Raw genomic sequence first — 57,877 nt, 5'->3', positions numbered from 1 at the left:
TTTTTAACTGAATGCAATCCTTAAACTAGGAACATTGTCATTGAAACTTTTTTATTCAACAAGTTGTTTTTTGTTTTGTTTTGTTTTTTCAACGTTTATTTATTTTGGGGACAGAGAGAGACAGAGCATGAACGGGGGAGGGGCAGAGAGAGAGAGGGAGACACAGAATCGGAAACAGGCTCCAGGCTCTGAGCCATCAGCCCAGAGCCCGACGCGGGGCTCGAACTCACGGACCGCGAGATCGTGACCTGGCTGAAGTCGGACTCTTAACCGACTACGCCACCCAGGCGCCCATCAACAAGTTTTTAAAAGTTGTTGTTTGTACTGGATGCTGAACTGTCCGGATATAAAAATATATGAACTCCTGGGGCGCCTTGGGTGGCTCAGTCAGTTAAGTGATCAACTTCAGCTCAGGTCATGATCTCGCAGCTCGTGAGTACGAGCCCCGCGTCGGGCTCTGTGCGGACGGCTCGGAGCCTGGAGCCTGCTTTGGATTCTGTGGCTCCCTCTCTCTCTCTGCCCCTCCCCTGCTCAAACTCTGTCTCTCTGTTTCTCTCCAAAATAAGTAAACATTAAAATATGTATCTATGAACTCCTCATGTGCACCCATCCTTCTGCAGTGAAACAGAGCTTCGACCTGGAGGAGTACAGCCTCTCGCAGTCCACCCTGGAGCAGGTGGGTCCGTTTTAGGGACTTTATTCCATCCGTGGGACAGAAGTGTACAAGCTGTGCCCGTGCTTTGCACTCGCTTGGAGCTGCGGGAGGCAGCGTGACCTGCCCGTCTCTTCATTTCTTGCCCCTCTCAGGTGTTCCTGGAGCTCTCCAAGGAGCAGGAGCTGGATGACTTTGACGAAGAACTTGACCCCTCAGTTAGATGGAAGCTCCTCCCCCAGGAGGACCCTTGACGCACCAAAACCTCTATTTCCTTTCAAGCCTGCAGTTGTGTTTTTTTGAGACATTTATTTTTATAGCTTCAATGTCAGATTTCTAGAAACTATATTGTAAACACAACATGATTCTTCCTGTGGTGGAGAGAAGGAGCAAGCGCTGGGCAATTGCAGTGACCGCGTGGACAGAGGCACATGGCTGAGCCCGCCTCCTGGTCACAGCCTCTGTGTCTCTGCAGGTGGCCCTGATTCCCTATTTCTGCATAATACTGAATAAGCAAACTCACTCTTACGAGACTGTTTCATTTTCTGAGTACAATAAACACATTGGGTTCAATTGTTTGTTTGTTTGTTTATCAAAACCTTAAAATACTCTCTCACATAGGCTTTGTGAAGCTGATATTTTAATAAGAATTTAAGTGACCATGTCAAAGGTGTCATACTTTTCGAAATACATTTTTTTTGTATATTCTTATGGCTAAAAATATGACGGCATCATTCGTTCTAATATCTGATACCAATATATTTGAAAACACATCCCCTGGTAATGCTATGAGTAGCATACACACGTACTTGTGATTAGCAGTTTACCGAACTTTTTAAATCCCGGTAAACCATTGAAGTCCCGTTTTCACTGTATTTTAAAATCGAGGCTTCAGAGTTGCCCGTTTTGCCACGGATCGTTCGTGGATATTTGCCGCCTGGTCTAAGAAAGTTGATAAATGACCAAGTTGGTGGAAAATGTAAAATAAATCTCATATGTGCCGTTTTGAATTTTTTTTAATTAATTTATTTTTTTAATTAATTTATTTTTTGAGAGAGAGAGCACGAGCAAGGGAGGGGCAGAGAGAGAAAGGGACAGAGGATCCGAAGCAGGCTATCGGCAGCGAGCCCGACGCAAATGGCCCAAATTTCTTATTGTCCTAATTAGTTGAAATCGGACTCCCTGCACTGGTCAGGGTGGCCCTGAAGGGAAGGTCAAGGGGCCATAGCAGTTTAGATCTCCACCCTTTACGATACTGGAATGTGCCCAGGAAGGAGAGTGAGGTCGATGTTGGAATCCAGTCTATCAAATGCAATGAAACGCTCCAATGTCTCCACCCACACCTTTCCTTTGAGAACTTACAAATGTACGAACCAGTTGAGTGTCCAGTTGGAAACTCAAAATGTGTCCAAAACAGAACTCCTAGCATTTCCCTTGGACTTCTCCATCTCAATAGTCGCAACATCCCAGTTGCCAACCTAGAAGGCCACCCTTGACTGCTCTGTGTCCTCCTTCAGGCCAGTTGAGCTGGTGGTTCTATTGACTCTAGCCCCAAATTGCACCCCAGTCCATCCTCTTCTTTCCTTGTGCTGCTACAACCACTGCACGAGCTGCCATTGCCTCTCGCCCAGCGTTCTGCATCGGCCTCCAGTTGTCATTCCCGCATCTGGCCTTGCGTCCCATATTTCATTTTCTGCACAGTGGCTACAAATTCTATCATGTCCCGCATCTTTTATAACCCACCACCACACTCAAATAAAATTCAGACTCCCCGTTCAGACCTACAGATCCTCGTATGACGTGGCCTCTGCCCACCACCCTGAGACTCCAGCCACGTGGAGACTTTCTGTTCCATAAACACATCGAGATTACAGTGGGGCTTGGGACAGATGTGCCCTCTTCCCCGAATGGGCCACATCGAAATGTGGATTGTTTTGAACTGGAGGCGCTTGCGTCCCCATGGGCTCAAGAGAAATTTTGTCTCCCCTTAGCCACACAGAATCTAAACTGGGGGTCTTTCCAAGAACAAGGGTTATGAACAGAGATAAATGTCATCTGAGTGACCCATCTGTTTGGCAGGACAAATGTCTAATTACCAAACATCTGGTCTTCTAATTGTCCTGTGAGGTGCATTTCTTTCCTCCAAAGTCCCAGACCCCTACCCACCTTCTCCCCAGTTCAGAATGACCTATATACCTCATTTTGCTGGCCTGTCTTTGGAATTTCCATGTCTATGTGGATTCCCTGTACGTATGCCTATTAAATTCCATTTTCTCCTCATACTCTGCCTCGTGTCAGTTCAATTCTTACTCTAGCTATAAACACCTTTGAAGGGACAAGAATTCTTGCTCCCCCAACAATTGTTCCTACTTCAGGACCTTTGCATCTACTTTTTCCTCTGCCAAAACTTCCTTCCCCCAGACATTCACCTGCTTGGCTCATGACTGTCCTTCGGGCCTCAGCTAAAATGTCTCCTCTTCTAAAATATCACCCTGACCACCCAATCTAAAGTAGCTCCCAGTCACTCTCACTACTTGCCCTGCTCTATTCTTCAGAAATTAGGTAGCTTATTTATTTATTTGTAGATGACCCGCCACCCTTCCTCCCTACCCTCCTCCCACCAATTAAAGACAATCTGTGTAAGTGTAGGCATCTTATCTGTCTTGTTAACCCTTGTTTCCCCGTGGACTGGAACCGTGCTCATACCATAATAAGCCACCACTAAACAATTATTGGGTTCGTTAACTAAATAGAGGTCCCATTTCTCTGTTCTAGCATTTACTACTGTGAAATGCGATCATCGGTCACAACTTTTTTTTCCATCAAACTATCACTTTTTGAGGTGTGGGGGAAGAAAAATAATTTTTCCTCTACCTTTCTAGGTTCTTGGCTGAGATCCTTCTGTAATAAAAAGACAGATTCATGGGAGAAAAATAAACATAACATCTGTATCTCTTATATTAAAGAGAGAGAGAGAGAGAAATACCCAGAAAAACTGAGTAACTCCCTGAAATGGCCCAAGCCATCACCGTAAGTGCCATTTCCAGCTAAAAACAAAAGATGTTGGGTGGTGAGGGAGAACCAGGTATGGGAGATTTTCAGGAAAAGCACACTAAAGAAGGTTGGAGTTGTGTAGCTTTAAGCCCATGTCTTCTCCACTGACAACAGTTTCTATAGATTTAGAGTACCTTCCTGGTACAGCAAGGGAGACACCCTTACACATGGAAATGTCCCTTATAAATGTAAATTTCCCTTACGAAAGGCTAACTTCTTAGTTTTCAGAGATTTTTCTGTGTCAGCTCTTTCTTAAAAATGAGCAGCTCAAAATAATCCCTATATTACAAAGGCATATTTGGGGGTAGTTTATTTTGCTCCCTGACAAAGGGGAAGGGCCACGTCTTGTTTGTCGTGGTATCCCCAGTTCCTGATACATAGTGGATGCTCAGTAAATGTCAGATGAGTACTCCGAGAGCAGAGAATATCTGAGAGAGGAAGGGAAAGATTATTGGAGACAAATTGTTCCTACTTCAGAATAAGATATGTGGCTGAAAATAACCTGAACGTTGCTGGACCCAAGGGCTATGGACATTTGAGCAATAGTCACTGATTCTTTTTGTTATTTATGACCTGTGAGCTTCTGAGACCCAAACCACTTGAAAATTGAATAACAAATGAAAATTACAAAATTACTGGCTAGGAAAATAGATCAAAGTTGAGATAGTGGTTTGCTTCTGTCAAGATGAAAAATACACGACGTACAATCTATTCTCATAGAGAGGTCTGAGTCATGTCTCCAATGCTGGATAGTTATGAGCTCCTTATGTGCCAAACACTGACTGACACACTTATAGGAAAAGCAAAATAAGTAATATACCATCAGGAAAGGGAAGAAAGAGGATTTATGTTAATTAATCATCTTTCCTATGCCAGACATTCAGGCTACAATCTTTTCTTTCTTTTTTGTTTTGTTTTGTTTTGTTTTGTTTGTTTCAGGCTACAATCTTAAGAAGCTGATTATTACTGTTTTACAGTAAGGAAACTGATCGGCAGTGGGAGTAAATCACCCATAATCACACGATTTGGTAGAGCTGGAATTTGAACCCAAGTTTTTCCGGTTCCAAAGCCCCCATTCCAGTGTATCTAGAATGCAAACAGAATCTGAGAGATGCCATGCAAACATAATTACTGAAAATCAGAATGGTAGCAGAGGAGGGTAATTGACTCTTGGGCCTTCCTGGTAGTGAGTTTGAGATTGGAAGCAAAGAAAACTTGAAGGTTTCCTGGAAGTGAGGTCCTAATGGATGAGGAGGTGGGTCTATGCCAAGTTTCAAGGGGGAGGATAAAAAGCAGGTGGAGTGGTAGGGAGTCATGAAGGTGACTCATCCAGGTGCCATTCCAATTCGGAGAAGACCAAGCCCAATAACCTGTAAGATAATTGTTTTTGTGCCTAGACAATTGAAGGAGGGCAATCGAGAAGGGGAGACCAAAAAAGTTCTGAGAGCCACTTTTTTCAGACCTGAGCCCTGAACCCAAGGTCCTTGTGACCATTTTTTGTATCATGGCCATGGCCGTGGTCTGTGGCCATTCAATGTATTTTCTGCCTGCCAACTGCAGCAGCTGGGCGTTTTGTGATAGCTGTCTAAGCAGTGACACATTGACTCTGTGCTTGTTGGGGACTCTGTAGATCCCCTTATGAATGGCCATTTCCTTTATTTCCTCTGAAGATTCTCAAGTACAAGATTGGGGCCCTGGGGGGCTCAGTTGGTTAAGCGTCCAACTTTGACTCAGGTCATGACCTCACGGTTCGTGAGTTCAAGCCCCACGTCGGGCTCTGTGCTGACAGCTCGGAGCCTGGAGCCTGCTTCACATTCTGTGTCTCCCTTTCTCTCTGCCCTTCCCCTGCTCATGTCTCTGCTCTGTCTCTCTCTCAAAAACGAATAAACATTTTTTTTTAATTTAAAAAAAAAAAGACTAGTGAGAAACAGCAATTAACACAAATATCCTCATTCAAGATAAAACTATGTTAGCATTATTTTCATACTCAAAGCCACTTTGCAAGCTACCTCTGACTACCAGAACTTCAAAAATAACACTGCTTTTGTTTTTATTTTTATTAAATACTGCTCAATTGTATGCTCTAAACTTCTGGGCAAGAATTTTAGAAGGGCTTGGTCAGATACTGTTCCCGTACCTTCTGGTTGCAGTAAGAGGTGATTATACAGTTAATAGTAATAATGCCACAGGTCATTTGAGCAGGTGGGGATCTGGGCTGTCTGCCTTTCCCCATGGATTCATGTTACATTTAGACCTTTGATGCTATGAAGTTAATTGGCTAATTTTTTTTTTTTCCTCAGAGCATCTAATTACATTTGTGAATTAAAATAGAAGTTGAGAAGTGTTCTAACAGAATATTAAAACTCTATCTCCTCCACTGGGGTTCAAAGATATTTAACCTGGTAGACAGATGTATCCTCAAATTAGACAAGATTTTTTTTTTTTTTTTGTAACACTTATTTATTTTTGAGACAGAGAGAGAGAGTGAGAGTGGAGAAGGAGCAGAGAGACAGGGAGACACAGAATCCGAAGCAAGCTTCAGTTGGTTAAGTGTCCAACTCTTGATTTTGGCTCAGGTCATGATCCCAAGGTCATGGGATTGAGCCCTGGGTAGGGTTCTATACTGACAGCATGGAGCCTGCTTGGGATTCTCTCTCTCTCTTTCTGTCTCTCAATAAATAAATAAACATTAAAAAAAAAAGAGGGGAACTTGGTTTTAAAAGACTCTGAAAGACAGGTTATTCCTTGTCAGTGATATGTGCTGTTGAGATTTTAGTTCGTATCAGATGCAGGAAGCATAATGCCCGTATTTAACAGATTTTAGTTACCCATGTACTGAATGTGCCTCTTAAATGTCTAAAACTTTTAGAAGAAAACGATTGAATTGTTGAATATCATATTCTCAAGCATTATTACTTATTTTTCACACCATCTCACACCGATAAAAGGAGTTGAGATTGCTTACACTAAACAAAATACAATCAGACTATTAGGACAAGGGTAAAAGAACAGAAAAGCTAGAACAACCAAGAAAACCCAGAATACCAAGAAAATACACAGTAGGAGAAGGAAACGGAAGGATAAAAATGGAGGCACACATAAAATGATACACCATTTCTGCAAATGGGCTTACAAGGGAACAGAACAATTTTTCATCATTAAAAATGGCTGCAGCTGTATCTCAAAGGAATTCATCTAATCTGGCCAGCCAGATTTCACAACAAAGGAACACTTGAAAATACTGCAGCTGCAAAAGACCTCTGGGAGAGTGAGCTGTATCAGCCTGGAACATTCCACAAAACAAAGGGGAAAATAAATTGCCCTGTAGATAGGTAAGAAAATACTTCCATAATGATGACATTCTATTAAGAAACTTTATGTTTTCTGTCCAAAGCGTTGACAGTGGTATATGAGAGCTTGAAGTCATGTGGAAATTCATTTGTCCTGTTTCATAAACCAAAGAGCGACTGTAAGTTACTTCCAATAAAATCTTCACAGATCAGATAATTCTCCTTCACAGAAAACAAGTATAAAACTGGATAAAATTGCTCAAAACAACAATTTTAAGCGAAAATGATGGCGAAGACAACAAATTATGAAGATTTCCCTCCTGGAGAAGTGCTCCTGTACCTGCTAGAACAAGGGTGAACGTGGCATTCTTGCCCGGAGGTGTTCCCATCGCTAACTGATCTGTACAATGACTCGTGGATAAGTACATACCTAGCTTTGTGTCGTCAACAGCAACTCAAGAAGGGTCCCACTCACACAAGCCAAAACTTCATTCAAAGAATTGTTTTGTAGATTACAAAGCAGCCTTGGCTGACGTAGTAGAAGTCAAATCTGACGGCGGTAAAATCCTTTACCGTAAAGATATTGGTGAACTCACCGAAATGCTGGAAACGCTAAACACCTAGTCTCAGAAAGTAGTCAGGAACCAGAGGTTAGGCGGTAGGAAAACACAAAGAATATCACATTTCGGGGCAACCTGGTTCAAGGTCACGGTACCAGCGCCATCACCGCGAGACGGCTGATGCCAACAGCAATGGTCACAGCCACTGAATTCTTGATGTTGTCACTGCAGCTGGACTCCCAGCACTGCCTCCGGGAAGATTGTCTCTACTATGCCTATCTTTCTTTTTCTTTTTAGTTTATTTATTTATTTTGAGAGAGTGAGCAGGGGAGGGACAGAGTGAGAGAGAGAATCCCAAGCAGGCTCTGCACTGGCAGCACGGAACCCGACGCAGGGCTCAAACTCATGAACCATGAGATCATGACCTGAGCCAAACCAAGAGTCGATGCTTAACTGACTGAGCGCTCCAGGAACCGCTGTACTATCCCTGTTCTTTACCTTGGTTCCCCTGGGTTCAAAGACTCAAGCAGGAGCATTTTACTGAATGCACTGAGAGGGAAGATTGGTCCATTTGGCATCCATAGTGGACAGCCAAATTCTGCCTTCCACCAAAGCTTAACCTTTATCAATTTTAGTGTTTGGAAGAGATGTCCTAAATTTAAGAAAGGTTGCAGAAGGATTAGAAAAATGGCTTTCTCTGAGCAAGTAATGCTTCAGGGAAAGGAAAAGACTGACTTTTCATGGAACGAACACGTATCCCTTAAAAGATAGAGCTTCATAGGAGAGAACATCTGGAAAATCAGCAGCTGTGAAAGCAGGAGAGGAGAAACATCACTCAAGGATGCACAGAAAGCATTAGATTTGTTACAGAAATTTCTTCATCTATCCTTTCTTGTGGTTTTGTTGTTGTTGTTGTCTGTCAACTACTCCAGGATCTCTGTACTTTTCTAGATACTCATCAATTATTGTCCATCTTCCATTTAAATATTTCGAATATTTGGGCTTCATATGAGATTTTCTTCCAAACCCAAATAAAATATCCTGGACCAAAAGAAATTCACCATACATAGGCTCATAATCTCAGAAAGTGTACAAGGTCAATACATTTGTGTATGTCTTCGTATGACAGAGACAAGAATAATAAAAACTTGTCAGTGGTTGGTTCCTTAGGTGAACTGACAATCCCCAACACGCTGATCGAAGGACCTCAGCGAGGGGTGGGTTCTATCAGCTCTGTTGTAGTTGTAAACCACTATGCTGGTTGCTTTTGAAGCGTCCTCAAAATTTCAAGTCATTTGCTGCATGTTGACAAGATTGATGACCGCTTTGTTCTGGTTCCGATTCACTCTTTGATGGCACAGTGACAATAGAGTTGAGACTTTCCAGAATCCCCCAAAATTTTATTGGATTCCACCTTGCTACTGAAGCCATACTCTGGGGCTTTCCCGCCTTCTTTTCTCAAGTCCAAACTTGCAGTGCCTGTATATTTTTGAGCCAAACATGAAGATCTTCCTTCAAACAAGGGATATTCTACAATTTGGATAGTTTGCCAAGAGACAGCTATTCAAGGTCAAGAGAGAAACCTAAGATTTCACACACTTTGGAGTCATTAAAAGCAGCAAAGGAAAATCTTTCTGCTACGGCTTTGCTTTGAAACTAACCGAGAAACTCTGTAGTCATATCATGAAAAACTGAGTCTGACTTTTGTGCCTTTTACAGTCAGAAAAATAGGCTGGGACGAAAACCACCCATTGGGGCTCTTACATAAATTAGCTTTCAAAAAATCAACTGAAGTCAAGTGCATTTTATCCCTTTTCTTGAGACTTTGGTGCAGAGTAAATCCAGTTTTCAATATCCCATCTTGTGAGAACTTGAACTCACTCCTCACACACACACGCAGTCAAGGTTTTGCTTGAACAGGACAACATAGCCTCACACTACTTTCAACAGTCAGTTCCTCCAACTGTTCAGTGAAGTCTTTATGTAAAGCAATATGCCCACTCTTTCTGAAATACACTAGAAGGTGGGGAGTGTGTTTGGAGGGGAGGGGAGAACGGGAGGAGGCTGATGCTTGGTGCCCTTGATATTTGCTATCTCAATCTGAAGTGGAAGATTTCTGTTTCAAGATAAACGACGACACGCTTCCCTCCCACTCCAAATCCGCAGAGATTATGAAAAAGTTGCAAAAGGTAAAGGCATCCAAACGTGAGTATGGAAAAAGAGAGACATCTGGTAAACCGGCAACTGTGATGAAATCCTGAAAAAAAACAAAAGCTACCAAAAGCACATTGGAAAAAGGAAACTTACCCCAAAATGCAGATCAGAGTATAAGAAGCAGTGACCGAGCTACCAAGAGTAACAGAAGCCCGAGGCCAAAGAGCAGATGATTTTCTAGAAAAGCCCCGCACAACAACCTCTTTTGGGGTCAGGAGAGTTCAGGCCACGTGGCTGCAGAACATTAGAGAGAAGAGGACAATGGGAAACCAAACAAGACCGAGGGGCAGGGATGGATTTGGATTCATTCTGCATTTCGAACAGGCTGGTCCCGATTCCATCTTCCTGCGAGCTTTTTGCCTCATTTGGTACTTAAATGGAGTCACATCTGTTCTCCATATGAGCAGGTTGTTTATGCGACATTAGAGATAAATTCTTCCCCACTGAAGTCATTAAGCTTTGTCATTAATTCTTTCCCCAGCTTGATTCTCCTTCCTGTTAGCCACATCAGTCCTGTTTTGTCGAGGTGGCTCCGTCTCTCGGGGATGTTCCGGCCTTGATTTCTCTGAAGAAGCAACTCAGGACCCATCACCTCCTAAGCTGGGTATGTTGATGTGGTACGTTACCCATCTTTGCCTGTGAGTGTCTCTTGCCCTGGCGTCCCCAGTGGCTCACACTCTCTGCCATGTGTCTACAGCTGCCTTTTCCTCCCAAAGTACAAATTCTCAGGGAATTTCCTGTTATTGGAATTCTTCATGCCTCGGGGACACAACTAATGCAAGGACACAGATTTGAACAGAGCATCTATTGGGACGTACAGACAGGAGAGAAATGAGCCAGGAAGACCAGTAATGAGTAGTTCCTGTTAACGGTGGCAATAGATTTGAAAGCTGTTGGTAGTAACAAAACAAAGCAAAAACACCATATATCAGGGGCGCCTGGGTGGCGCAGTCGGTTAAGCGTCCGACTTCAGCCAGGTCGCGATCTCGCGGTCCGTGGGTTCGAGCCCCGCGTCAGGCTCTGGGCTGATGGCTCAGAGCCTGGAGCCTGTTTCCGATTCTGTGTCTCCCTCTCTCTCTGCCCCTCCCCCATTCATGCTCTGTCTCTCTCTGTCCCAAAAATAAATAAAAAACGTTGAAAAAAAAATTAAAAACAAAAAAAAAACAACAAAAAAAAAACAAAACACCATATATCAGACATGGTATTTCCATCAAATATGGTCACTTTTGTTAGTATGTCAATTATCACATCTTAAAAATAGATTGGAATTAGGGGTCGCTGGGTGGCTCAGTTGGCCAAGTATCTGACCCTTAGTTTCGGCTCAGGTCATGATCTCACTGTTCATGAGTTTGAGCCCCACATTGGGCTCTGCGCTGATGGCATGAAGCCTGCTTGGGATTCTCTCTCTCCCTCTCTCTCTGCCCCTCCTTCTCCGGTGCTCTCTCTGTCTCTCTCAAAAATCAATCAATCAATCAATCAATCAATTTCAGGAGGTTCTTAACAAATCTGGGAATGGAAAACCACATCACATGAAGCAGCCTTAGTCTTTATACATGTATAAATTCAACTTTGGCTATTTTTTGCAAAATCACAACACAATTTTAAAAGTCTTTGTATTGGACTGTTAAGGTGGCTCAGTTGGTTAAGCATCCAACTCTTGATTTCGGCTCAGGTTATGATCTCATGGTTGTGAGATCAAGCCCCGTATCAGTCTCTTTGCTGAGAATGGAGCCTACTTAGGATTCTCTCTCTCCCTCACTCTGTCCCTCCCCAACTTGTGTGCATGAGTGTGTGTGTGTGTGTGTGTGTGTGCACGCACGCTCTTTCTCAAGATAAAAAATAAAAATAAATAAAAGCCTTCGTAGGGGCGCCTGGGTGGCTCAGTCCGTTGACTGTCTGACTCCAGCTCAAGTCATGATCCCCCAGTTTGTGGGTTCGAGCCCCACATCGGGCTCTGTGCTGACAGCTCAGAGCCTGGAGCCTGCTTCAGATTCTGTGTCTCCCTCTCTCTCTGTCCATCCCTCCTCATTTTCTCTCTCTCTCTCTCTCTCAAAAATAAATAAACATTAAAAAATTTTTTTTAAAGCCTTCATAATATATTGAGCAATTTTTATGAGTTTCTTATTCACTGAAATTGTGGCTCTATTTATGCTTAGATGTACATATACTTTTACTTCTTCAATATTTCAACCATTCACTTAATTAATTTGTATTGTGCCACTAACATACTAAATTTTGGAGACACGAAGGTGAGTAAGACATACCCTCTGCCCTCAAGAAGCTCAACTGAATGGGGCAAATGGGAAAAAACTAGATGACTCCAATAAAATACTTTAGTTACTATAATTAATGTCTCACGTGTTGTGGAAGCAAAGAAGGGGCTAATAGTTCTTCCTGGGGGCCTCTCCCCCTCCATCCTCCACCCTCCACCCTCCACCCTCCACCGTCCACTACCTCTCTCCTTACTGGCCATAATACTGAAGGTGAGTATGGATCTCATCACACGCTATCTTATGAAATACAATTCTTGAATGCTCGACCTAAATTAAAAGAATAAAATTGCATTTAAAAGTTATGTTTTACTTAGACAAGTATGTGTGAGAACTCATAGCCTCGCATTAAAAAAAATTCCCCAAACATTCAGGGGTAGATCAAGTAACATAATCTTACTACCAGATATGATCAGCCTTAAATTTTATCTCCAGCTTTTGCCCGACAAGTTACCTCCCAGCTGCCATAAAATACTCTTATTTTAATTATTATAAGACAATTAAAATACCAATTTTATTCATTTTCTTCTTCTTCTTTCTTCTACTCACATTCTTTCTCCTTTGTGTCTCTAAGCTAATACCACCTGATACTTTGTTGTACGGGAAATACCTACAACTCACGCAATCCACGGTTAAGATTCTCCGTCGAAATTTGAATCCAGTTAGAGTTGAGATTTGGCGTATGATTAACTGCTTGCTCAGGAGAAGGAGGAACAAGAACACAAGATTCCACGGCTGTCTCATTGGGTTCAGAAATCAATTATGATTTTAATACAGTATTAAATGGGGCGCCTGGGCGGCGCAGTCGGTTAAGCGTCCGACTTCAGCCAGGTCACGATCTCGGGGTCCGTGAGTTCGAGCCCCGCGTCGGGCTCTGGGCTGATGGCTCGGAGCCTGGAGCCTGTTTCCGATTCTGTGTCTCCCTCTCTCTCTGCCCCTCCCCCGTTCATGCTCTGTCTCTCTCTGTCCCAAAAAATAAATAAATAAAAATAAAAATAAACGTTGGAAAAAAAATACAGTATTAAATGAACCACTTGGCCTCTGACACCTGACTAAAATGGCAGGCAACCCTCAACTTCTGAATAGCTGGCATCTGCCTTGATTCCTGTGGCTGGAATCAGAGAACATCCTGTTCGTCTCTCTCTGCTGATGTGGCAATTTACTGTTGCAGTCACCCTGGAAAGATGAAATATTTTTGATGTCTCCCATTAAGTTGTTGACTCCGTGCAGCTATGGAAAAATGTGTCATTAACAGCAGCTAGCAACATCAGAGGTCTGGCCTTCTCGTTAATATTTTGCTTCACAGTGCGGAGGTGATAAGTAAATCCACATCTCCCGCTGACGTGGGCAATCTGGAAGCTTGCAAATCCAAATTTGCATCACTCTCACTAAATGGGGCAGCTGAACAAAACAGCCATCCCGTTTTGCCTCAAAATTAAGAAAGGTTTGCTTTGCGGATGAGAAAATACGGCCTATCAGGCCATCCGACTATCAAGGAACGAGGAACGTAGGCACAAAATTAAAAGGTCTGAAGGACATGATACGAGTAGGTCTTACTCAAGCCCTCGGGTTATGCACTCAAGGCTCACTGGAGCATCCCTTAAGGAAAAGCATTTCATTTGCAGTTTGCTACTCTTTGTTCTACCGTGTCCACGACCAACCTTCCTGGTACCATCATCCTCTGCGCCTACTGCCCCCACCTACCTTTGACAGTTCGATGTTCTTCCATATGCGGCACTCATGAATTTTTTTTTTTTTCAGTAATGAACTTCACTGACTCCTTGAAACGTGTGCGGCCTGGGTGTAACCCAACTGAAGTTGTGGCTGTGGCCCGTTTGTCTTTGTGTCTCAAGCAAATGTTCATGAATATTAAATACTGCTGGAGGAGACACTTGCTTGAGCAGACATGGCCGTCACAACTCTCTTGAAGGATGGACACCCGGCAAGACACACAGGGAAAAGGACTGCAAACAACCTTTTGAAAATGATACTGTACAAAATCATTACCAGTTCTGCCATATTGTTGCCACGGCCATGACCCCTTGCTGCTCTATAATGTCTCTCAGGTCCCGTCCCAGGTCACACTCAAGCTCTGACTGCCCTTTTCTTATGCAGAATATGGGCTTCCTAGGTCAGCAAACCCAAGACACTTTGGAAGTCTTTCCTTATTTGAAACCCTAAGTGTCATCCCGGTGGCTGTGGTCGAAGGGTGGAGGTAGGAAAGGCAGAAAAGTGTCATCTATCTTGGGGAGGACTTGAGACCGCATTATTGCCATAGTTAAGTTTAGAAGGTTATTCTAGGATCAGAACGGGTTTTTTTCTTTTTTATTTTTTCAGAAGGGTGCAACTAAATAATGGGCTTCATTTGTCCCAGAAATATATTCAGTGATGTAATGGGATCCTGAGTTGCTTCTTAAAGACCATTTTTTTCTTTCCTTACTTGGATTAAAACCTCATTATCATCGGGGGCACCTGGGTGGCTCAGTCAGCCAAGCGTCCAACGTCAGCTCAGGTCATGATCTCGCGATCCACGGGTTCGAGCCCCGCGTCGGGCTCTGCGCGGACCGCTCGGAGCCTGGAGCCTGCTTCGGATTCTGTGTCTCCCTCTCTCTCCGCCCCTCTCCCACTCCCTCTGTTTCAAAAATAAATAAACATTAAAATAATGTTTTAAAAAATTAAAAAATAACTTTATTTCCACAATAACCAGGTGGGTGTTCTGCTCCAGCTTTGTTGCAGCCTCAAACAACATTCCCTACTATTTCTGCAGATTTATCACCGGCTCTTACTCTCTTTGACTGCTCCTTAACTAGATATTCTTTGTTTTCTTCAAAATTGTACATTTTCTCCAAAGTCAAGCTCAAGGGTGTAACTTCCCATAAAAAGCTTTGTCAGTTCTGCCTAGCGCACGATAGATTTTTCTTCCTTAAATTCTCATTGATGGCACACTTGTTGGTCCCGGGAGGGGACACTTCTGATGGTTTGCTGTGCCGCTCTCTTCCTTGGATTGCATTGAGTATCTGCGATTTGTCTTCTTTACAAAACTGTGAGGAAAGCAAAGAGAAGGCCCAGGTTTCCTAGGTCCACTCTCCCCTCACTCAGGGTTTGACGAGTGTTCGGGCAGCTCAGGGTAGCGGGGAGACCGCCAGCTTGACGATAGGCCAATCTGGGTTTTCATCCCGGCTGGGCTCATTAGCAGTTATATGATCTCGGTCAACACATTAACCTTCTCTGAATATTGATTTGATATCCTGGAAAAATCATTGAATCAACCAGTCAATCAGGGTCTGAAATCTCTGCATGCACAGTGAGCTGTGACCTGTTTGACAGTGAAGTTTAGCTTCTGGTAGACAAGGCCTTGGTTTGGTCCCTTTCAGACCCTGCACACAGCTGCATACTCCTGCTTCTACAAACACCGAGTGTAGAGAAGATTCGGATTCAAGAGAGCAGCTGCTGCAGCCCTTTGGGTTCTGCGGCAACCCAGCAGGTGAATGGATAAGAAGGAAAAGCAAGATTTGGCAAGGTTGTGGGGTCACGAAGCTAGAAAGAAGCCACTCTGCGGTCGCCTGGGATCCAAATCCCCTCGACTGACTGAGACCGGCAGAGGACGAATGTGAGGTGTTTCACGGGCACAGAACTTCACTTTTGCAAGATGAACGATTCGTTGCAGACACAGAAGGCAGTGATGGTTGCACAGCAACATGGGAATCTCTGAACTGTATGTGTAAAAAGGATTAAGGCGGCAAATTTTATGTTACGGGGCGCCCGGGTGGCTCCGTTCGTTAAGCATCCAACTCTTGATTTCGGCTCGGGTCATGATCTCACAGTCGGGAGACAGAGCCCCACGTCGAGCTCTGCACCGAGCGTGAACCCTGCCTGGGATGGTCTCTCTTCCCTCTGTCTTTGCCCCTCCCCCTCTCACTCCCTCTCTCGCTCAAAAATAAATAATAAACTTTAAAATTAAAAAAAAAAAAGGCGGCAAATTTTGTTACCTGTATTTTGCCACAATTTAAACATCTAAGTGTGCATAGAGGATGTCTGGAAACTCATAGCATGTGCGGTATCTACGAACGAAGCGAGTCACAAAGGCTCACGTACCATAGGGTTCCATTTACATGAAATGTTTGGTATAAGCAAAACCATAAAGGCTGAACATGGATCTGCAGGTTTCCAGGGTCGGGGATGGGCCTTGGGAATGGGTATTGACTGCAAATGGGTATGGGCTCTGTTTTTGAGGTGATGCAAATGGCTAACATTATACAGTGGTGGCAGTTACACTGACTCTCATAGCGTGTGAATTACATCTGAATAAATTATACGTATATGGATTGCATCTGAAGAAACTTTAAAAAAAAAAGATTTCTTTCTTCACTTCTCAAACTCTGAGCAAATACTGACAGAGCTAGTATGGTACAAGAGAGTTGGCCCAGGCTACTGGCCCGGTTCCCAGAAACTTGGTCTTTAAAGCTTCCAAGTGACAAAGCTTTATACCAAAGAGCAATGTAGCCTCTGTGTTTGAATTTCGGAAGGGACAAAAATCTTATAGAAAGGTGAGGAAACGCAACACAAGTGGAAGACTTTCTTTAGTTCCTCTTGATACAGGAAAGATGATTCTTACTCCTACCAGGCGATATATACAATACTTTCTTTATATTACGTTAAGAGCGTTCGAATATTACTTTGCCGACATCACCCAATAAGCAAGAGTGATTTTCCTCCTTTAAAGATGAGTAAACTGAGGCTCAGCTCAACAAGGTTTCATCAGCGTTTTCCCTATGCTCAAAAGTAAAGCGACAGAACCACATACGTATTCAATTTCAAATCCCTTCCCATTTCCTGGGATTTGCGGACATCGCCCAGATGTTGCAACTTGTAATGCATGACCTCTGCTCTAACGAACACAAAGACAAGCATTATTCTCTCCGCCAATGATATAGTTTTACTGTTGCAAATTTCAAGAACAACTGAAGTTGTGATCTTTAAAGGGAAAAAAAAAAAAACAGTTCAGCACAAAATATGCCAAATTTCAAACTAATGACCCTTGGCAGATCTATACCACCATTTAAGAGAAGTGAGCAAAATTAATATAGTGTTATTTTTCAAGATATTTACTGTCTCTATTATCTCCAAACGCATGTATTATAAAAGACAGTGCTGTGGGCTGAATTATGTCTCCCTTCACCCAATTCATATTGGAAGCTCTAACCCCCAGTATTTTGAGATAGGGCTTTTAGGAGGGAATTAAGTTTAAATGAGGTCATGAGGGTGGGGTCCTAATCAGACAGGACTGGTGGCCTTATAAGAAGAGTCTGTCTCTCTCTCTCTCTCCCTGCACGAGCAGGTGCCAAGAAAAGGCCATGTGGGCACACGCAGACAAGATGACTGAACTAGCTGGGAAGAGGACCCTCACTAAAGCCCAAGTGATTTAACGGATACTCAACTCAGACTTCAGTCTCCAGAATGAATTTCAATGGAAAATACTTGCATCAAAAGCTCTCACAGAGAGCCTCAGGGGAAAAACAAAACAAAACCAATGAGAAATAAAATGAAACTTGGTGGGGCTCCTGGGTGGCTCAGTCGGTTAAGCGTCCAGCTTCGACTCAGGTCATGATCTCACGGTGCGTGAGTTCGAGCCCCGCGTCAGGCTCTGTGCTGACAGCTCGGAGCCTGGAGCCTGCTTCGGATTCAGTGTCTCCCTCTCTCTCTATACCCCTCTCCTGCTCCCACTCTGTCTCTTTCTCTCTCCCGAATAAATAAACATTAAAAAAAAAAAAAAAGGAAGATCTACAGGGGATGTCCTCAGTGGCTGAACTCCTAAGCAGCTGCAGGTCTGTCCAGAATGTCCCAATCGACCTCACTAGGATTGGGGTCAGCCTCCACTGGCACGATGGGGGCAGGATCACCGGGCCTGGCCCCTAACCCTTCGGCATATCGGCACACCTCGGAGCTGAGCGACGCCCAGGCCATATCTACGGGTGTTTTACGTTCAGGGAGGAGCTTGCTAACTTCCTGGGTGTTTTAGAGGCCGTTGGTGCTAGCTGCTCAGACTTTTAAATCAGCCCATTAGATCTTAAGCCACCATACGCCAGGGCTGAGCCCTACATATTTTGTAGGGTCAGGGGACAGGGTGTGACAGCAGCGAGATCCGCAGCCACAGAGGGAGTGCAGACCTTGGCAGCCACCGCCACCGTGAGGAGTCCTGAGCTCCCCCGCAAGGGTGCCGCTATCCGACAGGTTAGGGCTTCGAGTCTTGGCATTGCCATAAACACAGTGCTCAGGAAAGGGGAGTCTCGTCTCTTCCTTCAAAGCGCACCGGCCAGCACCTTTACCCGGTAGCCCCCATTTGGGCAGGAGCTGTCATCGCACGTCCCAGGCGTTAACTAAGATGCAAGGAGACCTTACGAAAGTGTTAGCCAATTCACCTGACAGCAGCAGTGGGGTCAGTGCTTAGTGTCGGCGAATATATCCGAAAGCTAACACCCGTGGTGGGGACTCATCCTCCACGGGGCATTAACAGGCAGAAGACACAGCCATGTCCCCTCAAACCAGCTCCTAGAAGCAGTGCCCCAATCTGAGGCCGGATTGGGGGACTCAGACCAAAAGGGTGGGATTTTGTTGAGCTCCAAGGTGTCTCATCTAAGGGCTGTCCAAAGGGAAGGCCCTGGGAGGCAGGAGAGGCAGTTGATCACAAGGTCTGTTGGGAAATCATATTTAGGAACTCATATCTGCAGGGCGCCTGGGTGGCTCAGTCGGTTAAGCGTCCAACTCTTTTTTTTTTTTTTTTAATTTTTTTTTTCAACGTTTATTTATTTTTGGGACAGAGAGAGACAGCATGAACGGGGGAGGGGCAGAGAGAGAGGGAGACACAGAATCAGAAACAGGCTCCAGGCTCTGAGCCATCAGTCCAGAGCCCGACGCGGGGCTCGAACTCACGGACCGCGAGATCGTGACCTGGCTGAAGTCGGACGCTTAACCGACTGCGCCACCCAGGCGCCCCAGCGTCCAACTCTTGATATGGGCTCAGGTCACGATCTCGTGGTTCGTGAGTTCCAGGCTTGAGTGTTGCACAGAGCCTGGTTGGGATTCCCTGTCTCTGCCCCTCCCTGCTCATGCTCTCTCTCTCTGTCTCTCTCTCTCTCAAAATAAATAAGTCAACATTAATTTAAAAATGGAACTCACATTTGCTTCTGAGTCTGCGGGCCATTCCCCAGGACATTGGCTTGCAAGAGGGGGCCAGTGTGGCTGCTTGGCCAAACAAAATCAATGCCAAGGCAGCAATGCCACGGAGGAGCTTGGCCAGACCCACAACAGGAAGCAAGGGAGGTAGGGCAGAGAAGAGGAGGAAACTAAGCAAGGAGTGGTCTGGGCTGGACAATAGTTGTCAGCCTCTTCCACGAGGGGCTCTGGAGAATGAATTGCACAAGAGTTGGTACATTGGAGGCCAGTGTGTCGGTGCCTCTCATTGATTGTTGGCAGCCCCAGGGGGTGGAGAGGTGGCTCCCACGCGGCCAACGGCAGGCAATTCTTGGGAGGAAAGAGTAGCTGTGAGCCAGTAGCAAGCAAAATCCACTGGGAGGCGAGTGCCACGTCTCAGGGAAGGAGACCAAGCTGCGTCCCCTCGGCAGCCGCTGCACAGAGTTTGTAAGAGCAGAGCCGGGATTCCAGCCCAGGACAGGCCGGTCCCAAAGTCCCTGCTGGTTGCACAGGCTACATGTTGCCTCATGTGACCGCAGAGGACGGATCATGCTGATCTCTTAATTTTTAAAAATTATGATACCGTAGCATTATCTCTAAGTTCACTTTCAGTTCAAAGCTAGATGATGATTTTGGATCTTGGACCAAAATACACTCGCTTGCTTAATGTTGAGAGTCACCGTTCTCTCCAGCTCCCACCCTTAGGTTCTGTTTTCCATAACAAAGAGATCCTGGCCACTCAGGAACCGCCTTTCCTGTTCCTCTGTTGTGGAAAACCCTTTGGATCCTTGTGCCATCTTGTAAACAGTCAAGAAGAACGAACTTCAAAAATGGTTATCCCATGGCCTAAAAATATTACTTCCAATGGAATGAACAATAATTATTGCTAGCATTTTTGCATGATTTCGGTCCATGAGTAATCACAGTAAAGGACAACTAGATGGGGATGTGCCTGCTGGGAAAACATGAAGGGGAGGAAGAGGGAATGAACGCTTTCTTTTTAATGTTTATTTATGTATTATTTTGAAAGAGAGAGCAGGCACAAGTGGGGGAGGGACAGAGAGAGAGAGAAGGAGAATCCCAAGCAGGCTCATGTTGTCAGCACCGAGCACCTCTCGGGGATCGAACTCATGAACCGTGAGATCAAGACCTGAGCCGAAGTAAAGAGTCGGATACTCAACCAGCTGAGCCACCCAGGCGCCCCAATCGCTCTTTCCACTAGAGAGGTTTGAGTAGCTCTCATCCGGCGTGATCTGGGCCAAGACTTGAAGACGGTGAGGAAGGTAAGCATAATGGAAAAGTCTTCCCGGCAGAAAAATCAAGGGCAGGGCAAGGGTGCGGGGGTGGGAGGCTGCCTGGCAGGTGCGAGGAACAGAAGACAGCCGGAGGGGCTGAAACAAGGGAGCAGCGGAGGCAGAGGTGAGGAGCTAAGGTCAGGACAATTCCAGGAGGAGGCAGGAGTCTGCAGTGCTCCCACTTGCACCCAGAGCGGGAAGCAAACTTGCCCGGGGAGTCCCAGCCCTGAGACAGCGTGCGGGGTAGATTTTGACAGGGCTCTCTCCCCGTGGAGTGGGCATAACTTCAAGTCTCAGAATGGACAACTGAATTTCTTTGAGATCGGAGTCAAATTAGTTTGAAATCATTAGACAATAACTAAAGACTCAGAAAATTGCCTGATATTCATCGGAAAGAAAAGAACGTATTCCCCGCCCAATCCTATTTGACAATAAACCCTGGTAAAGTATGGACGTGAAATGATCTCGTGGTCACGCTCTAACCGTCCCACCTTGAGCCAGACAAGAGCCTAAGAAGTTTCTGCCTCTGTGCAAGCCTCCAGGCATCTTACAGAACCTATAAAGCATTCCTGAAGCCCAGAGAATTCCTCCAAGCTCCGCCTTCCATTCTTACCCTTTGAACTCTATCTTTTATCTCATAACTGCATTTCCCTTCCCATCTTTGTCTTTGGAGATCAAGAACTAGGTTGGACCATCTGCCTGGCTTTCCTTTTCGGTCTCTTCTTAAGATAACTTACCATCTCCACAACATGCGCTTCAGGCCATGAACAAATGTTTCTTTGCTCCCTGGCGACAAACCACATTCATTTGGGAAAATCGTGTTAATTTTTAACCGGGATTGATAAAAATAAAGATGTCATTTCAAAAAAAAAAAAAAAGATGCCATTTTTTTCCCCTCGCTCAAGCCCATGGACCCCCGAATTGTATCCCTGAACTCTTTGGTTCCATGGACCTCTGACTAAGTATCTCTGTGCTAAGTGGAAGGGGCCTTAATCCCTGAGTGTTAAATCAATGTGATTTGGGTATCTGTATTATAATCGCCAGCCTGCCCTCATTAATATATCCCCTCCACTGTAAATGCGTTGAAATCCCTTCTCCAACTTACTGATCTCAACTTTCTAACTCCTAGTATACTAGCTGGTGGTAAGAAGTAGATGGGGGAACACATGGCCCTTCAAGACCAGCAGGGAGAAGTTGGCAATCACCCCTATTTATCTACCTTTGCAGATCACTGCCACCCTAGTTTACCTCCAACCCCGACAGAGCACGTAGCTACTGGTGGCATCTAAAATCACGAAATCTTGTATAAAGAGCCCCTCCCCCCCCACCTCAAATACAACTGGGCAAGTCCCTAGCCCCCAAAGTAGCATTTCAGAGTTCCTGGATACATCTTTTTTTCCATGCTTGATCTCTTCCCAAATAGTGAAAAGTACATCCCTGCTTGTGGATTGAAACAGTGGTTAAACAGCGGGGCTTGCAATCGGCGTATAATTAACACATGATACATCAAAATCAATGGATAGACCTGCAAACTATTTTCCACCACTGTAATAGCAATTAAACCTTGCAGTGCTCAAGTGAAGTTTTATCGCACTAAAAAGTCATTAAAAACATCTGGAACTTCTTACAAAGGTCAATGTCTATCAACTGAGATGAGAACAGCATTAATACAAAATACTTTCAAAACCCATGGGATAAGAATACAAGTATAAACAGGCTTTTTTTTAATTTTTTTTTTAATGTGTATTTATTTTTTGAGAGAGAGACAGAATGCGAGTGGGTTAGGGGGAGAGAGAGGGAGACACAGAATCCGAAGCAGGCTCCAGGCTCCGAGCCATCAGCACAGAGCCCGACGCGGGGCTCGAACCCACGAGCTGTGAGATCATGACCTGAGCCGAAGTCGGACGCTCAACCGACTAAGCCACCCAGGCGCGCCAACAGGCTTTTTGATTATAAAACAGATCAAGAATTCTGATCAAGTTTTAGCACATATTTTTTTTTTTTTTGAAAGAGAAGGTGCCAGTGAGCGAGGGGCAGATAGAAGGAAAGAGAGAGAGAGAATCCCATGAGGGACAGAGAGAGAGAGAGAGGGAGGGAGAAAGAGAGAGAGAAGCTGGGCTCATGCTCACCCAAAGCAGGACTTGAGCTCACCAAAGCACGACTTGAACTCACAAACCGTGAGATCAGGACACGAGCCAAAGTTGGGTGCTTAACCGACTGAGCCACCCAGGCAACCAGTTAAGCACGTATTTCTAATAAGATCCCTTTTAATAAGATTTAGCTCAGCAAGTCAAACCATCAGTCAAACCAAAATTAAACCATTTAATTTTTGAATTTTATTGAATTTCATCCATGTTGTTGCTTGTTTTGGCCATCAGATCATCTCATCCCAGTGTCTATACTGGGACTTGACCTACTTTTACTAGGCTATGTAGGATGTGTGTGGGGGGGAGGGGGGAGTTGAGACTGTCTTAGTGCTCAGATGCTGGGAATGCACAGATTTCATCAGAAATCTTACTAGCACTTGTTGGCAGGTGCTATAGGGCACAACCGTCTAGAACTCTTAAGAAAAAGCTATGAACATTGGAGAGGAGTCATGGAGAATGACACCAAACCTTTCCTCTTTGTGGTGGTAGTTACGGGAGAAAAGATTGAATAAAGCGAGGCCAGGATACGGTCTTGTGAAAATTAAACTGGCACATCCTCATGGACTCTGCACCCCCACGTGCAGAATAATGGTTGCATGAGGACAGATGGAAGTAAGGAGCAGAGGCAGAAAATCACAGAGCAAATTCAAGAACTTTTGTGGTCTGGTATGGCAGGAACAATTTGCCTAGAGGGCAGAGGCGTGTTCCAAGAAAATAGCAAAAGAACAGTAGATCATTGTTGTATCCAGAAAGATAGACCTATCCACATCATCCACTTACGTTTGTGACTACATACTATACGGAAAAGAAATGATACTGAAAGTATTTCCTACGATTAAGAATTGTGTAGAACAGGGGCACCTGGGTGGCTCCGTCGGTTAAGCATCCGACTTCGGCTCAGGTCACGATCTCGCAGTTCATGAATTCCAGCCCCGTGTCAGGCTCTGTGCAGGCAGCTCAGAGCCCGGAGCCTGCTTCGGATTCTGTGTCTCCCTCTCTCTCCCTGCTCCTCCCCCGCTCACGCTCTGTCTCTCTCTCAAAAATAAGTAAACATGAAAAAAAAATTTTTTTAATAAATTAATTTTAAAAAATTGAGTAGAACAAACCCAGTCTTTAGGAATTAAGGAAACACACCCAGCCCTAAGAAAAGCTGCCAAGAAGGCAATGTTTTCTCTTGGCAACTGCCTGTCTTTCTCTAAGTATTTCCCACCCGTATGTCTCCCCATGAGGTGCTCTGGAGGTTAGTGCCTTCCCCATAGCGCTTTCTTGCTAACCAAAAAATCACCACGCTCCCCAGAGTTACCACTTTTTCTCCTCCTCTTCTAGCTAATGAACTAAAACCCACTTCTACTTAGTGTAACATTACTACTTTGGGGGGAATGCCTCATAAAAAAGAACTGAAGAAAAGATATTCCCACACATTACAACTTCCAACCATAGCAGGAGTTTAATTAAATTCCTACTATGGGAAGAACTAATTAACCTTAATGCCAGTGTAGCAGGATTCTCGCACAGAGGGTCAAGACACCCAGGCTTTTCTTCCCATATATGGTAACACACACAAACAAGCAGTCTGATTAAGTGGTCTCAGGTTACAAGGTCAAGAGGGATGTTGTTACCTACGCGCATAGCCAGGTTTGTTTGTTTGTTGTTTGTTTTTTCTTTCCTTAAGGAGGGGACCCTACCACACTAGGTATTAGAAAGTCAATTCGCTACACCTACATGTAACATCGGTGCAGAAAGGCTCATGGCTTAGAGCCTTATTTACTTCCTGCCTCTTTAGCCAGTAGCTATTATTACTTAGTAGAAAAAAAACGAAAAGAAGAATGAAAAGAAAAAGAAAAAAAAAAAAAAAGCCTGAGACTCCATCCTGTTATTTACATCAACAAAAAAAGCTTTGTTGGCGCTTTCTTTAGAACATTATAAAATGTCTCCAACTTTCCCAGAAAAATACATGAGATTCCTGTGCCAACTTTTCAAAACTGAAAACGGCTTAACAACAAAAATCCCTCAAACCATCATCAAGATGCTAGTTAAGGTCATTAATAAAATGTTCTTTTCTCTGCCTTACGTTTCTGAAATTGACATAAATACTTCTTGTATTTTTTTTTCTTCTCATTTACCAAGCTAAATTTTCAAAGGGTGCCATCTTTTGGTACTTTTTTGAAATATCCACAGACTCCCCATTGCAAAATGCTTCTAGAAGCTTACTGTTCAGCGGCCCTGCACTAATAGAGAAATATTTGCTTTCTATTTCCAGCCACCTGGGTGGCATCATATGTCTCCGTCTTCCGAGAATCTGACCCAAACTTCTTGGCAAGCACTGGCTGGAGATGCATTCCAACGGATGAGGATTGCAAAAATGTTATGCCTGCAGATTTGAAGGCAGCTTTTAAGCATCAACATATGTTTCACAAATGCACTTAGACTCTGGGCCGGGGACAGCTTGCCGCCCTGTATTGTTCTTTATTGCTAAAGGAACCAGAAGAGTCATGTGCTTTCTAGCGTCTCATACATACTCAAAATGGCATCAACCCTGAAATCTGAAGCTAACGCCAACCCCCAAATCCTATCATTCTACTCATTTATTTGAGTCACTAAATAATTTATCACGTCAACTTTTAAAGTCCTGCCTTACTCTTCTGAGTGCGAGGTATAACGTAACGCAAATCCTTCTCCGTGTCAGTTGCAATCAGGGCAGAAGAGTTTTGCCAAAGTAACTCTCCTGACGATAATAACAAAGTTATGAAACTTGGAGGGGTGGGGGTGATATTCAAAGGCGGTGGACAACAATTAAAGCATACAAAAACGGCGTAGGATGTGACCCTTAAAAAAAGGGACGAACATGAGACAAGCTCCACTATATAGCCAGCTCTTCCCCTCAGGGAAATTTCCAATACTTTCCAATTCTAGGAACAGAGCCTGAGCAGAAAGTTAACGGTCATGTTCAATGCAGGGGCCAGAAATCGGAATCCATGGCTGTGAGAGTGACTGAAAATTAATCCTGGAGAGGAAGGAACTCACGCAAAGGGTGAGCCCCAAATTCTACACACAAATAGTCCTGAAATAGGGGGTGGGTTCCTTAACTGCTGTGTATAGACGGACACTCCAAGAAATCTAGTGGGGAACAGCAGAAGTCGACTAAATTCCTAATGGATTTCAGCAGCCACGCCCTCTTTGCCCAGTCTGGCCAGGCAGAGGGTCTTGTAAACCCACCACCTCTGTTAGCGAATTAGGGAACTCACAGACAAGCCGTCTGAAAATACCCAAACTAAAGCACAGGAAGAGAAGGAGAAAGGAAGGCATGGAACAGAGCACAAGAAGTAGGTGTAAGGTAGTCAAATGGCTTAACATACATAGGATTGGAATTCCCAGAAGGCAAGGAGGGACCGAATAGGACAGAAGCACTATTTGAACAGAGACAAACAGAGGTTTCTCCCAAAGTGACTGGAGTGTTAAGCTCCAGAGTCAAGATCCTCCGCGAGGCCAAAGCGGCACACGTACCATGAAAACACAGGGAGGTCGTGACGGACATTTCAATCAAGGTCCGTCTTTTATTACCGCAAACGCAACCGTTCCGAACTTTCGCTTCACGCCCACATTTCTACACAAATGCGAGCACTTGGCTTGTGGGAACAAAATACTATGGTTGACAAATGGTGCTGGGAAAATGGTCTGGAGCCAGTTTCATTTCAAACGTTGTTGAGAAAGTAAAAACCGACCCCCCCCACCTGGTATTTTTCAGGATAAAAACCCCGCATTCGTTACAAAGCTAGACGCGCACACACAAAACCCCCACAAATGATGAGTCTATTAGAAGAGAGAACGTTGGGGGGCGCCTAGGTGCCTCAGTGGGTTAAGCGTCTGACTCCCATATCGGCTCAGGTCACGATCTCATGGTTTTGTGAGTCTGAGCCCCGTATGGGGCTCTCTGTTGACGGCACAGAGCCTGTTTAGGATTCTCTCTCTCTCTCTCTCTCTCTCTCTCTCTCTCTCTCTCTCTCTCTTTCTCTCTCTCAGAACAGCCTAACAGCTCCCAAAACCTAAGACAAAATCATCACCTAATCAATATTTGTCCAACTGCTGACTTAATCATCAGGTAAGATACTTCCGGGCAGAGCAACCGAGATGCAAATGAATAAAATACTTAACTTGCTTTAGAAAATTAATTGCTCTCCCCGCCTTGGCTCCTGCTTTACAAACCACTAGAATGTAGTGTCGGGGAGGAAGACTTCCTCCGCCCCGTGGTCCTTTGAGCTGGACGTAGAATCAAACTGATGTGAGACAGACTAACAGAGAAAATCCAATGTAATAGGCCTGCCTGCGGGGAATCCGCACAGGCTGGAAATTCCAAAGGCAATGAGGCAACTCGAAGCTTCTATGAGCTCAGGAGAGGGGTAGGGCCTGAGGATACAAAGGAGAAGAAGGCCATTAGCAGGAGGGAGAAAGGAGATGTCTGAAAACCAGGGTTGCCTTATTTCGCTGGTAAGTTTCCTAGGTAAAGGGGAGTCTCTGTTAACAGCTCTCTTCCGGGTACAGTCTCTCCTTTCCAATGCAGATTTCGGCAGTTGAGGGGGAGGCAGAGAGCTTCTCCTGCACCTGCTGGGTTTCGATTACTTTTAGTTTGAAAGTATGGCCAAGTGGCCCATGTTGGGGCAGCCTGCCCTTGGCGCCCTTCAGGAAATTTGTCAGAATATAGGTGGCAAAAGTCTGAAATCACACCAGAAAAAATCCTATGACATTTTACGTCGGCAAAAGTCAGGTCCTCGGGCTCCACAATACCCGCTCCAGCTCTTCCCAGTTGAGTAAATGGTGATAATGATAATACCTATTTACGGTATTTCGTTAACGTTAAACAGATTAACGTAGACATTTTTAGGATGATGCTTGACACATGGTTGTTCTCAATAGATACTAGGTTGGGATTATCACGATAAGAGCAAAAAATCAAATACAACAAGACAAGGGAAGATAAAGAGATAAAGAAGTATGGGCACGGGGCGCCTGGGTGGCGCAGTCGGTTGAGCGTCCGACTTCAGCCAGGTCACGATCTCGCGGTCCGTGAGTTCGAGCCCCGCGTCGGGCTCTGGGCTGATGGCTCAGAGCCTGGAGCCTGTTTCCGATTCTGTGTCTCCCTCTCTCTCTGCCCCTCGCCCGTTCATGCTCTGTCTCTCTCTGTCCCAAAAATAAAAAAACGTTTAAAAAAAAAAAAAAAAAAAGAAGTATGGGCACTAGGTGTTCCTGGGACTCTGTTGGTCACACATTCTTTCTGTAAAGGATCAGATCATAAATATTCTAGGCTTTGCAGGCCACAGGAGGTCTCAGTTCCATCTTCTTTCTTTTTTGCTACAGCCTTTTAAAAATATAAAAATCATTCTCAGCTCACGGGCCATACAAAGACCGGCCAGGTTTGGCACGGGCCAAGACGGCGGCTTCATTGTACTACTTACCAGGAGAAAGTTAATCACTGTAATAACTACACCGGTTAAGATCGGTTTGTGACACAGGGCGCCTGGGTGGTTCAGTTGGTTAGGCGTCCAACTTCAGCTCAGGTCGTGATCTTACGGTTCAGGCTCATGAGTTCGAGCCCTGCATGGGAGTTTCTGCTGTCAGAGCAGAACCCCCTTTGGGTCCTCTGTCTCTCTCTCTCTCTCTCTCTCTCTCTCTCTCTTTCTCTCTCTCTCTGCCCCTCCCCAGCATGTTCTGTCTGTCTTCCCCTCAAAAATAAATAAACATAAAAAAAATTAGTTTGTGACGACCTAACACTTGGATTCCTCATCATTTTATTATTTTCCCTTTGTGTTTGCATCTGTAGCATGAAAATAACTTGTCCTGATGGAAAAACAAAGTCCCTCAAACAATGTTTTGCATAATGAAAACAAGAGGCATAATAGTTAGGGTTTGGGAGAGTTGGGGTCTTTTTGTTTTGTTTTGTTAACTGTTCAGCCAATTATCTTCACAAAAGGTCATCATGTCCTCTACCTTGTTTTCCAGCTTCTTCCCAGGTCCGTTCTCCTGCTTTAGGATTGATCAGCTTCTACTTTATTCCACCATCTTCTTTCTAACTTGCTCACGTTTATTTTCTCTACCCTTAAGGGATTAAACAGACTTTCAGGTTGCTTGGTGGTTAAGAATAATGGATTTTTCCTGTAAACAATATGGAAAGGGAGAGAGTAGGTGGGCGTTCTGGAAACCAACGTGAGCTTGGAGCCTCCAAGGGCTTTCTATGCCCAAACCTCACAGCAAGGACATCTGGTGCTCTGTGCAGCTGTAGAAAGAGCTGTTTTTAAAAATAAACAAAGCTCTACTATTTAAAGGGGAAACTGTGGTTTTTGTTATTTCAAAGTTACAAATGTTCCCCCTTCTGTCAGCCTTTAGCACTGAGCTCTCTTCCGGCCACCCAGCACATCCAAGAAAAAGGTCTCAATTTAAATAGTAAAATAGTACAGAATAAAATTCTTCACCCGTGGAAGCCTGAATTATGTAAGCCGCAGGAAACAATACAGGAACATTCCAGGGGTTGTGATGGCCTGTACTAAATGGAATGTCCCACAGCGGAGGTGAAGGTTGTGGTTCTGTTCTGTTTGGATGGCCTGGGCCACTTCTTGCAAACACGGGCCAGGTTCCTGGTGGTTAATCTCTAGTTCTGAAGGCTTCAAATGATTCACTGTGCAGTGAGTCATGCTTCTACAATGGCTTGCTTGCAAAGCCCTGAAACTTCTCAAACAGCGCAATGCTGGCCACTGGGTCTGTGACCCTGACCCAAATCCACCCAAAGACCAGTGACTTAGAATGGCCTTGTTCATGTTTCTGCTTTCTCTTGCTTTTTCCATTCGGATTTTTTTTTCTTTTTTGTTTTTTGGATGTCAAGGAGCATTTTTACTTCCAAAACTTTTCCAAGCCCATTGTTGGGGTCTTCCTTTTTTAGCAAAACTCTATAGACTTTCAACATTAGGATCTCATTTATGAGCCAGATGACCTATCGGGTGGAGCCCCAGGCTCTGGCTTTCTGGTCAATCTGAATGATTTGGAGGGGGCGCCTGGATGGCTCAGTTGGTTAAATATCTGACTCTTGGGTTTGGCTCAGGTCATGATCTCACAGCCCTGCGTCTGGCTCTGTGCTGACAGCATAGAGCCTGCTTGGGATTCCCTCTCTCTCTCCTCTTCCCCTATTCTCTCTCTCTCTCTCTCTCTCTCTTTCTCAACAAATAAACATTTTTAAAAATCTGGCTTTTGGTCAGATTTTGGTCAACTCTGGTTTATGAGAGAAAGGAGAGAGAGAGCAGAGAATATGGCTGAAATTTTGACTTTTATTCAAGCTTTATCAAGATTCATCCAAAGGATAAATTTGTCCCACAGCCTATGGAACCACCAAATAAGAGGGAAGTACATACACAATCTTCCAGACCTGCTATTCACAAATGAAAGCCTTCTGTTCGCGATGCTTGTGAAAATAACAATACAAACTTAGCCATATCCTAGTATTGATGACCACTCAGCAAATGGGAAAAGCGTTTTCTTTGCTCCTTATTCTTACTTGGATTCCGATTGTTCCAATTGGCGTATATGTAAGTTTCAAGTGGATGAGGGTGTTTTCCTCTCTGCTGTGACCCCTTACTTCATCTGCTTTTCCGCTTTCCCTCCTTCTGACTTTGCGAGAAAAAATATGAACAATGTTGATAAATTCTAAACCCCTCTGCGTCGCCGGGCTCCCTTTTTGTTTTCTCACTCGCTTTGCCCCCCATTGCATGGCAATCCCTAATCCTCTTCTTCCTGATATTAGTCATTTCCACCCCCCAGCCCCCAGGCTCACATTACCCAATCATCTGCCACAAATCTTGGAGCAATATTTGTTTTGAAATGAGGGAGACGAGATGGAAAAAAGTCAGAAGCCGTTGGCTTTCCTTTCGCTTCACAAAACATTAAGTATTACTGCTCAATGCCTCATCTGAATCTCAAAAATATTAATCACAAATAACGAATGACGTGCCCTACCTATCACAGGAAGACTAGCTCAAGAAACTTGCCAGCAGCCCACAAACGAGTCCACTTTCTTTGTATCTTGCCACGAGGCTCTCTACGTCAAGCTGAGAAGTTAGTATTGAGGACACAATTCTAGCCTGCACATTTCAGGTAAGTGTGAGGTTTGGTATTAGTTGCTGATTTCATGCATCTGTTGATACCTTTGCTGTCTTTGGAGATAAATAGCCAAAAAGTATTTCTTCTTGTTTCTTCATTATCCACTTTGCAGTGTAGGGTCCAGTGGCCCACATGCAGTGCTATTACATAAGCTGATATCTCTTTTGAGCCATAAGATTCCCAGGAAAATAGGACTTAAAGTTTTAAAAATGGAAGGCACACCGACTCAATCCACAGGGAATGTCCCCATCTGTACCAAATTGTAGTTCACCATGTCCGATGTAGTAGCCCCATTTCCCGTCTGAATCCCTGTCAAATGTATTCCCGTCTTTGAACATGGTCTCTGCCAGTCATTTATCCCTTCCGTTCATAAGCTTTAAAATCTTTAAACCCAAATGCAAGACTGAACTAGGATTTTCCCTGGCTGTTGGCATGGACCTTTGTTCTTGGTGGGGGCTTGTCATTAGCCATAGTCCTTCACAGATGATGGACTTGGCTTGCTTTGTTAGGTTAAGTTCCTTTGGCCATGAAGCCTCGATCTCCTCATGTGGAATAAATGGTTGATAAGAGCCCCCGTCTCATTATCGAATTGCAATAGTTAAGTGAGGAAATGAGCAGAAAGCCTATTACAAACATGTATTGGCATCCTCAGAAGAGCTCGGTAAATGTTAGAGAAAGCACCACCATCATCATTATCACCCCACATTTGAAACAATTCATGACCATTCGTGGACACTTAAAGGCTTTTACTACAGAAACATCATTACTGTTGACATACCATCGTCATAGACATGACCGCTTGCAGACTGCCTCCACTATATCTCTTCATTGTCAGCTACTTGTAATTTGCCTTGATTTAATTTAATAAATCTAGTTCAGTTAAGTAGAGGAAAACAGAAGAAACAGAGGGGAGGCAGGCACTTCAAGCTGTACATAATAAAGTGGGCAAACTGTAAATCTTAGTTAGCCCTAACCTTAGTTAGCTTTAGTAGCTCTAAAGCAGCAAACTGTAGCACAGAATGTAAAAGTCTAAATCGTAAAGAGAAATGAGAAAAACCTGACCCCCTCTGATTTGTATGTTAAAAAACTAACAGGAATAGGGATTAAAGGTCTAATGTGATCAGTGAAGATTTGCTTCATGTCAACTACAGTCTCAGTCTGTGTCTACATTTTTATCTCTGTATCTTATTTCTATTTCTTGTTAATTTTTAACGTGTATTTATTTTCGAGAGAGAGAGACAGAGACTGAGCGTGAGTGGGGGAGGGGCAGAGAGAGGGAGACACAGAATCCAAAGCAGGGTCCAGGCTCTGAGCTGGCAGCACAGAGCCTGATGTGGGGCTTGAGCCCAAGAACCATGAGATGATGACCTGAGCCAAAGTCGGATGCTTAACCAACTGAGCCACCCGGGTGCCCTGAGTATCCTATTTCTTTTTTTTTTAATTGTTTTTTCAACGTTTATTTATTTTTTTGGGGACAGAGAGAGACAGAGCATGAACGGGGAAGGGGCAGAGAGAGAGAGGGAGACACAGAATCGGAACCAGGCTCCAGGCTCCGAGCCATCAGCCCAGAGCCCGACGCGGGGCTCGAACTCACGGACCGCGAGATCGTGACCTGGCTGAAGTCGGACGCTTAACCGACTGCGCCACCCAGGCGGCCCCTGAGTATCCTATTTCTAAAAGAATGTGTTCCTTTCTCAGAGCATGGTTGTTTCTTAAGTCCCCTTGCTTTTTGGGGCGGAGGGTGGTGGTGAATGTACGTTTTAGTCCAAATCGCTATTGTGTTCGTACTCAATTGGAGAACAGAACTATTATTCTTGTTGCTCTAAATGGCAAGCAGTGGGGTGACCAGCATTCGCGTTTGCATGTCATGACCCAGTAACTTGAATAAAGATCATGAATATGTATTTCATGGCAGGGAGGTTCTTAAAGCTATAATTCTGTGTTTTCCACCAGGAATTCAAAAGTGTAATCAGAATAAATTCCACTCAGACGTTTACTCGGCTTAAGCTACTTGCAAAGAGCAAATAAGTGAGTGAGATAAATAGGGTGGAAACAATGTTCTCATGCCACAGGGACAAGTTCTGAGAGGGATGGGGCTTCCTTTCGCCCTGTGTGAAAAAACAATCCCTGGCTCTTGGTTCTGTTGTCCCCTTTCCACCCAGTGTTTAAAGCCGTTGCATTCACAGGATGGTCACATGACTCTGGCCCTTGGCGTCTTGAATTCTGTCCCTTCTGCGCTGCTGGGAACTGGCACATGATGGTACACAAACACAGCATGAGCTTTATTCGTGCCAAGAGGACAAGCCGTCCCTTCTCTAGGAAGGTTACATCCTGAGAGCTGGCCTTTGGTCAAAGATGGGCGCTCTTCACCAGACGGGAGCCCAACTCCTGAGGGGTGACCCAACATGCCATTCCAGACCCTTGACACTGGCCATAACAATCCATGCTTGTTTCACGAGAAACACAGCAACTCTGAGCTCCAAATAACCCCTGAACCCAAACGATCTGTCTGTGTGGGACCTTTTTGCCTGAACCCAGGGTCAAGGGCGGCCTCACGTTTTAATTGCTCTCCAGTGGTGATTGTTTCATTGGGGGAGATCGGGGAAACTTGTCACAAGCATTGATCCTAATTAAAATTTTGGACACTGAATATTTTTTTTAATTTTTTTTTTAATGTTTATTTTTGAGAGAGTCAGAGACAGAATGCGAGTGGGTTAGGGGCAGAGAGAGAGGGAGACACAGAATCCAAAGCAGGCTCCAGGCTCTGAGCCGTCAGCACAGAGCCCGACGCAGGGCTCGAACTCACGAGCTGTGAGATCGTGACCTGAGCCGAAGTCGGGCGCTCAACAGACTGAGCCAACCAGGCGCCCCTGGACACTTAATATTAATCAAATCTAAGAGTAGAGAGATGGTTCAAAGAGTGAGGACCTCCTCCACCCCAATTCCAGCAATGAAAGCGTTACAAAGCCTGACTTTTCATTAAAGGTTAAAAAAAAAAAAACTAGCTTATCCATTGCTGAGCAGAAATAAAAATTCTTGCTGAGGGGCACCTGGGTGGTTCAGTCGGTTAAGCGTCCAACTTTAGCTCGGGTCATGATCTCTCAGTTGATGAGTTCAAGCCCCGTGTTGGGCTCTGTGCTGACAGCTCAGAGCCTGGAGCCTGCTTCCGATTCTGTCTCTCTCTCTCTCTCAAAAATAAATAAACATTAAAAAAAATATGTTTAATTCTTGATGATACTCATTTTAGTCTCTGAATCTCCTTTGTGAAAAGGGTGGGATTTTTAGCATTTTTCTGGGTCTGGTATGTCTTATATATATATTTTTTAATGTTTATTTACTTTTGAGAGAGAGGGAGACAGAGAGTGAGTGGAGGAGGGCCAGAGAGAGAAGGCGATGCAGAATCCGAAGCAGGCTCCGGGCTCTGAGCCGTCAGCCCAGAGCCCGACACTGGGCTCGAACACACAGACCGCGAGATCGTTACCTGAGCCGAAGTTGGACGCTTCACCGACTGAGCCATCGAGGCGCCCCTGGTATGTCTCATATTTTGAGAAGCCGATGGCATACGGGACAAAAAAAAGAGAAAGAGGGAGAGAGAACACTCCCTGGAAAAAAACCCTGCTGTCTTCCCTGAAATTGGGCCATGAACTGACACTGTCATTGTGTCACCCATCTTCAGTCCCAGGACTCAATGTGGCAAGGTCCCTGCAAGCCAAATGCCATTAACCAAATGCTATCACCACCCAAATCTCCATCTGCCTAAAAGGATGTCTCCATCCTGGAAAATGGTCCCCTTCACTGGAACATAATCTGAAGCCTCATGGGTCTATAGAGAAGCTCTCCATAGAAAAGCCAGCATGATAATTTAAGAGTCCCTTGGGGTTTGTTAGAATGAGGTTCTGGCCCCGAACAGTTGGCATCCAAATCACAGTTCCGGTTACACATACTCATAACCGGAATCGAGTAGCCAGTCTCCTGATCTGGAAATTGCATAATTGCAGAGATTTCACTAGGTCTTATCCCCACACAGAAGTTCAAGAGTACATTCTAGGATATTCCCGTGCAAAAGAATGAACCTGGGCCCCTTCTTCACCCCATGTACAAAAATGAACCCAAAATGGATCAAAAACCAAAGACAAGACCTAAAGCTATAAAATGAGGTGCCTTTGCTATATATCTTAGCAACTTTGGATCAGCCAATGATTTCTTAGATACTATGCAAAAAAGTGTGAGGAAAAACTAATGATTTGGACTTCAAAATGTAAAACTTCTGCGTGTCAAGACACTATCAAGAAAGTAGAAAGAGGGACGCCTGGGTGGCTCAGTCAGTTAAGTGTCCGACTTCAGCTCAGGTCATAATCTCACAGTTCATGGGTTCGAGCCTGACATCAGGTTCTGTGCTGACGGCTCAGAGCCTGGACCCTGCTTCGGATTCTGTGTCTCCCTCTCTCTCTCTGCTCCTCTCCCACTCATGCTCTGTCTCTCTCTCTCTCAAAAATAAATCAACATTAGAAAAATTATATTAAAATAAAGTAAAAAGATAACTCACAGAAAGGGAGAAAATTCTTGCAAATCAAACATGACAAAAGTCTAGTATCCAAAGTATATATTTAAAAAATCTTGCAACCCAACATAAAAAGATAAAATGCCCAAGTTTAAAATAAGGCAAAGATTTGAAGAGACATTTCTCTGAACAAGATCTACGAATAGCCAATAGACACGTAAAAAGATGCTCAACGTTATTAGGCATTAGTGACGTGCAAGTCAAAACCAGAATGAGATAGCACCTTACACCCAGTAGGATGTCTACAGCTAAAAAGGCAAATAAACAAACAAACAGAAGGTAACAGGTGCTGGTGACAAGGTGGAGATATCCGAAGCCTCATACATTCCCGTTCGACATGCAAGAGTTCTTGGCACTGTAAAAAACAGTTTGGCATATCCCCAAAATGTCAAACATAGAGTTACCACGTGACCTAGCAAATCTCCCTCAAATGGAACATTAAGTACAAGGTTATACCGACGCCTGTATGGCTGCTGGCTGAGGAGTAGGAAGAGCCAGTTTCTGCCAGTGTGTGCTCAAAAAGAAAACCTTTCTTATCAGCTGATGGGTAAAATTGGGCTCTGATCCTGGAGGAGTTAGGGAGTGAGTCTGTGACCCTGGGTCTATGGTGCAATAGACAGGGAAAAGGACCTGGGAAGTAGAGATCCCCCCAAAGTAGACTGAGTCTCAAAATCATGGTACTGGAGTAGTCTGTAAGACAGGAAAAAGGACTAGCAGCCCCTGCTGGGAGAATCCCTTAAGGGAGAAGCAGGGTAGGATCGTGGAGTTCCCCATAGCAAAGATGATGCAGATTGCAATGGTAAGTCCTTTTTTCCTTTGGCATGACTCTGGGCCAGATATTTTAGTTAAAACATCATGAGTGTTGGATAGAGTGAGATCTCCAGGGTTTGGGGCTTGGGTGGTTATGGCACCTAGCGCCATACCCTCTCCAAGAGGACCAAAGCCCAATGTCTGGAATGGAAGGAACACTTCTCTCCGCATAGCTGGCTTTTCCTTGACTGTGTTGGCCACAGCATAATGGATAGAGCCCTCATGGCTCGAAGACAACTCTACGGGATGTGCTTGGAGTATCTGAGACACCGAAAGACTTTGGAGTCTGGTCAGGTTCTTACACCGACCTTTATGAATTATTGCAAGAGAATTCTGAGGCCTCACCTCAGATACTTGCACCTCAAACTCAAATTACAAGAAGGAAAGACTTTTTTCCACTCTTTCGTATTTGCTGAGGGTTGTGCAAAGAGCGTTTGTCTACAAATGAAGCAGATTGTCTAGAAGGCAGAGACCACTAGAGGAAGATCTGTCCGTTATTCCACACATGCATTTCCCAAGATGATAAATGGGGTGGTCTGTGACCAAAGGATTCTAAAGTCAAGATTGGACAAGATTGGGTTAAACAAAGTTATGTTGGTTTCTCTCTGTACGTCATAAATCTCCCAGAAGGGCTCGTCATGGACAAGTCTTTTGTGAGGCATCTAATTAGAGAAAGTTCCATGGAACACATTGGTAGGAAACCTTACAAAGTAAAAAGGAATTTCACTGACTTTAAAAGACTTCTAGCGGAAAAGAAAAATACACTATTATCCCTGGTATCAATTTCTCTTAAGGTCCTTACTTTGTAGAGTCCTTCCAGCCTAAAATGGGCAAGCTACTCTAGGGACTTGATAACCTTCAATCAAGATAAAATTTTCCCTGGTGTAAATAAATCCCTTTAAGGCATGCTTTATTGTTCTTATTCCATCAGTAGAAATGAATTAAAACACATCAGCACCTTCCTATATTGGAAACAGCCCCTAGAGCCCATTCTGCCCATACGATTTTTCCAGCAAATAAGTAAAAAACAAACGCATGGAATTTATGTGTCTAACTAATGCAGTAGAAACCCAGCTCAGGGGCGCCTGGGTGGCGCAGTCGGTTAAGCGTCCGACTTCAGCCAGGTCGCGATCTCGCGGTCCGTGAGTTCGAGCCCCGCGTCAGGCTCTGGGCTGATGGCTCGGAGCCTGGAGCCTGTTTCCGATTCTGTGTCTCCCTCTCTCTCTGCCCCTCCCCCGTTCATGCTCTGTCTCTCTCTGTCCCAAAAATAAATAAACGTTGGGAAAAAAAAAAATTAGAAACCCAGCTCAGTCACTGCACAGTAACAGTAAGAGGTGTAGACTGTACGCATGTAAGTGATGTAAGTCAATGGAACAATGGAAGGACCACCAGGATTAAACGAGGAAAATAGTGCAACTCGACTAGATGAAAGGAATTTGCTGAGCTTATAAATAGTACTTTGGTTTTTTGTCTTTTCTCTTTACATATAATTTATTGTCAAATTGGCCAACATGCAGTGTCTACAGTGTGCTCTTGGTTTTTGGGGTAGATTCCCGTGGTTCATCACTTACCTACAACACCCAGTGCCCATCCCAGCAAGCGCCCTCCTCAAAGCCCATCACCCCTTTTCCCCTCTCCCTCACCCCCCATCAGCCCTCAGTTCTCTGTGTTTAAGAGTCCCTTATGGTTTGCCTCCGTCCCTCTCTGTTCATCACTATTTCTTTTTTTGCCCCTTCCCCTCCCCCCACGGTCTTCTGTTAAGTTGCTCAAGATCCACAGATGAGTGAGAACATGGGATATCTGTCCTTCTCTGACTGACTTTATAAATAGTACTTTGAACTAAAATACACTGTCTGAGCACCTAGTAGGGTCTTAAAAAAGAAAGAATGAATGAACAGCTGAATAGAGTAAGGAAAAAAATACCCTGGGAGTTTTGTATTCCCTGCAAAGCAATCACATGACTTTTTCAAAAAGCGTATGCAATGGAGTCAGACACAAAGCGTATGCAGTGGGCGTGGCATTGTTTTTAGCAGACTACTTTTATATGTATTCTCTCATTGGTTTTGCACAACAACCCCGTGAAGGAGGAAGAGAGGGTTTAATTACTCCCGTGTGGCAGATGCATTATTTTGCCAGTTAAACAGCTGGGTGGTGCCAGGAACGGAGCAAGGCTCTAAGGGTGGAACAGAATGGCCCCGGCCTCTGCCCTCACAGAAGACAGACTAACGGGGAAGGCAGATATCCCATGAATGAACAATGGAGAGTCTCAGAAGGTTGCAGCGGATCCGAAGAGACCTACAAATAAGGAAACAGAATCCAGAGGGGATTAAATGGTTTACACAGGGTCAAATGGTAGCGGGTTTGGCTTTAGACATATCATCAGAGCCCATGTCCTCCCACTCTGGACAGAACACGGTGCGGACCAAGGAAATCAATCACACCCACTGTGTCCTAGCCCGGTCACGCCATTTTAGGCATTTTTAAAAAAAGAAACATTGACAAAGGAGGAGCTTACCGAGAAAACCAGCAGGGTAATAAGAGGGTACAAGTTATCTCTTTTAAGGAAAAGTTAGAAAACTGGGTCTGTTTCGCTTAAAAAAAAAAAAAAAACTGTTAAGAACGAGTACTAGGATAGGCTCATAACACGCAAACATTTGCAGGGTTATCATGTGGACGAAGGGGCAGACGTGAGATTGAGGACATGAAGATCAGTCCAAGTGCCCTGTAAGGCAGATGTGCCCATCAGGGTTCAAATAAAAATGCTTAGGTGGCAGGGTGAGACGACAGGATCCCTAAGGGGCCACCCACATGCACTTTGGGAGCATGAGAACGTTGTAGTTCAGTGTATGAACTGGGGGTTCATCAGACGGTTCAAAGCAAGCTCCCTGCCGTGACCGCCATCACTTACTAGCTGTGTTCCCTTGGACAAGTTACCTAATCTTCCTGATCTCAGTTTCCTTACCTGTGAACAGGAAATAATGGAACGTGTCTCAGGTGTCGGTTGTAGCATTTAGTAAGGTAAGGCATATAAGCCTATTTCTTTCAGTGCCTGGCCATGGGTAAATACCAATTAAATAAGTGACTATCCATTTAATGAATGGATTGTGAGTGAATAAAGTACTCAAGAAAGAGCATTAGGAGTGTTAGCTGGCCGTAGTCCAACTAAAACAACCTGGCCTGCGGGTCTGATGATGAACTGACAGATGTGTGACTCTGTCCCCAGTGAGCTTTGCAAATAGACAGCATTTCTACTATCTACTTGCGACATCAATTCCTGTGCTGGATAAAACTTGGACCAAATGTTCTCAAAACTCCTCCCCAGTTCTTAAATACCATGAGAGTAAGAACCATCAAGTGGTCTCATTGTACAAGTCAGGAAGTTTCCATTCCTCTGGGGCAGCAGGAAAGGTCATGGAACTGGAATCGTGAAGCAGTTTCTTTCTAGAAAAGGAATGAAAAGTCCTTCCCCCACTCCCTACACCAGTCTGTTATTTACGACAACATAAGAGCATTTTGGTTTTTTTGTACCTTTCTCTAAAAGAACTTGGGAAACTGTCTCTTCAATTCCCAGAATGTTCATACGAGATTTCTTTTTGCCTGTTCCCCCGGGCCCCCCCCCCCCTGGGGACTCCCAAAGAAATACACCCAGAGACAGCAAGAATCTTCACTGTATGAATTATGGTCTTTTACGATATTTGGTTTTTTTCCAGCTCTGCTTTGCATCTTTGACCTCCCTGTGAAAAACAGAAACTCCTTGTTTCTAGTGAGATGTGGAGATAGGTTTCCAGATGGTGCCATCTCCTGGTCAAATATAGAAACCAACATTGCCCATTCCTTCCCGCTGTTCACACAGCACGAAGCCTACTCCATGAGGGAAGTCAGACAGGAAATGCTTATCTCCCTAGAATTTAATTCTGGCCTCTTGGGTGATGACAGCTTGAACTGCATTCCAATTAAGCCATGGGACAGTTTCAAAAGTTCAGTGCTTATTTATTTGGAAGTACATGTTCCTACTGAAAAATAATTACCCATTAAATTCAGAGGTAGGTTCAACCTCTGGAAAGGGAAATTGAATGGGGACTCTTCTAAAATGCTCTTGGTTGCCAACGTCATCAGATGTATAAGCCATTTGTTTTTGGCTTATACGCTCAAAACCACTGTTGTGTCCCTGAGAAGGAGAGATCCAGGGATCCGGGATCCAGAATCTGAAATTCCCCATCTATTTACAGGCATACCTTGTTTTATTACACTTCAGTTTATTGCACTTTGGCAGACAGGGCATTTTTTACAAATTGCAAGTTTGTGGCAACCTTACATTGTCTACGTTTATTGGTGACATTTCTCCAATAGCGTCTGCTCACTTCATGTCTCTGTGTCATATTTTGGTAATTCTCGCAACATCTCAAATTTTTCATCATTATAATATTTGTTATGGTGGTCTGTAATCAGTGATTACAGCTGACTGAAAGCTCAGATAGTTAGCCTTTTTTGGCAATAAAGTATTTTTTTATGAAAACATGCGCATTGGGGGGCACCTAGGTGCCTCAGTTGGGTATGTCCGACTCTTGATTTCGGCTCAGGTCATGATCTCACGGTTTGTGGGATCGAGCCCCACATTGGGCTCTGTGCTGACAGTGTGGAGCCTGCTTGGGATTCTCTCTCTCCCTCTCTCTGCCCCTCCCCTGGTTGCATGCATGCTCTCTCTCTCTCAAAATAAATAAACTATAAATAAATAAATAAATAAATAAATAAATAAATAAATAACAAGTGCATTTTTTTTTTTAAGACATAATGCTATTTACACTTAATAGGCTACAGTATAGTGTAAACATAACTTTCATGCACTGGGGAACAAAAATACTCATTTGACTCACTTTATTGCGATTTCTATTATGACTGAAGGTTGACCCAAGACACATGCAGAAGAGCCATTCTAGAGAAAATCCGTCATTTACCACCACAACCTTTGGGTCCAAACCCCTATGTAAAACCCTTCGTACATAAGAACCACCAGGACTCCATCTGTGCCTCTGCCCTGAGCCCAAAAGTCAGAAGATCGAATGACCTCTTTGGACTCACATCTTAATTCAAGCCAATGTGCATGGAGAGAAGGCAAGGAAAAATGAACCCGGGTGAAAGAGTCCCCAAAATAACAAAGTTTCTTCCTGAAGTTGAAAAAATCTAGATTAAATCATCTGTTCCGGACTTCCCAGGGTGGAACAGAGGCGAGAGAAGGCAGGTTTAGCCAGGAGGGAGACATCTCTGTGTCCAGAAGTTTTCTCGAGCTTCCTGGAAGACCAAATCCTTGAGGAGTCAAGCCCAGGACTTTGCATCCTGAGACGCTATATGAGGGGCTCCCGGATTGGAGCCCCTCCTCCAAACCAGCCCCGGGATGCCCCCAGAACTCCCCGTGCGGTGCGCATCTTGATGGAGCGAAGGAAAGAAGGATGTTTGAACATGCTTCATTCTTTCCTGGGACCAGCAGCTTTCACCAGAACAAAAGTCACAGCACGTTTTGAATCTGAAATAGGTTGGACTTGGAAGGCACACTTACAGCTGACGCTGGAAAGTGGTGTCTTTCGAACGGCTGGAACCTCACGATCCGTCAGGCTGCTCTGGGACCCAGAGCTGATATGAAGCACACGCTTCCAAACATGGCTGAGATCTGGGGGTGGGGGGGACAAATATTTCAGCAAATAGCAGCATGAATGAGTTATTCTCCATGAAACATATCACTATGGGTGCTTTCAAAAGGAGCATACTTAAGGGGAGCCTGGTGGCTCAGTCGGTTGAGCGTCCGACTTCGGCTCAGGTCATGACCTCGCGGTTCGTGAGTTCAAGCTCCGCGTCGGGCTCTGTGCTGACAGCTCAGGGCCTGGAGCCTGCTTGGGATTCTGTGTCTCCCTCTGTCTCTGCCCCTGCCCTGCTCACGCTCTGTCTGTCTCTGTCTCTGTCTCAAAAATAAATTAACATTTTTTTAAAGAGGAGCATAATATGCAAACATGTTTATACACATCAAAATTATACCGATCAAAATTCGTTTAACATCGAAATTTTCAGACCTCATGGGCCAAGAGATATTTATGTTAAGGAACATCTAACAAGATGTCAAGGAACCAGGGCCCTAAAGAACACACCATAAGAAATTTGGCTCATAAAACAAAGCAGGTATGTCAGAGTTTGGTTGTGGATGATGATGATTTCCCAGAACCAGGAGGGACGGGGCTCAATAAAGGGACCACCACGCAGTTGCCATGGGACAATGAAAACAACTCTATGATCGGAGAGCAGAAAGGAGAGACTCAACCAATGGGTCGGTGAGTTGCTGAAGACACATCTCTATTATTCCACTAAGCTCTGCCCGTAAAACTCCCCGGGTTCCAGGAAGTGACAGCACAGCTTGTAGCTATGACAACAACAATAACACAATCCGCGTCCCTGTCAACAATTTAGGATGTGATTCCACCAAGTGGTTTGTGCTAGGGCTGCTTCTAACGTGAGTGTTGGAACATTCTGGCTCCACTAAAGCCCCTATGATTCTTGCACTAGAGATTGCTCTTCCAAAAAGGATTAGATCTCGACTTCTGAGTAAAATGACACGGGTTGGGGTGGCTCACAAAGTCCCCTCCAGCCTTAAGAGTTCTTAACGCAAGGGAACAGTGAAAAAGAGATCTGTCATGGTGTCCTCTTTGCTGCCTTTCTGAGAAATTTAAATTTGTACGGAAACCTTTGTATGTTTTCCGTACTAGACATAAGTACTTTTTATTTCTGAGTTCCCAGCATAGGGTATTGGATTTCCTGGTTGGGTGGGGGAGGGAGGAGGACATTCCACCATCATTGTCTGGGGATTTGCAAATGGGTTTCCCTGTCTGAACGTGCTGAGGGTTAAGCAAATCTCCCTGGAGAAATGCAATTTGCTTTGCCTCTCGAGCACTACATCATAAAGTGGCCACTTTCCCCTTTCCACTTGACCTTCGTCTCCCACAGAGACTTCCTGTGGATTTGGTTCCCTGGATTTTGCTCCTTTAAACAAAAAGAAAAACGAAAAACAAACAACAAAAGGGATTAAACCCCATGCCCTGAATACCTACTCTGGGTTTCTTAAACGTTCGCAGTTGCACTAGACGCCAATGACGGCCATCATTTAGTTCTTTCCCACTCTACTCTGGGAAGATCTGCACGGTTGCAGTCAAATGGGTATCCATGGTCACTTCTGCCCACACTGACCCAAAGATTGGGTGATTTCTGATCACAAACTGCTACTACCATGCAGCAAGACAAAATAAGAAATTTAAGTGGGCAGGGAGGAGGGGGTGAGTCCCGTTCCCACCCACCCCCACCCCCATCTCCAGGTACCTGTGTAATTATAAATATTCTAGAGGGTCAATGCGTTCATCTCACGGATGATGCCTTTGCTCGTGTTTTTCTTCGTGTAGCTGTGATTAAGGTGAAGAACAAAGCCTCAGAGGAGTTAAACATCTGTCATTTGCAGGGCGTGGAGGCTCTGTTTGCTTTTCTCTTTAGGATCCTGAAATCAAACAAACAAATAAAACAAGTCCAGGATCCAGAAGCTGAGGGGATGCCCTGGGACAAGATTGTCCCAAGTAAACTTGTCACATCATCCCCCTAGGATGTGGACTCTCCAGGGGTTCCAGAGGTGCTCTGTCTCACCTAACTTGGCACAAAGTATGGGGATCCGAAGTATGGGGATCGCCAGTGTTCCTTTTCAACAAGGTATTCATTCTCCCCAAGATTTAAAATCTAACCTTCTGTTGGCATATGGAGTATGGGGCGGGCCCCCTGCGGAACGGAAGAGAACTCTGGCCCGGGGAACTTGGTCGTCGTTGCTTGGCCTTATGAGAATTTGAGTTCCCAGCTCTCTCTCTCTCATCTTCTTCCTACGGCGTGTCTATCATTTCTCATCCTCCCCGTGTTCATTCTGTCCCATTCTTCTTTAAGAAGAAGCCTCAACGCCAGGCGAGGAACATAAAGGAACCAATTCTGACAATAATCAAGTGTATCATCGACGATTTCTCCCTTCCAGGGGGCATTTGCGGTCACGCCTGGACCCAGAAGTTTTTCTCAATCTCCTTGGCTGTTAACTACTTTGCCTTTTTGATGCGTTTGAAAGAGTATAGACATCGTAGGCAAGGAGAAATGTTGCCCTCTCCAGGGCATGTGAATCTCAGGGTCTTCTAGGCTATCCTTCATAAGCATATTCCTTTCTTATGGATTGTTCATTCTTGTCTTTGACTTTGAAGCTAATGCAGCCGGTACAGTCTTGTTGACTAGAACGACTTCTGCACACATTTATTGCTCAAGTGGAAAAGGAGAGACTTTTTCAGTTTATTTACTTACTTTTGAGAGACAGAGAGAGCAAGCGAGCATGAGAGGAGCAGAGAGAGAGAGAGAGAGAGAGAGAGAGGCAGAGAGAGAATCCCAAGCTGGCTCCTTGCTGTCAGTACAGAGCCCGATACAGGGCTCAAACTCGCGAACTGTGAGACGACGACCCCAGTCGAAACCAAGTGTCGGGACGTTTAACTGACTGAACTACCCAGGTGCCCCAAGGAGAGACAGTCTTAAACTCCCTTTCTCTCTGCAAAATAAAATGCTGATCGACACAGTTTCCCAAATCAGGTGGGCCTGAGAATGTTTGGGGCCCCTTGGTATTATGGGGGAGGCAAGGGAATCTCAATCTCCATTATTAAGCTTGCTCTCTTAACCCTTTTGCCTTTTTTTTTTTTTTTTTTTTTAAGCAGGGAGTTTTTAGTTCTGTTAACAGAAACAGAAGGACATCTGGTCACATATCAATCTCAAGACTCCTCTGTCGATTGGTAATTAATGGGCTTTTCCAAACAGAAGGTTTTCCTTCCCCTGCCTGGTTTCTTCTTCAGCTGTCGACCTTTTCAAGCTGGGGCTCTGTCACTCGCTACCTGTCTTCCGCTACACATATGACAGATAGCCCCTCTCTTCGGGTTCTGACCTCAGCTCCTGGAGGCCGGGGTACTTTTCATTCTGTCTTCCCAGCAGATGGGAGCCTCTTCATCATGTCCGGTTCTTCCTTACTCCTTCCTTACCTGCAGCAAATACCTGCAAAGCCTGCAGGAAGAAAATCAATGAGCTGATGAATGGGGATGCTTAGGAAGGCGTTTCGGAAATCACATCCTGGTTCACGGGCTCCCCGGGCAGGGCTCGGTGGGCTGGGCAATGTCAGCGGGAAGAGGAAAGGCACACAAGGCAGGCATTTTCCACACACAGCCCACAAACACCCAGGGACAGGGGCAGCTTCGAGCTTCCAAAGACAGGGAAGGTCGGGAGACCCACGGGAGACCCCGTGGATGTTCCTGAAGGCAGTTGTGCATGGCAATGCCACACGGTCATTTCCTTTCTGACTCAGGTAGTGTTTTCAAGGCGGAAACGGCCAGGGAGAAGCCAGAGAATTGGAAAAGGGAGGATGGTTATCTCTCTGAAAGACAACGGTGCTAACGTAAGTTTCGAACAGAGAGCCAAATGGCAAAGTCTGACAAATACAGAAGAGCCAAGAAGAGCCCTAAGAAAAGGATTTGAGCGCAAGGCTGTGTGCAATCCCCAGTCTGGAAACAGGGGAAGAGAGAGACGTATGTGTTCATCCCTGAGTCTCTGATGGTCAGTCTGGGTCCTCTGCCCAGGCAGGACCGGGGTTGTGCTAATGATTGTAACCAAAAATACACTATTGTTTTTGCAAGTTTCATTCTTTCTTTAAAACACAGAAAGTAGGGGCGTCTGGGTGACTTAGTCTGTTGAACATCCGACTTCATCTCAGGTCATGATTCTCACAGTCTGGGGGTTCAAGCCCCGTGTCAATCTGCCTGCTGTCAGCATGGAGCCCACTTCAGATCTGCCCCTCCCCACTCCCCCCCTCTCAAAAATAAGTAAACATAAAAAACCTGCACCAAGCAAGTGTTAACAACTACATTTGTTATATTTATCCTTTGTATTTTAATAAACTCAATGGCTTATTCTTTAGTTGCCATATAGACTGAATGTTTGTGTCCTCCTGAAAATCATGTGTGACATCCCATTGCCTGATATGATGGGAGTAGGGGGTGGGCTCTTGGGAGGTATTTAGATCATGAGGGCGCAGCCCTTGCATGGGGCGCCTGGGTGACTCAGTCAGTTGCGTGTCCGACTTCGGCTCGGGTCATGATCTCACGGTTTGTGGGTTCGAGCCCCACGCGGGGCTCTGTGCTGACAGCTCAGAGCCTGGAGCCTGCTTCGGATTCCGTGTCTCCCTCTCTCTCTAAAATAAATAAACATAAAAAAGAAAAAGAGAAAAGAACCCCAGAGAGCTCCCTCACCCCTTCTGCCATGTGAGGTCACACAGCAAGAAGACAGCCATCTGTGAACACAGAAGAGGACCCTGGCCGGGCACCGAGTCTGCTGGTGCCTTGATCTTTGAGTTCCCGGCCTCCAGAACCCTGAGAAATCAATCTCTGTGGTGTATAACCCTCCCAGTCTGTGGTAGTCTGTTGTAGGAATCTGAGCAGACTAAGAGCATCGTATCTTAGTGGCAGTCACCCAAGGGAAGCTCTAGAAGCCCTACAGACCTACCCCAAGCCCTGAGTAGCTGGTAGCACCGACCCACATTACTAGTGGTAACCATGAGCATGCTCGTTCTAAACTGGCATCCCGGTCGGTCTTTAATATAGGAAAGCATTGCTTCCTGGAATGGAAATTCTCAGCACCTCTGCGGGAACGCGTGTGTCTTAGTAACGACGTAAATACAGGTGTCACTACGGGCAGTACGGAAAGGCTTCCTGCAACTTCATGGGCTAGTCATGCACCCTCAACCCTATCACGCGACCGTTAGACCCCACAGTCACAGAAACCTAAGAGAATTTTTAAATGCCAGGCCACCAAAATCCTCATCAATGCTACCAGCCTACACAAGTGGAAGCAGATAACGGTTCAGGACACGCTGCGCTACCTCGCTTATTAATTCTCCAGGGCTGCCGTGGTGAAGGATCACCCACCGGGTGGCTCAACCGACCAAAATGTAACTCGCTCACGATTCTGACGGCCGGAAGTCTGAGATCAAGGTGTAGGCAGAGGCGGTTAATTCCAAAGCCTCTCTCCTTGGCTTCCTTGACGTCTTCTTCTTCCCTGTCCTCACACAGCCTTCCCCCTGCGTCCGTCTGTGTCCTCACCCCCTCTTCTTACAAGGACACCAGTCATTGACTTAGGACCCACCGTAATGACCTCGTTGCAAGCTAACCACCTCTTTAAAGGCCTCGTCAGCCTGCAGTCACACCCTGCTGTATCCAGAGGGGGGGTGGGTCAGGATTTCAAAAAAAGAATTTGGGGGGACACGATTCGGGGAGGAGTTTAGAAACTAGCAGGTGACTCTGCTAATTATTTCTACTTCTGTTTCTAATTAGATCTAATGGTGATCCGTAGAAAGGTTGTAACTTCCGCCTTCTCTCTTAGCTGATCCTGTGGGACTTTCCGGCCTGGCCAGAGAGCCCCAACTAGGATCCAATGTCTTCTTTTTCTCTCTCCAGTAAGAACCAACCGTGGGACTCCTGTTCGTCTCCTGTCCCTTTCCTCTGCGCTGCCTGAGGGTCTCCACAGGAGGGATTCTCAGTGTTCAGGCCTGCAAATGCCTCATTTAAAGCATCATAGGAGGTAATAACCCATCAAAACTGTAGACTCCTTTTCTCTTTCTTTCTTTCTTTTTTTTTTTTTTTTTTAACAATTGATGAGGTTTGGAGTGATGGGGGTTCTGGAGCCAAGGCCGAGAAAGAATTCTTGAGACGTCTTGGGCGCAAAAAAAAAAAAAAAGGTGATTTTCTTAAAGCACAGGGACGGGACCCGGGCCAAGAAGAGCTTCCCCAGGACCCGGAGGAGAGACCGGTTATACACTTGGCACTTGGGGGCTGGGGGAGATAAAGCCCTGAGGAAGTTTCTTAAAGAGATTTCCATGTGTGAAGAGCTAACAGATTCCTGGAGGCTTAGCTATTGTCAAGCTAAGGTTGTTTTTCCCTCTAGGGAAGCATTAGCATTAAGACCGCAGGGAGCGCCTAGAGAAACGTTAGTTACACTCCGTATTTGCCAATGGGCTGCAGGTTGTAAGGAAATGTTACCTGCCATTTTCTTCTGGCCTTGGTTCCCCACATCACCGAGGAGGAGAGGGTGATATCAGGGGCTCCAGGGAACTGAGTCTACAGGCTTCCGGAAATTAGGCTGTTGAGAAGATGGCCCTTTTCTTGTAATTTACTAAGGTATTCGTAAACTGATGGCGCCTAGCAAGACTGAATCTCTATCAGTTAACTATCTGTGTTTCCCCCTTCTCTTTGTTCTGGGGCAGCTAGGAGTGCCTGGGGAATATCACACTTAACCCACTGTCGTGGGGGGCGGGGGGGGGGGGGGGGGGGGGGGGGATGTTGCTAGCTTGGGCTTTGCCCTCTGCTTGTCTCACGCTCCCTCATCAGAGTCAAATGGGAGAGTTCCCCGGGGTAACCAGTTCACTCCGTGGGATGGATGAGGGAGCATGCGACAGGCTGATGTGCATGTCCCCAGGTGGGATATGTGTGATACTCCTTGGACACTCCCCGCTACCCCAAAAAGCAAGAAAGGACAACAAAACCACTGGTTAAACAGAGAAGACTGCCCACCGGTTTACCAGATAAAGGCAATCCCATCAATGGCCTGAAGTCCAGGAACTCCCTAGGGTCTTAACGCTAATGCTTTGCCAGAGGGAAAAACAACCTCAGCGGGACAACAGCTGGGGCTCCAGTAGCCTGTGAGTCCTCTTTAGGAGATGAAAATCCCACTGGAAACTCCCCCTGGGCTTTACCTCCCCCGAGTCCCAAATATATAACCTGTCTCTCCACAGGGTCCAGGCAGCTCTTCCTGCCCATGAGTCCTGTCCCCGTGGTCCACTAAAATCACCTTTTTGCACCAAAGACATCTTCAAGAATTCTCTCCTGGCCGCCAGCTCTGAGCCCCATGAACCCCGCCATCACCGCATAACTTCATCAATGATCTCACAGTTCGTGGGTTCGAGCCCCACGTCGGGTTCTGCACTGACAGCGTGGAGCCTGCTTGGGATTCTTTTTCTCTCCCTCTCTCTCTCTCTGCCCCTCCTCTGCTCACATGCTCTGTCTCTCTCTTTCTCAAAATAAATGAACGTAAAAAAAAAAAAAAAAAAAAAGAATCTAATGCAATGTTACAAGGAATAACTAGAAATGGCAATGTACCTAAAGGGACCCGAGTGTTGCTGACTTCGTATGACAATGAAACAAGTGAAGAGTAATTCATACTGTTAATGTTAAAAAATACATTTTCCCGTCTTGCTAATGTTGCCATAGGGGTCAAGGGCAGGCTGCTCCAAGATGGGCCCCTTTGGCATAAAGATTATTTCAAGTTAAAAGTAAACAAAACCCATTGTGACACTATATGCTAACTCATTTGGGTGTAAATTAGAAAAATTAAATTTAAAAAAAAGTAAACAAAACCCAGCAGGTGCAGGAAAAGCTCTCTGCTTCCCCCTCAACTGCCGAAATCTGCATTAGAAAGGAGAGCCTGTACCTGAAAGAGAGCTGTTAACTGAGACTCCCCTTTACCTAATGATTAATGAAGTTTTGGGGTGATGGGGGGGAGGTCTGGAGCTGACGGCCAAGAAAGAGTTCTTGAAGATGCCTTTGGTGCCAAAGGGTGATTTTATCAAAGCACGGGGACAGGACCAGTGCGCTGGGGTCGTGACGGGTAACTCACTACACGCCCTCAGGTTGGGAGGGGGTCAGGGATAGAGTAAGTCTCTAAGGTAGTTCGGAAGCAAGGTTTCCAGGACTTTGAGGGGCTAGCTGTTGCTAGGGAAACACCAGTTATTACCATTTAATAAAACCTCAGTCATGGGACCCTTCAGATGTATATGGGGTGGGGGGAGGGCATAAGCTTGGAGTCTGATTGCGGGCATATATCTCGGGGCAGTTGAGATAAAGGAAGTTTCCAAAGGAATTTTTATGTGTTCAAGTAAACTTGCACGATCCTCGAGGTTGGGATAATGTGAAGCTAAGATTCTTGTTTTGTCCCCCAGCAAAGCGTCCTCACGGAGGCAGCCGAGCTCCCAGAGGGAGGTCACTCTGCCTGTTTCAAGGACTTGTCTGTCAATGGGCTGTAGGCAGTAAGGGAATTTAATTTTTCATTTGCCTTAGTTTCCCACATCACCTCGGGAAGCACTTAAACCCCTTTCCTTTGTTCTTGGGTAGCTGGGAGTGTCCGAGGAATGTCATACATATTCCCCCTGGTGGGGGGGGGGGGGTGCTATTAGCCTGTATTTTGCCCTCAGCTTGCCCCACGCTCCTTCATCATGGTGGTTAGTTTTAAGTGTCAAATAATGCCCAGTTATTTAATCAAACACTGACCTGGGTGTTGCTGTGAAGGTAACTTGGGGTGTGGTTAATATCCACCATCAGCTGACTTTAGGTAAGGGAGATTACCCTGGTTAGTGTGGGTGGGCCTCGTCTAATCAGTTGAAGGCCTTAAGAAGAAATTTTGCCTCAAGACCGTAACATCAACTCCTGCCCGAGTTTGCAGGCCGCTGGCATTCCCTACCCATTTCGAACCTACCATCCCCCACAACTGTGCGAGCTAAGTCCTTAAAGTCTTAACAGGATACATACATATTCTATTGGTTGTCTTCCTCTGAACAATTGTGACCAATACACTACTTTTTTTTTTTTATGTTTATTTATTTTTTGAGAGAGCACAAGCGATGGAGGGGCAGAGAGAGGGAGACAAGGAATTGGAAGCAGACTCTAGGCTCTGAGCTGTCAGCACAGAGCCCCACGTGGGGCTTGAACCCACAAACTGTGAGATCATGACCTGAGCCCAAGTCGGATGCTTAACCGACCGAGCCACCCGGGTGCCCCAGTACACCACCTTTTGTTAAAAATATGGGGCGCCCGGGTGACTCGGTCGGTTAAGCGTCCAACTCTCCGTTCGGGCTCAGGTCATGATCTCGGGCTGTGTGCAGAGCCTGCTTGGGATTCTCCCTCTCTCTCCCCCTCTCTCACTGCCCCTCCCCTACTCACGCTGTCACTGCCTCTCTCAAAGTAAATAAATACGTTTTAAAAAATTAGAAAAATAATTCAGGGTGTCACAGGGGTAAACCCAGGCCTTACTGGTCAGCTTGTTGCCAAAGGGAACCGATTCCCAGCTCCGAATTTGCTAATCCCACCAGCAGGGCCTGCAGCGCTCACTTGCAACGCAAGGTGGCGCTCCTGCTCTGCTCAAAAAGGTCCGGCTTCTCCGCGGCCGCCCCGCCTCCCAGCCCTTCTCCCCTCAGATTCCAAGACAACCCGATGACTCAGCAACGGGAATGAGGAATCCTAAAACTTGGACGAAGGATACTGCCTACGTGCCCAGTGTTCACAGGCTTGCCGTCACCACCAACTGGAAAAATAAATAAATAAACTTTTAAGATGAGCCCTTTCCTGGAAGTCTGGTCCTTTGGGAGTGTTTAGCCGGCTCTATGAAAATAACCCCTTGGGCAAGTCCCATAACCGCCCCCCACCCCCAGGACCAGTGAACAGGAAGACCCCAGGGCTAATGCGTTGGCTGAAGGTCGGCTGGCTGTGACCACCTGCCACAGAAGAGAGGCCACCTGCTTATTGTTCTAGGTTTTCTGTCTTTTCAAGTCTTCGGGATTGTCCTCTCCTCTGGGGACATAAGCCACTGTCCCCCAAGGGCGCAGCATGCCTATCTACCTGTGTGTGCACACAGGGCATGACTCTTCCCGATCATCCCCGGGTGTCAGCCCTCCCCTGTCCTGCCCGAGTACTCTGTGCCTGTCCTGCAAACCCCTCGGTTAACCCTGCTGGTGGTCAGGGCCGGATACCCTGTCATTAGGTCGTGTACTTGACCGCAGAGCTCAAAACATTTTCACAGCATAGGCTTGCTTAATCCTTACGATATTTTGTAAGAAAAGTCTGAGATGACTTTACTGAAATTCCTGCTTTGTGTCTGTGTGGAAACGGAACTGGATATGTGCAGTGATCCTGCAGGGGTCACCCAGGAATTCAGAATTCGAATCAGGGACAATTGGGGCACCTGGGTGGCTCGGTCGGTTAAGCGTCCAACTTCGGCTCAGGTCATGATTTCACCATCCGTGAGTTCGAGCCCCGTGTCAGGCTCTGTGCGGCCTGCTTCGGATTCTGTGTCTCCCTCTCTCTCTCTGCCCCTTCCCTGCTCACACTCTGCCTCTCTCTCTCTCTCTCTCTCTCTCTCTCTCTCTCTCTCTCAAAAGATAAATAAACATTAAAAAAAATTTTTTTAAAGAATCAGGGACAATTGACCTTCCATCAGGGGTGGCTGGCTTCTAAATCTCCTCCCCACCTCTGCCCCCCATTAATCCTTTCCTCCTACACATGGGATATGTTTGCTTCTTATTTATACACAGTCACCTAAGTACACAAATCCATGCCTGTGTTTTTGCAGCTTGAAACAATGTGCCAATGACGGTGTGTTACTGATATAACCCCAAAATGGAAGCATCGCCTACCTTTTGCCTTAGAGCCTACTTTTAAAATATACACACGGTCTCCCTCTTAGAGATGCACAATTCAGGATAGCAGGTTTTGAGAAGCCCTGAAAAAGCCTGTAGAAAATAAACTGCTTCACTCTATTTAACTATGTATTTTCCACACTTGCATGAACATAGGTGACTTTTCTTTTCGCGGTGCCCTTCCATAATTGCTGGAATAATATTCCCTGGAATGGCCTTTTGGAAATGCTGAAAACAATTATCATCTCTTTGCAGCATAGAGCTGGGAGTGTAGGGCAATGCCTCTCAACTGAGAGGCGTTCTAAAGTTCACAGAACTTGTTTTCTCAGAGTTGGTTGAATTTTTGGGGTCTCCTAGGGCATCTCGATGGTTGACAAAAGCCAAGGCCGGTGGCAGTTTTCCAAGACTGAGATTATGGAATAGGGTCGATTAAACAGGCAGTTTTCCAAGACTGAGATGCACAGGCATCTCTACTCAAGGCCATTCTGTTGGCATCACTGGGGACCTCCCTTTCCTAGTCTTTGGGCTGTGTATTTAGGCCACCTTCAGTCTCTTGTGAGACAAGTTGAAAGACAAATTGAGAACAAGGTGATTCCTAAAAAACGGCTCAGTTCTGGGACGCCTGGGTGGCTCAGTCCATTGAGCATCTGACTTCGGCTCAGGTCATGATCTCGCAGCTCGGGAGTTCGAGCCCCACATCGGGCTCTGTGCTGACAGCTCAGAGCCTAGAGCCTGCTTCGGACTCTGTGTCTTCCTCTCTCTCTCTCTCTCTCTCTGCCCCTCTTCTGCTCATGCTCTGTCTATCTCTCTCAAAAGTATAAATAAACATTAAAGATAAATAAATAATAAACAAATAGATAAATAAACAAACAAACTGCTCAGTTCTTCGTGTCATCCCAAACCAAAGCCACAACCCCGGGGAAGTCATCCTTTTTTCTGCAGTGATAAAAGTCTAACGCTCCCTAAGAACACACCCTTCATCCCTTTGATTTGTCCAAAAGAGTGGGCAGCTTTGTACCAGATCCAGGCTTGTGACACTGTCCCCGCTAATCTTCCTAGTCCTAGGAGCTGGGACGGGGCACGTGCTTATGTGGACGTGTTTTGGTAGCCAGACACCTCACAGCCATGCGTGTGTGTGAGTTTGCAAACTCTGTGGAAGTCTCCCGGCTCATCTCAGAAAAACATGCTGACTTAGAGGGATACATCTGCTGGGCAGCATGGCCGTCCCATGCTGGACGTTTCGTCCTGGCTTCTCCACGAGCCTTGAGAAGACCTGTCTTCGCTTCGGGGCTCGTGGAGACAACATTCATATGACGATAATACTCTTAGTTCTTCAAACAATTACACCTGTTAAGCCCGAAAGGCCGGGGGACCTCATAGGATCAGCCCTCAGCCCCTTTTCTGGTAGAAACTTGATTTCTTTTGATCAGATATATTCCTTTAACAATGAATAAATTCCCCAACTCTACCCCACCCCCCAACAAAAACCCATTATATCCACAGGACGATTAGAATCTGCGTCTAGAGAGGACGATCCTACCCAAATACTTCTTCCTTCCTGAAGCTCGGGGTCCAAAGCAGATGAAAGAGACTCCTTTGTGAAGATTTTAAGAGGTGAGAATCCAATTAACTTGAATGACTTGAGTTCTATCCAGCTGAGCTATGGAGGAAGAAACTCATCTCTTAAAGAGTTCACTTTGGCCTGCCTCTTCCGGGAAGCCCTCCCTGACTACCACTCTAGACAGCTCCTAGGTAAGCTCCTCTCTGAGCCCTTAGCACCAGGGATAGATAGATCTCCATTCACCGGTGCGTGTGGCACAGAGTCGTGATGCCCTGCTCCTCGGCACAAGGTCTAGGAGTCATTCACCCTGGCGGGTCGAGCGCCTAATGGTTTACTAAACTAAACTGAACCTTCTAGGCCAAGGATTCTGGGGATTCAAGGATGGGAGAGGACAGACGCTGCCCATAGAGTTCATCTAGGCAACCCGTCGCCCTCCCCACTCAGCCTGCATCTGATGGTGGACGTGGCTCCTTCCCCCACCTTCAGTGCATAATGAGCTGTTCATTCTTACGGTGGGGAGACGGCCAGGAGGACTGAGCATGGTCTGCTCCCACCATCGCCGTGACAGTTTATCTGAAAAGTCTTTGTTGGGCCGTCTGGGCTCTCACGGACTTTCCAGCTGCTACCCTGTCCACGGCAAAACGTCACAAGCCTGTGAATCGGGAGCCTAAGGCTAAGCATCTGGCCTGTGAAGTTGGAAATGTTCAGTAGACAAGAGCCACAATCATGGGACCAGCCCCGCAGCCGTCTGTACGCAAGATGGTGAGTGGGGACTCCCACATGGACCAGGGTGGAGGTTCTAGAGGAATAAGCGATATGTTGGAGCCCATTGAAATCATCTCAAGAGAGACGATTGTATCTCTCTCTTTTCAGTTCCATCTACAGTGGAATTAAAATCTATCACAGACTATTACATCACACAAACTGGCCAATGCGACCAGCCAGGGCTGTTTTCACTTTCAAGAGAGCTCTCCGTTAGACGTTGACCAGCACACCCCCGGGAGAAACACGCTTTCCTCTTGATCAGGACCCTCTGATGTTTGCACAATTATAGATAAAGGTCAGAGTTCTGTCCCTATCCACTTCTGGGCTCGGTAACTGCCCAAATATGACAACCCACATTAAACAGATTCCCTTGACGTTGCATCGGCAGCTAGCAATCCTTTCTCCTTACGTAGTTACGTCAAATCTTGTGGAGAACACTTCCATGTTTGCACACATATTTTTAAGCCGCAGTCACACAACACCATCCACATTCACATCAGGCACCGGGCTCAAACAAGTTGATGATTTATGGCAAATGGATGGAGAGAAGGGCAGTGCTTCTAACTTCAACATCTTGCCAGAAATAAGTAAATCATGTTTTTTAATTGAATCGGATCCCCATCTTGAGAGAGGTTCATGATTTCTGTTGGTTTGCAAGAAGGCAGGTCTAGCTTTCAGAAGCTGTCATATGGAACTCAACGATTCAGGCAGTTCCGCTGATAAACATTTATCAGTTATCAAGTGCAGCCCAACAGCCAGGTACTCAGAGTCAAGGACGTTCTTCAAAGACGCAGGTGCTGTCCGTGAAGAAACATGCTTCAGCCAATATTTCTCTACGTCAGGTTGAAAGTCACATTATTTTAGCTTAGTGCTTAAGAGTACAGCCTCCAGGACCAGACCCTGTTCAAGATCCCATTCTACCATATGCCAGCTCTGTGACCAGGAACAATTTACTTGACCTCCTTAAATTTTGTTTTCCTCATCCACAAAATGGGAGTAATCATAGCCCTTGTCTGTAACTTGTCGTGAGGATTAACTGAGATAATGCATCCAATACACGTCAGGAAATACCCGGCAGATAGTAAGCTCTCAATAAAAATAGCATTTACTATTCATCGTCTCATCGTCTTCTCGCCCCCACCCCCAACCAGGACAGAAAAAAAAAAAAAAAAACCCACGGCCAACTTCTGAGTTGTCACCCCACGTCCATTCTCTGCCATGAAGCCATTCTCAACACCGTGCATCCCAGAAGATCATTTGTTCTCTGCCAGTCTCCCAGCATTCATAATAATCGTAGGCATTGACCAAAAAAGAAAAACTCCAAACGCTGTGTTAAGAGGATGAGATTGAGATCCATCGCAAGTATCTTTGAAAGGCCAGTAGGAGAGAATCATTCTTCTAGTGCCTGTTGTCTATTTGCTTATCTTCGAGTCACCGCTCCCTCTCCGAGGGGTCACGTGCAAGTCTCTGAGCTTCCCTGGGAGGGGACGATGGCTCCGTCCAGCTGTGGAATCCTACCTCATCAGTCACCGGACAGCCACTCCCCGAGGACATTGCAGAGAATTCTGGGATTCCTTCTGGGAATCGCCATCTGTAAAGCTCCTGGGCAGATTCTCCAGCCATTCCAAGGACGCAAAGGGTGAGCCTTGCTTTCACGGGCTCTTGCTGTCCATGGAACACGCCTGGCGCTCTCCCCACAGTGAAGAGAGAGTATGATGTCCTCTTTGGATTACTTTCCCTTAGCAGAGAAACCCCGCACCTTCCTCCTCGAGGGTGTGGTCCCTTAGCAAATCACCTGGAGATTCACAGCTATTTATACCACCGGCAGCAACCCAGGGACAGATCTCCTGCCAGGATTGCCAAGCTCTTGGCTCATCATCCTGATTGGGGAGCAGTCCAGTTTGGATTGGTTTATCAGAACATGGCGCTCGTGCAGAAGAGATCCTAGTTTAGTTTTCTAACCATGGTTTTTTTTCTTTTAATGTTTATGTTTTGAAAGAGAGAGAGAGAGAGAGAGAGAGAGAAAGCATGAGTGGGGGAGGGGCAGAGAGAGAAGGAGACACAGAATCCTAAGCAGGCTCCAGGCTCTGAGCTGTCAGCACAGAGCCCCACGTGGAGCTCAAACCCACGAACCATGAGATCGTGACCTGAGCCGAAGTCGGTTGCTCAACGGACTGAGCCACCCAGGTGCCCTTGTAACCATGTTTTATACTCAACTGCCCTTAAAGGAGATTAAAAGGTTTGAAATTGAAATCTAGTCAATAAGATGTTTTAAACAGGGTGAAGGGTGCAGGATCAGAGAGTCACAATCAATTGATAAAGATTCTCTTTGAAAAGAAACCCTCATAAGAGTTCAGCATTGATCACTTTTTTAAAAACTTTCTCTCAATGTTTACTTATTTTTGAGAGAGAAAGAAACAGAGTGCGAGCAGGGGAGGGGCAGAGGGAGAAAGGGAGACAGAGAATCCGAAGCAGGCTCCAGGCTCCGAGCTGTTAGCACAGAGCCTGACGTGGGGCTCGAGCCCACAGACTGAAATCATGACCTGAGCCAAAGTCAGACGCTGAACTGACTGAGCCACGCAGACACCCCGTTCACATTTTTGCTACGTTCTAGGCCTTACGTAGACTTTCTCATAAAACCCTTTCAAAAACTCTTCGGGAAGCTACCATTATTGTCCTCAAAACTGAGAAAACTTTACAAAAGCTTAGTGGGATTAAGCAATTTATACAAGGTCACATAGTAAGTTTTTGGTCTCTCTCCATTTCTAAAAACAAAACCAAAAAACACTAAAAAAAAAAAAAAAAAAAAAAAAAAAAAAAAA

The 57,877-nt window shown here is 45.5% G+C and overlaps 1 protein-coding gene and 1 long non-coding RNA gene across 6 annotated transcripts in view; both read left to right on the top strand.

Moving 5' to 3' along the window:
• The window catches only part of LOC121015340 (ABC-type organic anion transporter ABCA8-like), a 61,326-nt gene extending 60,101 nt beyond the window's left edge, over positions 1-1,225 (top strand). For 4 of the 5 annotated variants that reach the window (XM_040452209.1, XM_040452210.1, XM_040452208.1 and 1 more), the window contains 2 exons: positions 621-676; positions 808-1,225. In XM_040452209.1, the coding sequence (XP_040308143.1) occupies positions 621-676; positions 808-906 (155 nt within the window). In that variant the 3' untranslated portion in view covers positions 907-1,225. Of the gene's footprint in view, positions 1-620; positions 682-807 lie in introns of those variants that run through there. The other variant, XR_005783771.1, reaches the window with a different exon arrangement.
• A 29,348-nt stretch (positions 1,226-30,573) lies between these two features.
• On the top strand, positions 30,574-49,277 carry LOC121015339 (uncharacterized). The gene is made up of 3 exons (XR_005783770.1): positions 30,574-30,806; positions 47,724-47,847; positions 49,058-49,277. It is a non-coding gene; the product is annotated as an uncharacterized LOC121015339 (long non-coding RNA).
• Positions 49,278-57,877: the final 8,600 nt, after the last annotated feature.

This window comes from Herpailurus yagouaroundi, unplaced genomic scaffold, assembly GCF_014898765.1.
Source record: "Herpailurus yagouaroundi ecotype Mexico unplaced genomic scaffold, PumYag 206, whole genome shotgun sequence".
Lineage (NCBI taxonomy): Eukaryota > Metazoa > Chordata > Mammalia > Carnivora > Felidae > Herpailurus > Herpailurus yagouaroundi.
This window is presented reverse-complemented; position numbering and strand designations above follow the sequence as displayed.